Genomic DNA, 72,089 nt, shown 5'->3' on the forward strand with positions numbered 1-72,089 from the left:
AAAAAATAACGAGAACCTAACCTAAGTTATTAGGTGCATGATAAAATTGGTCTTTAAGTTGTTGGAGGTAAATATATATAAAATAAACATAATTATTAATAAACATAGAGTTTTACTCAACCTATATAAAAATGTAATTTTTTTTCAACATTTCGGAAAATCGAATCGGCTGCGCGGTTTCACAAAGGTTAAACGACACTGTTAAACCACTCCCCAAGTTTTTTGATCACAGCCTGATCCAATAATTTTTTTTTTCTTAATAAATTTGAGATTAACTCGTTCAAACAAACATCCGCTGACTTTATATAAAAGTATCCATACTAATATTATAAATGCGAAAGTAACTCTGTCTGTCTGTCCATCTGTCTGTTGCTCTTTCACGGTCATACTACTATATCGAATACAATGAGATTTGGTATGATGCAAGCTTGAACTCCAAGGAAGGACATTGGCTTGCTTTTTATTTCTAAAACATGAACGCGAGCAAAGCCGCGGTCGGCAACTAGTAGATAATTAATTAAAACATATCCCTCCTATAAGTATAAGATTTACAATACATTTCCAATATGAAAATTATGAAACAAGGATACGCAATACATTTAAGTATTGCAAGTTATACAAAAATTATACGATAAAATAAATTCTTGATTAACGCAATAATATTAATTGCTCTGTTAAAAATATTAACTCAAATGTTTGCTTCAAATATAATTATATGATTATCATTCGGAGTTTCAGTTATATTTCAGTGAATAGAATACTCGCATCGCTTATATTATTAATGACAATAATTAAAATATCAAAGACTCCAATGAAATAAATTAAACCATTTTTTTTTAAAGTTATTAAACAATATCGCAAATATTTTGTGCACCAGATTTTTTTATATTGCATACATAGTATCCCTTGTACTGTATAATTCATCTTTATAAAAGGATATTTCACAAGTTCTGAATTGACTCTTGAAACTAGAGTATATTCTATAATATGTCAAAAAAATTTAAAATAGAAAATAATTTAAAGTCTACTATAGATTCATTTATTTTTAGTTTAAATACTCATTATACATAAATTTGGCAAAATTAATAAATAACCTTATCGCACTTGTATGACAATTTTTTAGTCAAATATATTTTTGGATATAATTTGAATTACGATTAGACGTTTTAAATTCTAAATATTAATTAAGACAAATAGTTAACACTGTCAACCTTATTCGTGTCTACGTGTAATCTTCAGCGAGGGTAACACGCGTACTTCCAGCAAATCGGAGGTCGCGCGCTGTCCTATATAACTCGATCTCAAGTCTGAAGCGCGTACTACCCGACTCAAGCGCAAACAGCAAACACCCCGCCGCTAAGACAGTACGTAAACGTGAAAAAAAATAAATCAAATTACAATCCAATCGGCCCCGTCAAGGTCAATTGCGAAACGATTTCCACATCCACGCGATACAATTTTCATAATTTATTAGACGCGTGATCTAAAACCGTCGATTTGTGTGGTGTGCGGCATCGTGCGGTAATTGTACCACCACCGTTTGGTTTTGCAGACCGACGATTTTCCAGCAGTTAGAGTCAGTCGGAACTCGGACGCAGCCGACCGTCAGTGCGCGTGCGTTGCCCCGCTCCAGTGATTCTGTGACAGTGACAAGAATAACCCCCAACATGACTAAATACGTCACAGTCGTAAGTTTAACATTTTATTTATACCCAAAATGGAATCTATAATAGACAACATGACATTATATATTTTATTTTTATAATTTTTTTTTGTTAAATTTTTAAAAAAAACCATGAATTCATAATGTTTCGCGTCACAATGTTAGCAGTTAAATATTCCATGACCTTACACAATATAATGGTCTGCTATAAATATTGCCTAATAAAAAAAAAACAATCTTATTGAACATCCCTTTACATTCACTGAATAAATTTTCGGAAAAATTAGAAAAGACAATAACAAAAATTTAATCATAATATATTATAAATTTATTGCATTCAATTACAAATAAAAAAGTACCAATAATATGTATTGAAAATAAGGGCGTTTTTCCGTCCTTAACAAACTTAATAAATTGATATCCGTTATAGCAAAAGTGATGTCTATTTCTATCGAAATAAGTTATTGAAAGAACATATACGTATATAAATATATATGTTGTTAGTCTATAAGCAATACATACAGATATACAATACAGAATAATCTTAAATTAATATCACGGAAACCAGAATATCAAAAAACCAGGACACTTGTAAATATTTCGAATAAAATTTTGCAATTATTTTAATATAGGTACCAATATGAAAATAACTTAATATATTTAAAAAATCCGTCGAATTTCCATTCCATCGGATTAAAGTGTCACACAAACACACATGTAGAATTATCAAATTTGCGCTATTGTTATTATCAAACAATTTCAAGTTCATTATTGAAAATTAAAGAATCCAACAACCGAGAAACAATGACTTCAAAGATAATATATATCCATGGTAAAAATATTTCTATGTGTTATACTTGCATTACAATAAAAAATGTATTTAAAATAAAATTGCCTTGTTATAAATAAATTGCAAGTACGATTGAACAAGGGTCTCTAGCTCGGGGTATTATTATGACTAGTACAGACAGGATTGATTGTTAGCGAAATAGGTGAATGTTCCTTTCGTTAATGTTAGATACAATCGAGGGCCAGTTGATATAATCAGTGGTCTTGTTAAACGCTTTACGGTGATGTCTATCTCATGTCAAACAGCAACTTAACATACCGTTCGGAGAAAACAATTCGATTTCGTTCAAATATCGAATTATTAATCGAAAGAATTGATTTGATTTCGTCACACACTAATGAAATATTTTCTATATTTGAATTTAGAATGCTAAATTACCATTGAAAATTAGCTATACTTAAACGGTTTGCGTGGAATATATGTTAATACGAGTAAATACTTATTCTATTTCCTGCCTTCTTAATAATTCCTTCCTTAAAACCGATGTAATCAGAAATTTAGGAAGTAATTTAATCTTTCAATGTTTATTTTATAAAAATGTTTTGGTAACCGTACGTATCACAATTATGGACCATTAAAAAAAAAAAAACGATAAAGAAACCCAAATTCAGTGATTATTTATTCATCCGTGAAGAATAATGTCGCCATAATATTTAACAAGCTAATAATATTTAACAGATAATATATTCAAATTCCAATTTTAAATTCTTTATTAAATATTGAAGCATTAGAATTATTGATATTTAAAGTTAAAATAAACTAGTAACTAGCAGATATATTCTGTAAGAAGAAACTCGAAATCACCACAAAACACGAGCGTGATATTTTAGAATATGATGCGACTTTGACTATGATAATTACAAAATGTATATGATACTAGGATCAAAATGGAGAATCACCGAATAGAAGTAATAATAAGTGGGTTGACAACATTTCACGAGAGAGATACGAAAGTAAATCTTTTAGATTCGCACTGCAACTCAGAATAGAAGCTCAGATCAGCTCAGAAGTTCTTTTTTCAAAATTCGTAATTGCTTAGAATTCTTTATTTAAGTATAAAACCAACCTAAACGGTTACATTCCTAATCGTAATTTAGTAGTAATCATTATATACGAGCCATTTGTAAAATAATCTTTTTTATAACTAACATTTATAAAAAAATATATAAATTAATCGTAATCTCAGATAATGTTTTTTAATTTTTTTTATGTAGTAACAAAGGTAAATAGTTCGTTATATATATCGTATACTTAGTATTATACAATAGAATTCCTGAATCTGTGCTTTCAAGTAATATGCGTTTATTACGCATTTGTGTTTGTTCCTCGTTTTAAAGGTTTCGAATATAATGTCAGTTAAACAATTGTACTAAATTTTTGTGAGAAACTTCACTTATTTACATTGTCAATTCAGTTTCAAGGGAATGTGCTTATCATCTTATCAACTCGAATTTTTTATAATTTTTTTTTGTCAAGACGATATCTTGTTAATAATCTAAAAATGAATTATACAGTGAACCGAATAGTAACTACAGTCATGTCGAAATAACAAAAAATAAGAACTTATTATAAATCTTTTGAACGAAAATCTGTGCAAGTATTCGGGCTTAAATACTTTTCTAAGAAAGTAATTCATTTAAAGTAGAATAATATAATTAATATAATTTTATTTAATGATAGTTTATTACGTATTCAAATATCTTAGGAATTGCATTAGAAATGTAATAAATAAAATCAATAACGACAAATTAATTATTATTAATGTTTTATTACTTGTATATTGAATATATTTTTTATTAATAAATAATTTCAAGGTGTTACGGCCTATGGCTATGATTATTTGAATTTAGAATAGATCATGCAAATCTTTTTAACGTAACTCAATATTTATATAATATTTAAATATCGTCTTAGCCTTAAGCAGACGATGTTATTGTCGCACATAGGTAACGTTAAATAGTAAAAAAAACAAACGATCGCTTCAAATTGGATTGTAACAGTTCGTTGGTATGTACTTACACAATATGTTTAAATAAATATATTTTTTTAAGCTTTTGATAATTTGTTAATAGTTTCGTTCAAGTGCTCTTTTGTAATTATTATACATCAAAATTATTGCGTCATAACATTACATAAATGTTAAGGATATGGTCTCGTGATGAGCTAATAAGGTACGTTAACCTGTTTCCAATCATTTTTTATTCCAAATTTTTGCGTGTTTATTTAATATTAATTACGAGTTTTGACGATATAATAAGTCAATTGAAATTGTGTCTAAAATAATTATTCGATAACTGAGGCACATAAAAACGTGACTATCTCGCCTAAATTTGAACAGGTTTCCTGGTTAAGTAACATCGAAGCTTCTTTTATTAATATAATTAATTGATATTAAGCCCAGCATGGCGTTTACATGTTATAAAATGTAAAAAGTAGGTCAATACTATATGTGCATCTATCAAACAAAAGGAGTTGATTAATTACGGCCAAGGTACCGCTTGGTGTCCGCTTGGAACAAAGACGATTGGTTCTCATCGTAATCGCATAGCATCAAATCGTATGACCACATTTTACTTAACATTATACATCATCGCGGTAATACATATATATATTTTTAATAACATCAGCTTAGATACTATTTTGTCAGCCTACAATTTTAAACTCTATTCTTATTACGCTTCGAAATTAGGTTTGTAATTCGGACTTTTTTATTATATAAAAAATATATTTAAATTAATTAATATTAAAACTAAGAATTTGATCATAATAATGCTTTTATAAAATTACGTGTTGGATGATATTGACTTTGATATTATATCATTAATTTATTCACGAGATTTGCAGAGCAATTTGAACACGGTCAGTTTCATATACCTGTTATACGTTCAGTAGCAGATAAGTATATAGAGCTCATTTTATTATTAGTATTAAAAAGTGAATATATTTCACATTTTTTAATTCATAAATCGAATATGTTCCAATTTATAAATACGAAATTTAAAATATAAACGATTATTATACTTATATCATATCAATAGGATTTATATCGAACGTACTTATATAAGGCGTGAAGTTGTGGTTTCAAATTCTTACTAAATTGCTTTAGTAAGAAACTATAAATTAATGAATACTACTGAGAGATGCTTGAAGAAACTCGTGACTATAAGTAAAAAAGACCTTCAGTTAGTCACTAGGTTAATGACCTATTTTAAACACATGGAATATTATGATTATTTTTAATTTATAATGTTTCCAATTGATTTTCCAAACAAACATCAAAACATTGCAACCCTTTTAATTGTAAAAATAGGTTTAATGGTATTGAAGTTCGAATTAAAAAAAAATTAAAGTCAGAAAATATTAAAATCAGTGAGTACAGTTAGCCCGAGATATAACTAGTTAAATGGAGACAGATGACAGAATTTGGTAACTATGTACGAACGTCTATTCCGTGCACGTGACAGTATGACTTACCTTGGACTAGCCATTACATTCTGTGACCAAAATAATAGGCCTTTAATGATACAGTCGAGATGTTTGTGTTGCAAGTGTTGCGTAATATTGAAGGCGCATTCACAAAATACTCCACATTACTGGTGTACACGTAGAAAGTGCTCGGTATATCATTTAATACGAATCTTATACCAACGAACATACGCTCATAATATCTCATTTCCACGTTTTTAGTACGACTTTACATACATTTTCTGGTTATTAAGCAGTTGTTTTTTTTTTTAAATTATATGAAGACAACAACCTTATGTTCAAATTTCGTATAATAATAATAGCATTTATTGTATAAAATTGACAATTGTATTTTTTTCATATGACAATAAAAAAATAGATGTCAATTGTGCAATCAATTAAAGCTTAAAGTTTCAACTTATACTAACAATCTTCGTACATCCTTTGCTAAGCGTAGTCAGATATTAAAAAACCATTATAAATTGTAAATAAAGAATAAAGGTACCATTGCATTGTTAAGGTATAAACTTCCTTTTCTTAATTCTTATGGTCGACCTCAGGCTATAAGAGTCAAGGCGACTATAAATGCACTGGTTATATCGTTATAACACATATAAAGGCCTTGTCATTGTTTCCATGTTTACATAAGCGTCGACCTCTACTAATTCTTTTATTTTGCGGAAGATTGTCACATATGATTAATTATAAGATTGTTTTTTTTATAAATCATTTTCAAGGTCAAAATAATTTAGTTATCTCAAACATTGATATGAGAGTATTCAAATTCCGTGCTTTGTCCTAGTTTATTATGTAATAAATGTTAATTTATTCAGTGAGGATATGTGCAGAATATGTGCGCGTATTACAAGCAACTGTTATTATAATCAGAATCATTAAACGGGTGAAACTAAGAGGAACGAAATCAACAAACGAACATCATTTGTTTTTTTGGATATATATAAATTAAGCTAAGTAACTAGATAATCACTACGAGATAAATTGTTACAATTTAATGCATGATAACTCAATGTTAGCAATTGACATTTCATTTTGTCAGCACTCAATAAACTCGTAATAAAACGATTTTAGACCTCGACTAAATGATCTGCTGTTATTGGCGATTGTGTGAATAAACCGTTAATGTATTATACCGTATATTTTCTTAAGTAATGTAAATGGTAGATCATTAAGATCTTAATTCAGAGCATACTATTAATATAAGTCAAACATAACAGATATTATCTTTTGATAACGAGTTCAGTATGCCATTTATACGTTTTTTAATCGTATTATTATAATTTTGGTAATCTATCAATAGCACATTATAACACGAAGCACATTATACATACATTTTTTATGAATAATAAATCATGGCAAATTATTATTAAATAACTCGTATATCGCGGAAGACGGAAGTTATTGCGACCGGTTTATGGACACGCCGCGTATGCGTACGAGTATGTTAATATGCGCTTGCGCTGGTTTGGCGTTCGTAGACGAGCGACTTATTAATAGTAATTAGAATATGATTTTATACCCTGTTCAAGTTAGCTTGATTTTTTTGACAGACGGGCTAGTGATGAGAAACAGAAAATATAACATATATAACAGTCGATGGAACGATGGAATGCGTAATTCAAATTAGAATTCTTTTTTTTTTTAACTTATTTTTCTAAAAAGAGTTATACCAGCTTAAGAGACTCCAAACACTAGCTAAAGACACCCCACCCGTAACAATAACAACAATGATCTTTAATAAGGATTTTTGTAATCGATATTTGTAGCAGTTACTGCCTGTTATTCGCATCCCTACCATCCGACCGATGTAACATTGTACAAGCGTCTATTATTTTCAGTGTTTCTATTTAAATATTACTTTGATGCAATAATATATAATAGAAAAAGCCTTAAAATTTTCGGATAACGCTTGAATCTTTAGGAAATTTTGTATTATATGTAAATATTAAATATTTTTAAATCATTAAGTTAAGAAAATAATCGTCATTAATCCTTATATAGTTTGTCATTGCAAAGTTATGTCGATCAGAAAAAATTACATCTGTCAAAAAGATCGAGCTAACTTGTACAGGGTATAATATGTTTATAAATATATAAACTTAAAAGACTTTTTTTTCTGTCAGTTAAGATTATAAAACGAGATATATATATTATGTGTTAAAACAATCCACATAATTATATTTAGATCTATAAAGCGTGTGTTCATTGTTTTTTATTCGTTATCAATAGTTTGTTCAGACGAAGTTGTGATCACAGATGCGTTTAATTTATACGTATACCTGAAGCATTAAGATCTTATATAAAATAAAAGTATAAGGATTATGGTGGGTTTTGATATACTTAAATTATAATGTATAGCTAAAATGGTTCAGTCAATTTATTATGAAAACGTAAAATGAAGATGTTTACGACAAATTTGTCGTCTGTTTGTTAACATGTATTATCGCCTCGGGCGTTCCGATAACTGTGACGTATGGGCGAGGCGATGGCCATTCATGGCGAGTGCCATGATATATGTAGCCGTGTATTGTGTAATAGCAATATTAATACTTCACGTTTAGCTTATTATAACATTGATAATTTGATGGATATTGTGTATGGAAAAATTAGAAAATGTTGCCAGTACGGGACCAAAAAAATTTGTGTTGCTATTTTTTTAATAATTATTATTAATCTTCTAATCTTATTTATATGCAATGAGACAGAATATTTAACAATCGTTGACACGGTCAAGCATTTTGTTATTTTCGTTGACAGAAAACGGCATTTTTTTATGTACTTGCAGACATGGGGTCAGCGGTTGACCTTCAAGTACATTTACTTACGGGCAATCTTATAACCGATTGTTACAAGACCAAAATTGCTTTATAGTTGAATTGCTACTAAATATGTTAGGTGTGGCATAACGGTCGTCAATTGCGTGGAAACAGAGTATATTACAACTTTGGGTAACCTTCGTTATGTAGGCGACAACATTGAATACAGCGTTGTCGTGTTATTAGCATTGTTTGTACTTGAAGATAGAGTGATAATGTTCCTTTTTTAAATTACAAAGTTTATTTGAGGTCAAACAATTGTAGGTCGTATATATAATACTTCGAGATCTTGTGTATTTTTTTTAACATAGTAATTAAATAGAGATCTGTTTTCTAGATATAAAATAGTTTTATATTATAATAGATTTACAAAGATTACATATTGATAAATAAATAGAAGTTCATTATATCTTATAAAACATTTTATATTTCTGGTCTCTATTTCTGTTCTAAATCGAGCAATAACTTTTATAAATAAAAAAAAAAACTTAAAAACATTTGCGCCAGTATTAAGACAATTTAAAGGAAATATCTTAGCACAAATCTCAAGATATTTTTGTGTGAAGTGTAAAGGTTAATTGTACATGAAGTGGATTTGAACTCATTCCAACCTGATAATATAAACAGATGCACTCTCGATTTCCTTCCAATATCTTTCATATTCAGACCAGTGGACCAAATATACACTACCAAAGAGTGATCAGGCTCAGGAAGGCCGGATTAACCAAGTCGGGCCTTAGCAATAACTTTAACTGTACCGTTTTCTCTCTTTCTAAAATATATTTTTCAACGACAATATCATTCAAAATCACAATTATTTTTACTCTGCTATATAGATCGCCCAATACAAATAAGAATATTATATGGCAAAAACGAAGCTTATTTTCTAATTATTTAGATGATTAGGGCTTGTGTAAATTACTAAGTTAATGATAGTGCACAGTTTGGTAGATATGTCCATTAGTGACAATGTCCTAAATACTTGCCCATGAGCTAGGTCATCATGATGAAATCAAGAGAGAATCAAGATAAGAGATGAGTATGATCTTAGTAAAAGTATTATAGGTTTAAAGATGTTTTTTTTTAATATGACGAAACCTGTCGTATTTTATTTATCACATCTACGAATATGTTTTTCGTCAGTCTTAAATAAAATATATTTTTACTGTAAATAAATAAATTTTCTTTTTTTTTAAATTGTATGTCCCAGCATTTTATAGAAAGATAAAAATTATGTGAAATATTAGTTATAAAAATTTGAAAAAGTGCTAATTTTCGGTGTGTGCTTTATCATTAAAATTGTTTTCTTAATTTTGCTTAAACAATTTAACCATTTACATAACAGGCTAGATAAGACGCTACTCGCAAATTCTCATATGAATTTTTTCTTAATAATATAATTAGTAATTACTTTATTCGAACTGCTAAGTGAAATATAGTTCAGCATATATTGATTGTAGATTATGGATTGCTTTACATATAAAACATATTTAAAAGTATTCAATATTAAAACGCCTTTGTTTTATTTGGTTTATTCTTTAATAGTTACGATATAATATCATTTTATTACGACAAAAAATAAACTAGTGTTTTTATGTATTTTTTTACGCGGAAAAGAATATTTTATAATGATCATGATATAATAGGATAATTATTATTCATGAATTATTTAATTAAACATAAAAATTGTTAATGTCAACAAAAAAAAAAAAAAGATAGATAATTAAATTCACATGCTAGTGATATTTTTTTGCACTAATCTTACTAGGATTGATCAAGGCCCAATTTCGATTACGCGATCGTTACATTGGTTCTCAAACTTAAGCCGGAAGACAATAATAGAAATGGTTATTAGGGACAAATAGTATTCTACTATTGAAATAGTTGCACCACAAGTATAGTGTTAATGATTACCTTTGCATGACTTAGGTATTTAGCTTGCCTTTTGGTCACCATACAATCATACACTAATTGTGCAAATTATTTGCAAATTATATTGACTATTGAAATAATTGCACGAACTTGACATAGTTACCTTATTATGACCGATTTACTAATCAGTTAGCAAATGAATTAATCCGTTGCGTGTATAACTGTATCGATCATTTGAATTTTAAATACAAGTAATTAGTGTCAAAATTTTATTTAAGTTGATGATATTTTCTTAAAAAAAAACTATTTATTTTGCATTCATTTTATTATTGAACATAATTTTTCTTGCATTTGATTTAAACGGAAGCATAATGTAATCAATTAACATAAATTGTTGTTATTTCTCATTTTTAAATGTTAAATGATTCCTCGAACGTCATCTCATTATTACCGCTAATAAAAATACTTAAATTAAAAGGAACAATATTCGAACTATTTCTTACCTGTATCGAAAACAATGCTTTCACGTGACAAAGTTTAATGGGCACTTAACTTCAACCTACTTAGAAGAAAAACGAGTTCATATTAACTTGGGCCCTTATCCAGTCCATTTTCTTTGCGCATTTTATAATGCATCTATTGTAAACTATCTTTTGCAACATTCGTTGCTGTCCATGCATATTGCAATGCATACTTTACGCGTTGATTTAATTTGTTGTGTTGCACTATAAATATTTGCAATAAATTATCATGAGAATGTTCTGGAAAGTTGTATTTTAGGTCCGTAAAGACTTCGAAGATATTGCGACATCTATCTTTACGCGGCAATTCATATTGCTACTTTGGGGAATTGAAATGCTATAGATTTTATAGGGTAAAGTTGTTTTATGCATAGTAGTTAAGTAGAGAACGATTGGAATCCGGTTTTGTTATAAAGCTATGCTGTAAGTGTCCCTACATAAGTAAATATTCGGTACTCTTAAAATTACATTAATCTTGAAGAGCTGTTCACTAATTTCCTACCTATTATTATCACTGTAAATATTAAAATAAATTAATAAAAGGCGCTGTTATCATCAATTTTGCGTTTAAAAAAACCGTTATACTTTAGATCGAAATTGTTATCAAATTACAGGATATTGTTACAACTTAATACGTTTACGGGCAAATTACAATCGATGTTAGTTGCGGCAAGGCGTTCACACTTCATTTATTTCGGCTGCACGGCCGTGTGAAGGCCCAACTAACCGCTGGAATGCATGTGTTACTCACGACGTAGCGGTATTATGTTAAGAATACACATTGTATATTTTTAGGGTCGGCCAAACTATGACATATCATGTGATGAATTTGTCATTTCTGTGTTCAATTTAATGTAGATCTTACACTAAGATTGAAATTGTTTTATTTTAAAAACAGCATGTTAAGTTATTCTATAACGGCTTTACGTATAAATTTAATTTATAGCTAATCAATATTGTATCTTCCTCTTACGAATATGAAAGCAATGATGGCAGAAAGAGATAAAATAGTAATTGTTAATAAATAATGTTGATCATTTGTTTGAAATTTAATTGTCATTTTCTATGAAATAACCAAATGGTTGTGAGCGTAGTACGTACCGTAATTAAAAATAAGTGACCTATAAACGATTCTTAATATTCTCGGTGTAAATATATTTTATATGAAATCTATTAAATGAAGGAATATTTTAATACGGTTAAGGTTTAGTATTATGAAATATTCAACAGTTTGACTAGTTTGTACGTGATCTCGATAATAGGCAGGCGTCGCTCGTAGCTAACGTAATCGTCCTTGTAAGGATGCAGGCTAGATTGTGCCCAGATTGAAGAATTTATGAGAATAATTAGGTAATAAAACCTTGCTCCAGTATTGTAAGGAACTTAATAATTGATACCATTGTTCGCTGGATGAAAATCGTATATTTTTAATTGTTAAAATTGTGCTTGCTACTTTGGTGTTGCCTGTGACCAATAATATTCTTTGTTTTTTTCTTCTCTTTTTTTGTCTTTCTCTCGCTACCATCATATATTAGATATACTCTGACTTTATCATATAAGGTTTTTATTTCTATTAAAAAGTGACTAGTTTTAAATTCTAAATTCTAATTCTACTCACTCTTATTATATGAACCGTTGAAATGTAAGTTAAAGTTCATAATTCTTTGATTTTTGTAATGACATACATTGCTTATTGCTTAATATAATTAATTCGAAAAAAATCCGAAATTACAAAAAAAAATCGTCATTTACATCGTTATAAAACAAAGATCAATAATTTAAAATCTAAGAGCATATTACGTAAGTTAGACTCTACTTATCCGTGAAGTAAGCCACAATTAGGTAACAACAGTTGATTGTTAGGAAACTATCTCGTAAGATTATGGACATATTTATGTATTATATATGTATTTGAAAAAAATATCTTAAGTAGCATTGTGCAACATTACAATGTTCAATAATTTATCGTTTTTTCAACATTATTACGAAGCATTTTTGCATTGAAAATTTAAAAGCTATAACACGAATAATTCAAGTAATAGACTAAGTATTAGATGATATATCCGTCCCGTTTAAATAGGCAGTCTTGCAGATAAATACGGTAGCATATTGTTTTGTCGTGTTTTACTTTTATACGGCCAGTACCGCACAAAAGAATAACATTTTTCTGACTAAAAAAAAGAAATTATACAACGGCTTTAAAAACTTAAAACAAATTATGCGTTTGTAATAATATTATATTATGTTTTCAAGTGACATGTTTCTTAGGATGTATTTATACCTAAAATAATTTTTATTAATTTTTCCTCTAAACTGTATCTTATATTTTATAAAAATTAAACATCCATTTTATGTACATATATGGTATATGCTTTATGATTAGTAGAATTTGACAACTTTTTTTCATGGAATATATGTTTTTCTCAAAATGTAACTACAGCACATCCATTTCTAAACTGTACCATCGCCATGACAGTTGGTATATATTTATATATAGGCCGAAGGTCCGTCGGTCTTTGCGATTAATATTTAAAAAAAAAACTTATCATTTAAACGGCAACGATATAAATTAATAGCGTTAATATTCTAAAACGTAGAAAGTAGATCGAAGTTTATGAAATAATTTATTCCTTAAATTATAAACATTGCGCTATGGTTATCTTAATATTCAAATTGACTTCGAAACAAACCGTCGGCAAGTTTGAACTTAAATGCAGTCTAGGAAGTTTCAGCTAAGTGTAGTATTGATAAGAGCATTAGCGATAAAACAACCTCCAGCGTTAAGATATAATCTGTGAACTTACTTCGACATGGTTTCATGTTTAGTCAGATCAAATGTATACAATACTGTGGCAAAGTTATCTTTAGTTAAACTTTTTGTTGTTGAATTAATATTGCGGAACATCTGCTTGCTATATTATTAGAGATTATTCCCTCTTGACTGATTCCTGCCACAGCGGCTATTCGCAAGGGAGAATACCCAACGGCGCGGGACATTTAAAGATCAAAGTGCATGAGCTTAGAGACAGACTAAAATAACCTTCTGAGGCATGGGAGTCTTAACACTTGCAATTCTTCTTCTGGCATTCTCCGCGCTGCTATTGAGGGTTTCTATACAGAAAAACCAATTTAAAAAACTTTTTATTGGCTTCATCGGGAGTTTGATCCCAGGGTCTCGGAATCTGCGGCCTTATAAGTCACTGAACCAAGAAGGTAGACGAATTATAAATATTAGACACGTAACAAAAAAAATATATAAAAAAAAGTGTACAGACATATCAGTTTTCCGTTATAACTTATTCATATTTTTGATATAATTTATTTTATATCTTCCGCTATATTTATCATAAAGAGTAAATGATAACGTTAATTAAAATTTAAAATATAATATCAACAATAGAATAAGATTTTAGCTATCGTTCCTCGTATCTTAAAATAAGTAAGTATTTTCAATTGAAAAACTAATTTATTTCGTTTATAGTTTTTCTGTTTCGTATAATAAATATTGTTTCTATAAAACATATTTTGATCGCGCCAGATGTTCAACTGTTGATACTTAGAAATCATCACTATTTCGTCAGTTGCTACTAGCCAAAGACCACTTCACTTAAACCAAATAAGTTAATCTCGATTCGATCAACGTTTCAGAACTCGGAGGTTACCGTGAACCTAGGAACGATCGATACCATTTAGTTTAGACTCGTATAGTTAAAAGCCTTTAAAAAGTTAGGAAATATTGTTAAAGTTATACTTTAAAATCAATTATAGTGTAAATCAGTATTGGCATACTTGAGTGGGCGTTTAGCGTGTAGATTTATGTTATTTACTTCATGCAACAAATTAACACTCTTACAAAATCTGAATTAGCATAAATTATGAAATAATTTTCACGGATAAACTAACTATAACTAAATTGATTATATTATAAATGTTTAGCTTATGTTTATTAGTTATAACGATAAAATGACTTGGTTCTAATTATAAAATAAACACAAAATTATATTTACTTATAATGAATGGATTTAACGTTACGTTAAAAAATACGTTTTCGACATGATTAATTAATAAAAAAAACTTATATGTGATAATTTACTTTAATCAATCATGTTCAAATTTATATTTATTTTTACTACAAAACACACGAATTTTAAAATATTTGTTTGCCTAAACAGGACTTGTATTCACTGTTTTATTTTTGATTATTTCATAATTAGAATAATTTATATTATGAAAATATAAAACAGATAAAAGCATTCCGCTCCTTGGCAAAGGCTTCGCTTCCTTTTAATTAGAAGTTTTGGAGTCTGGATTTAGGTATACATATCTCAAACGACACTTCACAATTTTGCTCAACCGAGCATAAGATTAATTAATTTATTTATTTATTTATACTTTATTGCACCCAAACTTAAAACTAAAAATTACAATATTGAAACAAAAAGTTGCATGAGGTGCAACAGTAATTAATAACTATACTTAAATAAATAAATTATACTTAGCCGGATATGAACCTGAGACCTTCCATTAAGTTCCGTGTTCGATCCACTGAGTCACTAGTTCTCAACACTAGATAATTATATTAAAATTTATTTCATATTATAATTCGACTATGATTTATAATACCTGAATTATATTTGAAATGTAGAAGACTAATAGGCCTATGACCCACTGCTCATAAGTGGCCCGCCTTCAGCAGGCCTTAGTTAAGGTCACATATCAAGTTCATACGTTCGGAGGCAAATTGCATATGTACATTTATTACATAACAGTTTCCGCGGTTCCCGTTCACTCGCTATTGCGGAATTGCAAAACTTACAATCTTAGCACTGTGAATAGAGAACTGGTTTAAATGTTGTGTTTATATATTTAATTAAATGAATAAATTTGTTAATTATTACATTTTAATCGTTTTTGTAACATTTAAAAACAGACTTATGTTTAAGTTTATTAAATAATGTTTATGTTAATACATGCTTGTCACGTCAATAGTAAATTAGAAGCGGATGAAACTTCGAAGTAAAAATAATTAATTATATATAAACTAGATATTCATATTAATCATATACATACTTCCGCAAAACACGCCGCATGTTCTAGTTTAACTTAACGTTCAGTAGTCGTTTCAGTTTCGGATTTCAGTGTTGTTAATTGACAAGTATGAACGATAAGCTATAATATAATAACCTAAACTAGATTTATTTTTAATTTCATACTCAACCTTTATTTTAATTATTTATAGCTAAGAGAACGGTGTTTTAATATCAACATAACAATAGCGTTACAGTGTTACAAAGTGAATGTATTTTTATATGAGTAATTAAATTGAAAGCAACAAATTGTACTAAGGTCACGGAAGAAATCAAATAATAGTACGATCGACATATTGATTAATATGATTTAGTATTAATTATGTTTCACGTTTGAAATTCGAATTAATTACGTCACGCGTTTTATTTGTAGAAACTCCGTCTTTGGTCATTTCGTTTTTTTTTATGTGTTATAATTTGAAGGGCAAATGGTCTAGCTGGTGGGGCCACCCTGCCATAGACATTGGCACTGTAAGAAATATTAACGATTTCTTACATTAACATGCGTCAGCAACATTGGAAATTAAGATATTATGTCCCCTGTGCTTGTACTTACAATGGCTCACTCACCCTTCAAAGCAGAACACAACTGCTGTTTAGCGTTAGAATATCGTACCAACCTAAACGGGCTTGCACAAAACTCTATCAAGTAACTGTTTATGTTTTGAATTTTAGACGTTTTTTATGTAAATTAAGGAAATGACCTCAACATATTGGATTCGTATTAAGTATATCTGATATCGCAAGGAAAATCATGTTTTGAATAATGTAAACATTTGTTAATTCTATCGTTTTTATTTGTCACAATCGAGGATAAAACCATATATTTGATGGTTATTTATCGGCATTTATGGGTTATCAATAAATTTTTGTTTATTTGTGTAAATATTTACATCACTGAATATATTTAATTATAAATTATAATTTGTTAATCATCTGTATATCGAATCGAGGCTCTTTTATTTTAATACAAGATTTTATAATCAATGCTTATTTGTCAAAATATCTAAAATTATTACGTAAAATTACATTACTATTTTTGGATTCGTTTTTCGACACAAACGTAGATTTTATTTTGGATAAATTAAATCGAGTCTGCGATCTTAACCAACATTTATTATATCTTATATGTTTTTAATTCAACTCTTAAGTGTATGATACGTTGTAAAGATATTTATAGGCTGTTTTATTTTTACTTTGGACAAATAAAGTAATGTTTAATTTTTTTTTTCTGTTTTGTTCACAGGCGTTAATTCTTTGTGCGTGCGCGTTACTCACAACGGCACAGTTCAACCACCTTGGTCTTGGTTTCTCAGACGGTTACCTCGCGACCAACTTTGGACCTCCGAGTTTAAATGCTTTATCAGCGGCAGCTGCTAGAGATCCAAGGGCTAACACAGGTACTATCATAATATAATTATATCGTTCATTTTATATTTAAATAATATACTATGTATAGAATTATCTGTACATATATTTATATACATTAATAAAAAATAACCTTAACTCCTGTAGTTCGCGGATTATTAAGTGTTAAGCACCATAGATTTTAAATTCACGTTTGTCATTAGTGACTTACAGTTTATTCAATATGATAATAACTTAACCACAGCGATGCTTAGCCCAAAAATTTTAAATTCAGATATATTATGAGTTTAGAATGTCTCAATACACTGACTAGCAGCGCCATCTATCGGATTAAAATTATTGGCGAATTAGCCACCTGATGACATTGGTGAAACATTGCTTCAAATTATTACAACAAATATAAAATAAATAAATAATATCTGTGTATCACTCAACTTGCTCAGGTCGTGTTTCTTATGGACTTATTAAACAAAATGTATATATAATCCTTGTTTTTATAATCCGACACTTACAATACATTAAAGTCATCTTTGTTTATTAACACCTTCTAAAAGCAATTACAATACTTGTTAAATTATATAAAAAAAACCATATGAAATTAATATAAAAATTGATTAATCATCAATACGGTCAAATAATCTAATTATGGCTTTAATATTTTTATGATGTTTAAATGAACGCGTTGTAAATAGATATTTTATTAGAAAACAATAAACTGTTCTCATTATTCTAATAGTTTGTAATTGAATGATTGCTCAATTACTGTAATTAAATCAACATACAGATCTATTATAAATTTGTGCAACAATGGTTTATTTTATGCTATGTGTAAATCATTTTAATGGCTTTATTTTATATTTTAAAATGGAAATAGGGCAAATTAAGACGAACACATTAATTTCAAACAATAAAATATGTAGTTGCAAAATATAAATAATACTTTTAAATCGTCCCGACTACTCAGATAAAAGAAAATTTGTTTTTTATCGACATTGTTAATTATATTTATACGTAAATAACTTAACCAACCAAATATAATTGAACTCAAATGAATATATAAAAGAAAAGTTTTTCAGATATTAATATAGACAAAGTTATATTAGATTTTAAATTAACATGGTTATTTTTATTACTAACAGTATTTAAAACGGGATATTTACCATGTTTTTTAATTTTATTTGGTGGAGCTCGATATTTCTCGTGAACAAGACATTCGTAGATAATGTCGAAATATCGAGCTCCACCAAATAAAAATAAAAAACATGGTAAATATCCCGTTTTAAATACTGTTAGTAATAAAGTTATATTAGTTTCTCAATATAAAATACTATAAACTTATATCAAAATATATCTACAATCAATAGGACTTGTTGAAATGATTGTATTATAATTAACAATTAATTATTTCTTCCGAATTTATTTTAAAATTATAGCTTAGATACATATACTATATATAAATTCTCAGGCCTAGATTTCTATACGGAAAGTATTTATGTAACATTTCAATATTATAGGTAATTAAATTGCATTTACTCATGAAAATTCTTAACCGACTTTTGTCAGATTTCGAATAGAATAGAAGTTAGATAGCCATATATAGAACATTTTAACAAAAGGATATTAAGAAACGTTTAAAGGCGTGGTATCTGATGTTTTGTGGCAAATATAGAAACGACTGCACTCAACTAATTGTTCGTAACGACATGTGTTCAGTTTATTACGAAAGCAAACATTACATTCGCAAATACTTTCAACATCGTTCGTGGTTGTCTTTGTTTTCCTATGTTATATTTTTTAATTTATTTTACTGCGAATACCTTGGAATCTATACTTATATCTGAGGGTACCTATCTTTGTAATGCCTCACTGAAAAATGTGGTAAAACAATATACGTAAAACTTAAACTAGAATAAGTTTAAACTTAAAATAGAATAGTGTTTGTGAATTTGAAGTTCTTCTTTCTTATAAAATGCAGTAAAACAATTTTAGTACTTCTCAATCGTCATGGAGTTCGTCAAATCATTTTTATTTTTCCTATTAATCCCTTATTACCCTGAAAAACATGTAATTTTTGAGCCTAAGTTCTTATCTAAATTTTATACTACAATTGTTTTCAATTTCATTACAATCGGTTCAGTAGCTTAATGATGACGATGTAAGAAACAAATATAGTTACTTTCACATTTATTAATTTAGTCTTATACAATACAATTAATGATATGATTTATACAATTAATATTGTGTTACAAAATTTGCTAGTTATACACAGAAGGACACTGCATCGGTTCCTACAATTGCCAATGCATTTTAATTATTTAGCATTTTTATGCCCCAGTTTTTTTCACGGTTGCGGCTTCCGTAATTTAACCACTTGAAGCCAAATGAACGTTTACGCAAACCAATGTAAATTAGACTGGTCTGTTTGAAGGCAGGAAAGGGGCCGACCAGTTAAATTTATTTAGTCCAATTTCTAAAGAATCGAGCCCTGCTAATTAATCTTTGTTGAAACACTTCCTTCATGAGTTACTAAATCATACACATGCGATCTATTTAATAAATAAATTAATTAGTTAATTATAGATAACAAAACGATTTAGAATACTTATCTTAATCTATTAACGCCGTTGCTCGATTCATAAATTATTATTTGTATGAACAATATCGTTACGTTAATATTTTAATTAACTTTATACGGCCTCATAGAGTAATATAATATTTTTTTATTGCATATAATTATAATAATGTCAAATAACTTGTTACGATGTTGATAATTTTTGATTATTAATTTATATACATACATATATAAATGTCGTTATATTCTCTTAACTTCTTTTTAAATTCTATAGCGTATAGTTCTATAGTTTATATGCTTCTTCAATTTATCTATTATCGGGCTATAGAACACAAAAAAAAAACATCAAATCGGACTAATAGCCCCTGAAATTAACGCGTTCGATTGTATATGTCCTCCTACTATGAATATACTTAGTAATAGATAATGCAGGGCCTGCTTCCTTTCATCCAGTCCTATCGTATTACTTGTTTTTAAAGAGATATAGTTATCTGATCCTCGCGACCTTTACAGGCGAATCAGTTACGCATTAGATTGGAATAATTTACAGACCGAAACAAATCTGTATGATATAAATTATGCCAATGCGCGATTTATAACGTTATTCCGATCTATCGATCTGGCGACCGTCGCGATTGAATCTGCTACTGACTTAAAAAAGTAGTCAGGCTTATGACCTTTTAATATGTTTTGTTTAACGACTGGTTGGTGCAGCCTGTGCTCCTGACTGCTAACGATGGCCAGTTTGATACCTAGTCTTGACAATAGGATTTTAAAGACAGTACAGATGTCGATCTTGGTTTGTACACCATAAGCAAATATATAGATATGAAACACATAAGTATATAGATGTTTAATACACGTAAAAGTTTAAAGCATATCATCCGAATTTGTCCGAAGAGAAACGTCAAATTAAATCAGACTCCAGAATAACGAAGGCAAATATTCGCGCGACATAGTATATCATATACGTGGTTATTGTTAGAAGGGTCCCGGTCCGTTTAATGACAGAATCATGCTCGGCCGAGCAAAAACCGTCGAGGACGTTGCACAAGTGTTTTGCACACGGCATCCCTCAATCAGAATTAATTGTTGCGCGTATAACGAGTTTGATAAAACGTTATAGCTATTGATGTTTTTTGACTGAATTTCATTATATTTTTGGATGGATGGCAGACGAGCTCTCGTGAAAACCTTTTTGGAGGATTCTCGTTACGTTTTTTAATGTAGCCGAGATTTATAAATTGAAACATCAATTTTTTCTTGTTATATCAGTAGATATATTATTATAACTACCAGCAAAAAAATACGTCTGATATTTTAAATTATTTATGCATTTGTATATATTTAAATAACTGTCAATTTGCATTTTAAGCAAAATTAGATCTAATTTAGTTGCCGTTAGTAATAAAACAAAACAAGTGTTGTATTATGTTGTAAGATCCCGCATAAAACAATCATTTCTCAATATGTGCAAGAGATAGCAATTACCTACTATTTGCGTGTATTTAATTATTAAAAAATCACTATAATTAAATGTTTTAGACATAAAAAAGAATTATCTTTTAAGTAACTGTTAGATAATGTGCGTATTTGTAATATTTAAGTGTACGAAGAAACGAAAAGCTGCATTTTTCATAATGACTAATATATATTTATTTGATGTGTAACTTAAGCTATTGTTGTTGCGAGTACGGCATAACCTATCCATACCCTAATCAGGATCAATAGGACATTCTCTTAGCTATAACGCTGAGAAGTCTTAATAGTCGTAGCTGTATTGAGGCTTACACTCTAGTGATTTAATTTAATGACTTTTGGACTTCACTTTTGTGATATTTGCACATAACTTTTTCATTGAATTCAATTTTTTTTCTAATTCCATTTGTATTCAATTATTTTCGTTAGTTTCGTTTTCTTTAAATTCGAATAAATCACCTTTGTTTTTTAATTACAAGATCTCCAATCTAAAGTCATGTTGATTTTTGAGAAAATTCACCATTTTAAAGACCATTCATAGTGGTAGTTCGAGACGTCTTGGTATTCAGTTGCAATCGCTCGACACGCTTTGATACTTGATTTATTCAATGTCACGCGTGTGCTGACATAATTATGTTATTGTACGAGGAAGGCTGTTCGCATAGCAATATGAAATTAATATACTACTTATGCCAACGTAAAACGCGTTAATGACCTACAAGTGGGAAAAGGAGCTAACAAAATTGTATCCAACACCAAGCAGGTTTCTTTACAATGGATGTCTGATAAAAGCTTTTATCAGACGTCATACATGACGTCATGTATTATACCGCCAAGCAGCAATATATAGTATACCCATAGACCCAGTGTAAGTACAGGATATAAAATCTCTTATCAAAATTGGTGGTACATTGGCAAAGTAAGTAATGATTAATTTTTTTACGGTGTTAAAGTGTATTCGCAGTTTATCTAAATTTGGCGAATAAAAATATAATTTCTGTCTCAAATATTCGATATTTGATATTTCATATAATAAACCCTGTACAGAGTGTATATTTATTAAATTGTTATAAATATTATAAATTCTGTTTTAAACAACTTTAATCGATTTAGTCGCGTTTAAGTATCCTGTTCGAAAGTTTGTATCATTTTATGACTAAATCTATTGTTCTCTAGCGACACCGTTTACAAAGGTTATTAGGTAAAAAAAAATATTCCCTTGTGCCTATTACAATAAACAGTTTATTTTCAAGGTAGATTTTCACCTCATAACTTTATATACGCACATTTAATAGAGTACAGTCATATTACATTCTCATAAATCTTGAATGGAATTTTAGAACAAGATGATGCAAGTCGTAAATATAACACTGGGTAGTTAAATAACTATACAGAAGACTTAACTTAGTAATAGTATTATTAATTATTTATATATGTAAATTATTTGATTTATTTGTAATGTTTAATGCGAGTAAGCGCTGATTAATTTCTATTCGAAAGCTATTATAGTGGACATTTGTGAATTGCACAATTTTAATTATCTACCGTCTATATGTAAACTGTACGCCCACTGTACGAAATTATTTTTTTGTTCCAATTAAACCTTTATTTGCACAATAATAAGAGCTATAATTGCATTCGTATTGTAGCAATAATATTGCTATAATTATTATTTTAATATCCTTGAATGACAACGTTGTTTATTTAGTATAATTAGGCTTGTTTCTAGTTAAATATTTTGTAACGTAACATCATATTTAGTTGAACTAAATCGATCTGACATATAATTAACAATGAAGTTAGTATTTCCAAATATATAAAACCACTTACGCCTTTATGTAAATAAGGCGTAGGAAGTAAGTGATAGAATTGTGTATTATAATTAGTTTATTGTAATGAGTGATGATTAAAAGTTGAAATTATTTGTTAAATTGATTTCAGTAATTATATACTTTATAGCTTATATATAAGTTTTACACTTATACATATTAGAGAAATACATGTCCCCAAAAAATTCAAATGTATCGAGGTGAATGAACTCTCTTTCGTCTAAAGAAACCACATATTATTTAAATTTGTAACGTTACTAAGATGTACACGTTCGCGTATTCGAGTTTCGAAGTTTATGCAATATGAAAGTTTTTAACACATATTATAGCAAATGTAAGTTACGAGTTAATTTATTGGTAATCGTGTTAATGTGTTGAAAGTTTATTTTTATAATTATTCTACAAAGTAATATTCGTAATACTTTCTCATCGTATCAAGAAACTTTGCAAAATATATAATCGAATAAATTATAATTTATTATTTATCTGTAATCTTGTTTTATTACTTGTTAATGTTTAACGATCTGGTAATCGTTTTATATAAAAATGGCAAAATATTATTGAAGAAAAATATATGGTTATCAATAATTTTGTTGGTTAAGATCATCGCGTATCGTGTGGAAATCAACGGGTGTTTTATTTAACTGAACTAAATGTAATTTATAATAAACATTGGTTCAGAGGTATGCAGATACGGATGCAGAACCTAGGGATCGAATCTCGCGTCGAGACCACAATAATTGGATTATATCGTAACGTTTTATAACCTTTATAACTAGTAAATTGACTAAATAAAGTAGTCAGAGTTACAATCGTGCCTCAGAGATCTATTATTTCTTTGATCGTACCATATCATAGAATTAAGTAAGTGTTTGATTGTGTTGCTCACTTGCAGTTAGCTCTTTGACATTAGCTGTTGTGGGCAGAATTCGGTCAATAAAATCTACGGAAATATTAGGTTTCAAATGACAATTTGAAACGTTGAATTCTATTGCTATATCCAACAATGATGAGCATGAAGTCATACGAGTATATTTATTTATACTGACTGTTAAATATATATTTTTTTTAAATATTTGTTAAGCTGATAAATTTATGTTTGTGTATTTTTTCCGATCTTGAGCTTGTTAAATTTTGCCTCGTTGTAAATTAAATTTATTTTGTAATAAATTAATTTGGAGGGCATTGTCAAGAATGTTGAACGGTTTGTTCGATCTAATATTGACTTTTGATTTTAATATGTCTTTTTGATTTCATATATAAAATACACTTAGTATATAAATAATAATAATTAAGACGTATGTATAGTATATTAGAATAGTATGTATGTTCATGTCACAAATCGACTAAAGAAAAAATGAAATATTGGACTAAGAAAAGTTTTTGAAAACTATTTAATAGACAATATACAAATGATTACGTACAGACACACATTCACAATCTATATTAATATATTTAATACGATTATAGACTTTAGTTTAAGTTAGTTATCTACAATTGAGAGATTTTGAACGTAATATTTCAAGTTCAGTAATTTAATAAAACGAATCAAATTTGATTAACATTCGTCCCGACATATTAATACATTTATATACTAATAATACATAGCGTATAAATTTATATTATATGTTTTAAGCAATATCTCTCTTGTTCCAGGCCCAGTAGTGTTCCCACCTTCGCCCCCCGGCGACCCCTCTCAGACCAGCGGAGTAGTCCCTGGTGCATCGGGTTATGGCTTCCAGCCCCCGAGCCAACAAGGTAAAATTTACCGACGTTAAAAACAAAAACTCTAGCAAAATATACTAGTTAGTAGCTCATGCACAACTTAAAGAGACATTAAGAAATCATTATTTTGTAGATAATCTTTATCTAAATGTCTGTAGTTACTTTTAAATCTTTCAACTCTTTTTCTTCTTGTTTAATCTTAAACTGAACGCTAATCTATTAGCTGACATCTGTCTTCTCTTTGTATATTCTTCTGTAAAACTTCTTTCATTTTCATATTATTACAACTTTTAGTATAAAATATCTTACATATTTATTTATTTTTCTTTCATCGTGATTTCTCGTTGTCTTTTTTTGATTATTTAAAGCCGTTCAAACCTTGTTGCAAACACTTAAACATCTCCTTACGAGATATCAACCAGCATGTTTATAATTTATTTTCTTAATAATTGTACATAAGTAGTGAATGCTTATAATAGATAGATATGCATGTTAGTTACTGCCCCTGTATACACATACCTTCCTTAATCAACTGCATGTAGTTATGTCACTTAAAAATCTTAATTTTCTGTAACACAATAGTTTTAATTACTTGAAAACGACATAACATGGGATGTTTGTTTTTATTGCATTTTCTTTAATGTTAAATATTTTTTAAGTTTTATTGTTTGTTGTTCAGCTGTAAATGTCATCGATGTAAATAAATATTTATTACTTTAAAATAAAAAACAAATAAGAATTATACCCTGTTTTATTAGAACCTTTAAGTATTTGCATGATACTTTTTAAATTATTGCACTAAATTAATTAATTAATTATATAACATGAAATTAGTTATCTTAATTTTTAAATAATAATATTTCTTTGTATGTTTGTGCTCTATGCGTTGTATCATCCGATTGTAACGAAACATTAGTGAGTTAAGCAGTACTGCGTACTTCCACGAATGTTTCTGGTCCAAAAAACACCGATAATCTTCAGTTGTACATCGTTAATAAAATTTTATGTGGCTGTACCTGTGTTAAGCCGGGATGGGCCGCTAGCTATGAAACTAAACTGCAGTACACGGTATGAAATGACGTTCTATGTTTTTAGTGTACGGTAGAGATAGTTTTCTTATGAATCATTTTGGTCTGCGGTCAAGCAGCGCCCAATCTTGTCAATTCCGTTCCGGCAGCGTGTAAGCGACGGTGTGACCTTCGCAATGCCGGATCAACGTATTACTAAACTAGTTTCCTTCTGAATTTATTAATAAGTATACAATATCTTTTTTCGTCAGCTGTTCGCTCACGATTCGACACGTGTCTGTATCTAATAATTCATTAGTTATTTTCCTGATTTGACAAATTAGGTGAGATTATTATTGTCGGCTATAAGTTTTTTGGAGTGGTCTCGTTTATGTCGTTTGATTTATATAATTGATTGTGTTTTTATTGCAATCTAAGTTTTATCGCTATAATTGTTGACTACATAAAGAAAGGATTCATGTCTTTTAATATAGACGTATTTACAATACGGTAAATCGTTTAAGAATAAATTGATATTCAATGTGATATAAGTATGTTTTTTAAATAAAAAAAATATATTAATTCGAATTTATCCATTGTTAGTACGTTAGATAATTTTACAAGTGACATAGTCAACGTGTAATAGGCATAAAAAACTAACCCATGTCCTGGTGTTCAAGTTGGTTTTAGAATTTCATCAAATTCAGCTGGGGTTTGACTTTGAAAGAGCAACAAACAGACATACAGACTTACTTTCGCATATAGATTATTAGTATAAATTAGTCCACTTTAACGTTGTAAGGGAAATGCATGCACAAACGAGATTACTGAGCCTGATTACAGGATCTAGTCTTATTTAGTTACATTCCTATCGACTGCACGTCTTATTTCGTCCTTTTGTTGTCAAGATATAAATCTATGTCGTTTATTAGTACTGTTTAATCTTGATCGATGTTGCAATATTACTTGCTTTAGCTGTGTAGCTTTGATATTCTTCTCTTGTAGGTATAGTACTATAAATATCATACCGCGATATTACAAGCACATTCTGATGCAGAATCAAGTCCGATCAACATACGAATAAGCAATATTGTTATAATTGAAACATTCCACTTTAATTCAATATTCCACTGCAGTAAATGCTTCTTCTCTTCTTGAAATGGCTTAGTGCTTATTCCACCACGGCTGTAACAAGTTGATTCGTCTATTTACGTTTACTCAAAATATTTTCCAGCACCGCCGAGCACGAGATGATTTATAAAAGTCAAGATAGATTGTTTGATTTAATATATATTTAATCTATACTTCTATACTAATATTATAAAGGTGAAAGTAACTCTGTCTGTCTCTCTGTCTGTCTATCTATCTCTCTTTCACTACCAAACCAATGAACCGAATTTGATGGAATTTGGTATGAAGCAAACTTAAACTCCAAGGAAGCACATAGGCTACATTTTTTTGCCTAGCACGTGACAACCAACCCCTAAAACTCGAGTAAAGCCGCGGGCGACAACTAGTTATATAATAAAATTTAAAAATTCTAAAGCAATAATTTAATTTTCATAAACGAAACGAGAATTGAATTTGTATTATTCATCTCGAATCTTTTTAATTGTATTTGGCCAAACTCGATGACTTATATACGCAGTTTTAACTCGTCCCAAACATTTAATTTGGTCTCCCTTAATCTCACAAACCCTTCCAACACGGTCAAACGCATTTTAATTATGAAATTGACATATCAAAAGCGCGGGGAACAGTATAACGTTCGACTAAGTTTGATATCCGACTTTGTTTTTTATTAATTTATTTATAACATAGCTGTACAAAGTAGAAGAAATCAAGATATACGACGGAAATTCAAGAAAAAACGTTTATAATTAAATGCAAATTATGTTAATATATGTAAATATATACGTTTAGGCATATAAATAACAATAGGCATGTTATGTTTTGTTTATTTTTTAATGAATCTCCATAAATTCCACCGATAAAAGATAAATATAATAAATTTATACAAATAATTTATTTAATTTTTTTTTGTTGTTTTATTGTATTGTTGTATTTTAAAGTTTTATAATTATTACGTTGTAATAGTATATGTTTCTATTTTTAAGTTTTTTCCTTTAATTTATTCTCATTTATATAACTTTATTGAATAAAGATGGATAATGTTGAATAAATAATTAAATAAATGTATATAATGAATTAACGCGATTCATATAGAAATAAATAGGAACTGTTCCAATCAACGACGACGACGACGTGGCAAGTGCGAGTGGAATTTTTCGTAAGTTCGTCACAAATTGTTCGTAAGTTCGGTTCTCTGGGAATTAATCACTAATCCTCCAGTTCTATTGTTATTATAATTCACTGTATAATAAGTAAGAGAAATAGATTTGATACAAAGAAAAAAAAAAAAATAATATTAATACAACTAATAACTGTTACGCGTAAGAAGTATGTGCCGGCGTGGGATAATGGTATCCCAAAATGTATATTTTCGTGCCTTATTGTATGAGATTTGTTACCATTCGGTTTGGACTTTTATTTTCTTCTTCTTTGCACGTATTTTCATAATTTCCTGCCAATCAATCAATTGAATTTTTTACTTATTGAGAATCGATTACGGTTCTAAACTGTCGGGACAGAAAAGTAGGTGGCTTAGGGTTAGTAACAAGGCTTACACTCCTTGGGTACGGAACCGTAAAAAGTATCCAATGTTATTTTATAAACTATCCTGACGTTCAAATGTGATTGTGTAACAAACATCCAATCAAACATACCTGTGTTGTAATCTTATAGAAGAGTATGAATAAATACATCGTTTGAGAACGTATAGATGTTTTAATAAAAGAGTTTGTGTAAAATTAATTAGAACCCCGACCCGCCATTTCGTACCGGGCCTATGCGATGTTTATCTGATGCATATTTATATGTTTGCTTTCAAAAATACGCAGACTGTGTGTGCTCTTTAAATAAATTCGTTGGGGTTAATGTGTTTTCGACCATGATAACGGAATACCACTCCCTTTAAATCAAGTCGAACCTTATTATAGTACGTATACTAAATTAAAACGTATACCGTATACAAGTTTGTTTGCATCTATTTATTTACTTGGTAATTTTTTTTATGTTTTATATACGCATTATTGAAATGCTGTGTTACTGTTTTGTATGTTTAAAAATTTACTTCAAAATGTTGATTTCTTATTTTACTCCCGCGAAAACGCTGCCAGACATTTTGGTGACGTCACATTGATAAAAACAGTTGTGTATATACGACTGGCACTCATTCAACGTTAACAGCTATAAATATTTGGTGTTTTTTTGGATAATAATGAATTACAATCACTATCGTTGAGTGTAATGTGCCTAGACTAGCATTGAAACTCCGGTAAAGTTGTTTGAAAGTGACAGATGATTTTGAAATGACAGTTTTTGCCTATCTGACGCCACACCATGGCGGCTCGTGTTTAGGTCACGTGATATGCAGACAAAAAATTACGACTTTTAATTTCAATATAATAAATTAATAATGCGCTTTTATGACTCGAAATCAAAATATTCAAGTATAGTTCTACATATGTATATAATGATTTTTATCAAATTTCATAATTTATTTTTCACTACCGAAAATACCTTTTTGGTATATATTATATATAAATTCAATTAAATTTTAAAAATAGATAATGTACAAATCATGACCGCTTTGAATACTTGCAATAATGCTAGCAAGATTTCGTTGAATCGCAATTCCGATCCTCTGACAAAAAATTAACCTGCCCACCACCAGTAGATGCAAAACTTTTAATGAAGGTTTTCGTTTATAGTATAGGTCTTAATGTTAACAATTTCTATCAAAATAAACACATATTATCTTCTGTTATACTTCTTGCACAATCAGGTAGACTTTGTTGAGATAAATTCAGGAATAATTATCGTGGTAGCTAAACAAATCTATTCACTTAGTAAAAATACATTTTAAACTTTCCGATGTATTTTACTTAAGATAAAGTAATCATGAACAGACTTATTTACAATTAGTATAATTACAAAATTTAATAAAATATTATCAGAGACCAATCAATAGTACACTACGTAGAAGGTCATTACGAATAGTTGAAATCAACCAATCAACCAATCAACTACTCGAGCAACCAAATCTTAACCGTTCGTATACTTTCCAATTCTTATCACTTTAATTGGTTCATGCATCAGAAACATATTATGACATAAAACATATATGAACAGCGGTTTTGTCAGCTTTTAATTTGATTTATAATACAGTTGTCCAAATTTGTTTAAGTCCATGGTCATCGTGACCTGCTTCTTAGGAGTACAAAGCTATATGCTCAGATAAGCTCATTTCGCATTATTTTGCTTTGTAGTATTGTAGTGTAGTGTATTGTTATATATTTAAAGATAAATTTCTTTATTAAAAAATACATAAAATATAAAATTTTAACGCAAAAATTTTTTTTTTTTTAATTTAAATGCGGAATATTCTCTCCCAAAGTAAAATGGAATTTTCTACAGCGGTTTATAAATGACGGATTTCTGACGTAACAAACATGATAAAAGTATGACTACATCCAAGTAAAGTTTAAATTACTAACAGAATAGCCCGAAATTTAATTGTATTAAAAATAATAAGGAATAAGAAATAGAACAGAACAAAACATCGCATAACACGAATTTTATTGTGAAAAATTCTTTTCAAACTTCCTAACATTGTCTCAGTTTTTAAACATAACAAAAAATAGAGGAAAGTTATAATTGGACAAAGTTTTGCTTTTTACAATCGGTGGCATGGAGAAAATTTATTATTACTACGCGAAGCGCCCATTCATAGCTCAATCTTTATGTAGCTGGTAATATATAACCAGTAATATATAATCGCAGATTGAAACTAATACTTAAAATCAGAGCTCAAATTATAATGGTTGCCTTGGTTGTAAAAACATGTGTCTTAAATATCTAAGGTTTTCGTCATGGTAGCAAAATTAAATAAACTTCTGATTTCAAATTAAAACAATGAAACATATAATTTGCGTATTACGGCTGTATCATATTTGTCTTGTTACGTGTAATGTGATGTTTAAACAAAAGACGGATTGCTGTTCCATAATAGTTATTTAAATTTAGTTGCGTCTGTTTATTTTCTGATTTCATGTAAAACTTGAAGAAAAATGCAAAGTGCTTAAATATTTTGCATTAATTTGCTATTATTTATTGATTAATAAATCAATACAGTCGGAATAATGGGCAATAAGTAGGACGTTTAAATAGTCGTGGAGGAACTACTTGTGGTTCTATTCTATTCTGTGTCTTTATTATTTTTGAATAGCATTTGAAAGGGGATATTTTTTGTTTTAAATGTGATTCAATTGAGTGACTTAATTCTCTTGGGGATAAATTCTCGTTTAGCCCATTCGTCAGATTGGTTTGAATTTTGTTATATACATGTATATCAACTAATAAAAACTATGGTCATACCAAGATACACTGGCTCCCGCTCGTGCATGTGCTTTGTTATAGCGAGTCATGGCTACCGTCCACCTTCGACTTAATAAAAAAGATTATGAGTTGGGATTGCAAAAATCGTTTCTATTACTGTTTTTGTTTTCTGTCACATTATTAAAGCAGTATCGCTTTTTTCATAAAAAACGACTGAATTAAAAAATATATATATTCAACAAAAAATATCTATCTTCTCAAGCCCCACAACTTTTGTTGAAAACATTTTCCTCCAAAATCAGTATTTATTATAAAAATTGTGAAGAAAATAATTCCTCGTTTTCTAGATTTGACCTTGAAAATTAAATATGTGCTATCTTAACTATTATTGTTATAAGTACATGTAAAAATATAAGTATATCAAAATTCAGATCAAACGGTATAGTCTAAGCGAAAGTATACTCTCTTGACATTACTAACCTACAAACTTATCATTTGTTTTACGATGTTATGTCCTGTCATGAGTGTAAGTAGTAGTTTATATTTGATTATTATTATATTTTATTAAAATGAAAACACACAGCCAAATACAATAACTAGTATCGATTTATTTTTGCTAATGATCATAAATATATTATAACCTAAGTGTGAAACGATCCAAGTATTCAAAAATTTTCAAAACAGATGCAAAATATATTTTTTATTTTGGCTTGAGGTCGACTACTCGTTGTATCTAAGTCAGTCTTACTTCATTTCATTCCTTTTAATCGATGAATAATACATTTATTACACCTTGACTAAGCACTACAAGAAATTTTGTGCTTGTGTTGAATTTTGTTGCGATACAAGTGATATTTAATAACAAAACGATTTGTTGTTTCGAAAGATAATTACCGTAGATATTAGCTTCATAATAATTGCACTGCCGTTGTTATGAGTTACAAGTGATATTTACATAAACATAGTATACCTTTACGTACGTTTAAGTAGAAAACGGTTATTTTTTTACGTTAGATATGCTAATTAAATGAGTACAATTAATTTTCTTTTAAGTCACCTAATTTTGTAATATATATTTGTAAGAAAATCTCACGGACTATAAAACTTACCAACTATTTAATTTTTTTATTTTAATAATAAAAAAATAGGAAAATGTAATTCTTTCTATTAGTTAAATTAATATAATAAATAATTAATAAATTAAGGCAAGAAATGCATGTTCCAAGCCTCGTCGTTAAAAGGAAAGGTGGTCTTAGCCCAGCAGTGGGATACTTACATTTTATTACTTTACTTTAATCTAAAAACGTTACGTAACCACTGCTCTATGTATCCAATAACTAGCCTAGTGGAATATATAATAAGGTACACGTTCTCCTTGATATTAAAAAGTTAACTACATAAATATTTTAATGGTATTCAAAATAATGTTGTCTTCGAAGTGTCTTGTGGCTGATCTTTATTTATTGATGCTTTATAAAATGACGTTTATAATTGTCACAACGACGACGTAACGATTGCGAATATCGAAGATATTTTTTTCTTTCGTTATTTATAAGCTATTATCTCGATTTATTTCTGTAATATGTCACACATGCGTGCTCAATCTTCGAAGTTTATGTACAAAAAGTTTTTATATTTATTTTCTGACATATTTTATCGGGCCTACTTGTCAAATAACGATTTTTGAATCATTACAAATTGATTGTACAAAGTTGTCTTTTAAAGATGATAAGTTTATCCTTATTAATATTGTATATACACAGCTATATATACTAAACTTATTTACGATATGATTGAGTTGCGTATGAATTGTATACAATGCAAATTTCATATCATACATAATGTAAAATTTTGTATTTTTTTTGTTTATTTGACGTTTGACGCCGCCGGTTAATAGTTGTCGAATAAAATCGTTAAATACACGCTGAAGATGTTAAAATATGGCGGAAAAATTTATATGTTTGTCCAAGAAATTTCGTAACACTATTCTATAAAAAAAAAAAAGGTTTTTTTGATATTTTGTTTGCAGTCTACACCAGGACAATCTATGGTGTTTAGATAAATTCGAAAACAAAATTAACCTTATTCAAAAATATTATATATTATTTCTTTGGAGATTACAAAAAGAAAAAAAAAAGTTAAATATTAATATTATAATTTTTTTTGTTAGAATTTAATATTTGTACTTAAATTTATTTGTTAATTACCAAAAAAAAAAAATCTAATTAATCGTATGTTAAATATGTTATCTAAATTATCCGCAAGAATCTCTCTGCAGGTAAAGGGTTCTCCAAAAATGGCCAGTCCTCTCTATTTTGGGCTACTTGGATCCAATTGTCTTAGATGCGCCTTCACTTCTATTGATAGTTGAGGAAGTACCTACTTATCCATCTCTTACTTTGGTGATGTGTCTTATTTTCTGGATATTTTTTTAATATTCATCATGTGTTCTATACCTCGTTGGTATTTTTTTTTCCTATATTTGTTCTTGAACTTCCACTTTTAATATTTGAACTTCCATGTTTGGCATGCATACGTAAGGCATTGTATAAGACAAGACTGTAGTATCTTATTTTCAATTTAATTTTAATTCAAGCATATTAATTATATTAAAAAAATATTAAATATTAAATTGGTATTCACATTAAAAATATAAAATTAACTAAAACTACACTACTTAAATGAAAAATAATATAAAAATCCTCATAGAAATTATATTAATAAGATAACGAATTTAATACGAAAAAGAATAATAATACATTGTGTTGATTAAACTGTAATCGGATCCCCATTTACACGTGTCAATTTAGTCGATCAGTTTCCAATTCAATAGAGACTTATAACCAATCCAGACCGGCTAGCACAAAGCCCACACATCAGATATTTTATCGCCAAACAGCAGTACCCAGTGCTGTTATGTTCCGGCTTGAAGGCTGAGTGAGCCAGTGTAACTACAGGCACAAGGGACATAACATCTTAGTTCCCAAGGTTCGTGGCATATTGGCAATATAAGAAATGGTTAATATTTTTTACAGCGCCATTGTCTATGGGCGGTGTTGACCACTTACCATCAGTTGGCCTACTTGCTCGTCCGCCTACCTATATCATAAAAAATTAATATGTATTGATTTATTTCGATCAATTAAAATAGATCCGTATAAATGAAAAGAACTGTTCAAATTAGTTTTAGTGCGGTGTTTGATATTAAACGATTTAACAAGATCATCTATCATCAGAACACTGAACACGCATATATAATGCAATGCGGTCTAATAACGAAAATGGAGACCTTGAAATACCAGTGATAGGATACAAGTATTCCGGCAAAGGATGAAGCCAATCAATTTGCTGTCGAAAATGAAGTACATTTAAGTACATTACGATTGCATTACGTTACGTTTTGCTAATGATATGAGTTCAATTATTACAATTATAAGCCTTTTTTTATATATATTAATACATACTGGAGTGTGCAATCTTCACAGATAGCACATTCGCGTATACCACGAACGTCTCGTGGAAGAAACTATAATTGAAATTAGAAAACTATTTAGTTGATTTCGCGGTCCGCAAATAGAAAGATTGCACTTGACGAGTCAAACATTTCATTAAGATTACAGACACCAATAATATGGAGGAAAATACGAATAATCAAGTATTCATCTTTTATAAAAGTTTGCAGTTATGTACAATATGTAAAAGTTATATAATATAAACTAATCGAAATGTAAATATTTGCAGTCTTACAGTGATTAATTTCATGAGTAACTATTATACAAATACGATTTGTAAAGATTTAAATTTGTAATGAACATTTCCTGATTCTTTCCCCAAGACTGAAAAATGTAATTCTGAATGTGACTTTAAATTTAACTCGATTGTATGACTATTTTTAATGTAGTGAGAAAAATTTTACTGCAAACATTTAAACTTGACATCTGTATAACGAATTGAAAAGCATAAATGAAACGTTTTCGTGACATAAACTGTCCAAATATCGCGTATCAAATACGCCATATGTATCAAACGTCTTGCATTGCGGAAATGGCCCGTCTCGCCGCCGCGGCGCCTCACAGGAACCGCCCTGAAGGGTTGCACCGTCACAAATCAAGTTATGAGAAACGCCACAAAAGGAAACTTTGTGCATTTCCGTCCCGACGAGCGTGAAATTTGACGCGAGACAAGCAATTCTATCCCCTAAATGCGCTTAAACAAACATTGTTATCGTTTAAGCGAGACCTAATATAAGTAGACGTAAATTAATTTTCTCGCTGAGATTGAAAACATCAAGAAAACTGTAGATAATCTTACTACTATACATTTCAGTACTTCGTATTATTACATTTAGAACGATGTGACATTACGTAACTGCAACTATAGCTTATAATTTTAGTCCCCTTACATTAGAATTATAAACACCTGCTTCTTAACACTTTGAGTAACAGCTCATCAACGATCAATATTTGGGGAAAAGGTTTGGAGCTCATGCCACAACATAGCTTGTATAGGTAAAATGATCGAAATCCACTAACTGAATCCCATAATTGTCTTGATAGAATAGACATATTTTGTGTAGTTAAATAAGGTATACATTTCTAATATGAATTAAGAGACACACCATCAATTATACTTATAAAAATATAATCCTAATGATATTCGTTGAGACTTGATATGATAATTGAATAATTAAATAAGTATTCGGTGACTTTTTAAAAATATAAATACTAATGATTATGCTTTTTGACAGTTTGGTATCGTTTATCGATGTATTTAATTTAATAATATTAAACGAAGAATATTAATTAATAGGAATAACTTATGCATTTTTTAATTTGAACTAACAAAAACACAAATATGATACGGTACTTTTTGGTGTATCATTCTGTTATTTTGATTGACATTTTTAACGTGCTTACGTTCGCTCTAACCTAATAATTTCAAACATAACATTTGGTATGAAGTTGGTGAAAGGTGAAAAGTTAGTATGAGTAGAAAAAAATACCAACAAAATGCATAGTCAGTTTCATTCGGTCAATTAAACTAAAATGTTAACCTTTTTCGTGTTGACGGTTAATAAAATGGCCGAAATAAAAGCTAATTAAAAAAAAAGACTAAAAAATATTGGACGTATTTTTTTTTCAAAAATTACTCACACGCAAATTGTCGTTTATGTTATAGTTTAAATAACTTAAGGATAAACCAACAAAAAAGAAAAAAATATAATAAAATTAAATATATCAGTCACTATACACTGCCATAATTCGAGTTATACATAAACATACACACATTAAAACCTTTTTTTTCGTTACAGGCTCAGGTGTCCCAAGATATTTCTACCGAGGTTTCTACAGAAGAAGATAAATCATATAAAATATACATAAATTATATAAACATATTAATTAAATCCACATGTACCTACTCTATGTATTATATTAGCTTTCATGTTTGTACAGTTACATTCCGTAGTACAAATATTAATTAACATTGTAAATAAAAATGTAAATCTGTGATATTTGTGTGAAAGATAATGATGTCTTATTTAAATTTGCAATAGATGAATAAATAATCGATTCGCTATCGATACATTGCAATGTATTGATTCGAATTTTAAATTATTCGTACGTTTGTGTTTTACAATATCTTGATTTGTAAATAATATAATTAAAATAATAAGATAATATATAAGTTGTATATTTTATCCCTCATTTTTAGTTTAATATTATTTGTAAGAAATGCATGTTATTGTGATGGAGAAAGTTAAGTGGTAGCCTCTAATCCTACCATGAGGCGTCGCTTCCTAGCGGGTTCGATGCGGGGTGGTAGATCTCGATTCACGTTACGTGGCAGAATTGTGTCTTATACGTGCAGGTTTAGTCACGATGTTTTCGTTCAACAAGATGAATTATAAATGCAAAATTAATTCGATAAAAACTGAGTGGTCCGGTATTCATTCTGCTTCGGTTAGGATTTGGATGGTCATATTACTGGGCTATCTCGGTGGTGTATATATAGTAAATCGTCCGTCTAAACGCAAGCAATACTAAAGCACCGATAGTGGGAAATTAGACTTAAGGTAAAAACATTTCTCATTTTTAAAAATTAAACTAGCTGTACCCGCGATTTCGTGCGCGTTTGAATTTAACAAAAAAAAATTTTTGTGACCTAAATTACTCCTTATTACAGCAGCTATCTGCCAGTGTCAAAGTCCCGTGAATCGATCCAGCCGTTATAGAGATTAGCCGGTACAAATAGACAGACAGACAAAAATTGAAAAAAAAAAAGTTATTTTGGTATATGTACCGTGTACACATACATATGCAATATGCATTTAGTTTCTTTTTCAAATGTCTATTGTTTATCTTTACATTGTTTCATTGGAGAAAACAAGATTACTAGCATATTCCAATTTTTGATTAGATCCCTCATAGATTTATAGGAAATACGTTGAACAAATGAAATTTGAGATCGCAGATGTACTGCGCAGCCACTTTACGCCCCATATCATCGCCTAAACGAATTTAGCTAAGGAAAAAACTTTCATCGAAAATATTCCCATATAAATAACTATTCTATTTAAAGACGCTCAAAATAGTGACATAGACGTGTTCTATCTTATAAAATATATAATAAAAAAACAATGTCTTGGAATATTTTGCCGTTCCAGCCACTCACGTTTATAAGAAAAGATTTTGTTTCCATATATTATTACACTTCGTGCACTATCTTATACATGTCTCATTCGGAGGGCTATTTATTTTTAAATTAGATTCTTTTTCGGGTGAAGCCTCCTGCTTTGTATTCGATATGGCTATTATGCAGGAATCCGTCACCGCCACTGACTCGATAAAAAACCTTAACCTCGGGTTACCTTCAAAGAGAAATTCACCTTTGGAAAATGTACGACGTATTTTGAAGATAAATTTCGTTTGATATTCAAATCATTGATATCCATTGGGTATACCTGAAGAAAATTAGAAATAAACATAAAATTACATTACAGTAATATTCCTTAGCGAAATACTTAATTCTTATTTGAAATTAACAAATGACACTCGCCATCGATCTACGTACAAAAATAGTATTATAAAAATATTCCTAGTAGGTTAGTTTAGGTTAGTTAATAGATTTTTTGTATCCATTTAGCAAATCGTTCAACAAAGGCTTTAAGAAGGCAAAAAAATAATGTAATTTATTGTTGAATGGGTTCATTTTTATGTTCTTAATTTATTTTATGTTCATGGCTTTTTTTGACTAGTCATTTATAAATTTGACATTTGACGTGAAATATTAAACACGATTATTACGCACATTAGTAAAGTTGTATAAGGTTTGGCGAGTGTCAAGAGTAGCTGTCACGCACACCAAGATAGAGTCGGCTCGTTTGTTTTAGTTATTTTGTAGAGCGACATCAATTTAATTATATAAATAATATATGCATGATTTATTGTTTTTATTTGTCAATTTAATTTTTATAATGAAATGATTCTTTTCATAATACTTTATCAACTAATCAATTTGTTAATTATGTGTGCCGATAACTACTCTTAAATGATTATATGTATGCGTTTTATGAAGTAGGCTTTTTAAAATATACAATATTCAGTACACATAGGGACTATCTTAAAATTTTATCATTAAATACAGATACGAAGAAACAAATCTTCCCTCCTTTTTGTTAAAAGTTCGAACTGTATTTAGGACATATACATACCTGGGAAGAAGTTGATATTAAATACATTTCTGATTGAAAATCTGCAATTGTTCGCAACCTTTCAAGGCAAATTACTACCACACTTGGCAAGCGTATTAATTATTATTATGTGATATCTTTTCAAGGTCAACGGAAGGATGTCTAGTCACATGTATAAACAACATGCATGCAATTTAATTATCGTGAATGTTATTATATTAATTTTAGATATATATTTTGTATATACTTGATGTATATTTTTATATACATAAACACATTTGGGTTACTGGTGTTATTTCTCATGTCTGTTTAATGTTTTGTAACTTGATGCTATATATATAATGCTATAAAGGTTGAAGATATTATCTGATTACAAATTTGTTTTTAGTATACATATTTAACTAAGCGAGCAGGTATATATTGATTGATTTACGTCATGTATTTTATTTTAATATCGTTCGAAGGGAACCTGATGTTATGTGATTACTAACGGCCATAGACATTGGCGCTGTAAGAAATATTAAACATTACATCGGCAATGCGCCACCAACTTTGGAAACTAAGGTGTTATTTGCCTGTAGTTACACTGACTCACTTCCCCTTCAAACCGAAACACAACAATACAAAGTAATAGTGTTTGGTGGAAGAATATCTGATGTTTGTGGTACCTAACCAGACGTTACGTTACGTAACGTAAGGTAAGTCCTACCACGAAGTAATTGTTAAAATAATATTGTGATTTTGATTTGAAATATTTATATTATAGGTCCATTCATTCACACATGTAAACGTCAAAGGTCATTAAGAACGTCGAGCTCCAATAGCCAGTGCGAAGGTACACCCGAACAGCGACAACAGTTTCTACCTTTCCCGGGTTCAATCATCTGCGACCACCTCGGGTGCTTAGTTAGCGTCTGGAGCGAACTACACTGGTTGGGATAAGCTTGAATGAATCAAAATGAATATCTGATTTATATATCAGAAAGAGAAAGCGATATTGTATGTTTGGTTGTGTTTTTATGTTACACGGTTGTTACAAATTTCCTTAAGTCAAAGCGATATAATATGTAATATTTTAGCATAAGTAATTACTTAATGAGTGAACTTGTTATCCTATTATTTTTTCTAATAGTTATTTTTAGTTAATGTGAGGTATAGCTGTGAATTTTGGCATACACCAATTGCGAATTCATTGAGTGTGCTTTACAAATATCTAATAACTCTTGGCTATCTCAGTCTACAATTTTATATGGAATCTATTAAGAATCATGTTCTTAACAATTGAGACATTTTAAAAATAAAATAATTAAGTACTCCAATATATTATATAGATTCATCTGTTTAAAATTTACCTAATGCTTTTATTTTATTGTACTGAAAATAATTATCTTAACCCGTTCCGTTTTGCTCATTTATAATAATATTAAAATTATTATAATATTTTTCTTTATCTCTCTTGTTTTTTTCTGCCTATAAATTAGTTCTAAACTAATAAATATTTAATAATTATTGTGAAATTCTAATCAAGATTCACTATTGTGATTAATATAAATTTAGCCATTGGCGTGTGCAATATTAAAATATCTCATTTTTTACTTATAAAGAGTTAACATTCCTATTTAGAAATCAAATTATTGTGTAAGTGTTTTAAAAAAGAATTCAATAATATTTTTAAAAAATCTTATTTATTATACATTTTAGGTAAGTTTATAAAAAGACAGGCAGATGACTGAAAAGACAATTATAAATGGCATATACTATATCATACACACTAAGCATCGCAGTTAATCTTTAACTTTTTTTTTAAACATATTTAAAATAAAACTCTTTTGATACATTTTATACAATGAAACCTAGACGAAGGCAGCAACTGTAGAGCCACTTCTAACTAACGGGAGGAGTAAAGGCAATGAAACAACTTTGCCATTGAATCGACGCGATATCCTTGGTCTAGTTGAATAACTTTTGATATTCATTGAGGATTTGCGAATAACTATCGTTTGGAATATCAGTGAAGTTCTTATCAGAACTTTGGAAGTCCAATTAAAGTAAAATGAAATATTGTTGTTTATTAGTCAATAACTGTTTGTAATGCACAACATCGTTGTGCTATATTTTTCGAACTGCAGGGGAAATGTAAATCTAAGGTTTATTTATCCTACTCCTTCTTCGATTGGAATATGCATTGTATAGTTTCAATTCAATCAAAATTATATAAAATAAAAAATAGTATAGAAACACTTGCAGGACAATATGAGATTCATTCAATCGTTTATAAATAAAAATGTTCGAAGATACGAAGTCCATTGCATCGTTGATTTTTAACATGACATTTTAGCGTTTTGTAGACAATCGTATTTTATAATCGTATAACTTGTAACGGTTTTAAAAACATTCAACTTTTCTTACACATCGATGTTCTGAAATAGGAAAGTAATCGATAAGACCGCATTGCTTTTTGTTCTTATATAGCTGTACGTTGATAAACTGAATTGTAACTATAATAAATATATAAAATGTTATTTTAGTAACTTAAATTTACAAAACAATTACATACATTTTTTACTAATTAGATTTTTTATGTAAGTGCCATATTATTTGCCTTTTAAATAAATCTGTCAAACTTAATATACCTAAAATTTTATTAATATTAAGTAGGTAGCTGTTAAATAATATTTTAAATATTTTTATTGTAACATTAGAATTAACACGGACGAAACACTTTTTGACAGTCGAGTGTAATTTATTAATACTAGTAATTATGAATTAAAGGCTTATATAAAAAGTTTCTTAAATTTATTTGTATACAAGTAAAGTGATCTTACCAAAAAAAAAATTCCTTAAGGCCTCGCCACGACTTATCTTAATGATTTACTTTAACAAAACTGAAAAGAAAATTTTAAAAATAATACGAATATAATTAATTAATGTAAATTTATTTTTGTTACCTTTATAATAATTTTGTACAACATGTATGGAATAAGGGAGAGAGTTAGATTCTGTGTTTTTAAGAAAAAAAAAACTCTGTTTGTTTGTGGATTTGTCAGCATTCATACACATTTAATCACGAATGTGAGTCTTAACTTTAAGCTCCACTTTTTAAATATAATAATTTTAGGTATACTGTATAAAGAATCGACTAAGAATATTTTATTTTACAAATATTTAGGAAAAATTACTAAAATACATGAATATTGGGGATGCTTATAGTGTAGGCCGAACAAATTACGCCAGACTGTGTGTTTAGTCATCAGGGAATTATAAATAAACACGCATCTTAATATACATACATATACTTATAGCAAAATAAGAGCCGAGATGGCCCAATGGTTAGAACGCGTGCATCTTATCAGGCAAGCACCACTGAATTTTCATGTGCTTAATTTGTGTTTATAATTCATCTCGTGCTCGGCGGTGAAGGAAAACCTCGTGATGAAACCTTCATGTGTCTAATTTCAAAGAAATTGTGCCACATGTGTAGTCCACCCACCCGCAATGGAGCAGCGTGGGGAAATATGCTCCAAACCTTCTCCTCAAAGGGAGAGGAGGCCTTAGCCCATCAGTGGGACAATTTACAGGCTGTTAATGTAAAAATAGCAAAATATATCAATTATCTCCTTGGAACATATAACTAGCAATGGAAGAGCCTGTAAATATCTCCACTTCTGGGCAAAGACTTATTATTTTCTATGACAACTTAGTGGTCCGGCTTCGATTTCGCAATCTCCATGCAAGATCCACGAATTCTAACCATTATAAACGTAAGCTGTATATATTTGTTTAAAGTCACAAGAAGTGAGTAAAATTTAATACTTACATAGAAAAACAAGAAGAAAATGCAATCAGTAGAAACAGTAGTTTCTGTTTCAATGTAGCCGGGAGATGATTCAATCGATTTTTGTAGATAAACATTGGATAGTGATGTACTCGAACTCTGCGCATTATTTAACGAACTCACTAAAATAAAAAAAAATATATAATATAATATAAGTAGGCGGACGGGCAAATGAGCCATATGATGGTAAGTAAGTGGTAGACATTAGCGCTTCTATCTATATATTCTATCTTCTTCTATCATTCCTTACATCACCGATGCGCCACCAACATTGGGAGCTATGATTTTATAACCCTGATGCCTGTAGTTACACTAGCCCAACACTCATCCTTCAAACCAGAACACAACAATTCTAAGTACTACTGTTTGGCGGTAGAATATTTGTTTCAAGTGAAATAATAATAATAAATAAAGTAAACGAATGAAATAATCTTCCAATTAATGTCTTTCGTCACATTAAAATTAGTTTTCGTAAGCATAAGCATTACTCATTTATTACACTGCTGTCCATGACATCGGAGTATGTAGGCCCTTTTTATTACTAAACTAGTTGAGTGAATGAGCTCCATTGTGACGGAACACAGACATGAACTGTAAGCCCATTGGTCGAAATTCGACCATGATTTATTATAGCTAATAAAAATGGGAGTTCATATTGTGGGTGCATAGGATTAATTGTATTATATTCTAACGGATTATATTTCATTTTTGGAATAGGTTCTAAATTAGAATTGTTTGAATTTGAGTTATTTAAAAAATAAGAAATGAAGACTTAGCGGGACATTATTAAACTGAATGAAAATAGGTTTTTCTTAGAAATGCCTAGAGACGGTTTATTGGTATTTAATTTTTACATTTTGGCAGTAATCAGTATAAACTCAACTATGATTGTTAACTTCTCTAATTTTATATATTTTTTAAACTTTTCTAATAAGTTCTAGAAGTTGAGTCATTGCAGTTGATAAAGTTTTTATATTCCGAATTAGAGAAAACGTGTGTTATTTGAATTACCAGTAATTTGAATTTTTTTTAAGAAACAATTCTGTGTAACGATTTTTACACAATTCGTGAGGTCGTCTATTAACCTTGGGAATATAACGATCACTTCCAAGTTAAATACTAAGAGTCGTAAGAAAATAAAAAAGGTTTAAAGAAGGATAAGAATACTGAACATCTATTTGAAGTTTCTTTCGCCGGTTTTTCTTGTCTGTTTTTTATTATACCGTTTGTTTGACTATCGAATCGAATATGACAGTCATTCTTCAACATTGAATGAAGTTCGAACTTGCCATTAACATAATGTAAAAAAAAAGAAAAATATAAATATTATACTTTAAAAATTAATGTTTTTTTTTTTATTAAATTCGTATATATTTTATAGATAATATATGTAGTAACAAATAACTTACCGTTTATTGATGATGGATATTGTTCATCATTAGAAGTAATTGCTACAAAATAACTTTGGTTATTTCTATTGAATGTTATTTATTTAATTAGCAATTTATTATATGCACAGAAATGAAACAGATACAAAAAACTTTCAAAAGAGAATAATAATTAGTTTTATATTTAAAATGCTAAAATATTCCAGAGATTATTTCCAGCAATCCCAAAAAGCAAAAACTAAATTACACAGATAAAAAATAAAAAGGCTCGTAGAATAATATACAATCTAAATTTAAGAGCCCAGTTAAAATCGAATATTGTTATGACTTACATTGGCTTAAACCTTTTGCTAATAAAATTATTGTCAGAAAAAGTATTATTTTTTCAAACATTTTTTGTAATGTACATATACCTCCACCCAACTAGCATAGAATGCATAAAATCGAATCGAGTATATTGTGAAATAATAACGTTAAATATTAATAACGCTACAACAATATGCTATTAGTGTAAAGTATTAAATCTTATATCAATCGTTTGAACACGTGTAAACGTGACAGTCTTATCATAACTAAATAAATAAAATAGTCGTGGATCATGATCCATTTATTTCGTTAATTATATTTAACATTATTACATCGTGGGGTTATTTAGTTTATAGGTATTTTGAATTTCGTCAATATTAAACTTATCTATCTTGATGCCATAAAACTGTGATGGTACATAGTACTTATATGTACATGGCTAGAAGAAATCTTAGAAAAAAGGTTATTTTTTGTAACCCATTTTTTTTTCATGAAAAATATTGTATAGAATATAATTTGATTTAATTAGATCAATTATCACTTTTAGTCTAAAACTTTATCATCCACAAATCCCTAGACCAAAAATTATACATATATATATTATTATTATTATTTCTGTTTCTGGAGTGCTTTAAGCTTAAGCTAAAGCTTTAAGAGTGTCGGATTGTCGTGAGCGTACCGGTTATCGCAACAAACTTGTGCCTTATAAAATCTACCTTACAGTTGGTAGTGTATGATTTAAAAAAAAAAAAAAATCATACATGCAATGTAAAGTTCACTTGCTCTAACTACTGTTCCGCATCAGGTCGCAATCGATCATTTATTTGAATCACACAAAAAATATATTGGCACTTGTATCATTTTATAATTTATTTTTTTAATTAATTAGATAATTTAGTTTTTTTTACGTAACTATGTTAGTCATATCTGCTTGCCTACCTACTTTAATTTTGTATACGAAGTTGCTTTTTACCATTTGGTATATTTTTATAGCAATCGTTTAAACTTGCCAATAATAAGTATAAAATTACGTCAGGCATTTGAGTCTAACGGTCTGTTATACAATTCATAAATTTACTAACTTTTGTTAAAATCATCAGCTTAAATTTACTTTTAGTTTTTTTTTCTATTGTTTAGTTTGTACTTTTTAGTTAAAGAAAAAAATATTTAAAAAATAAAAGAATACCTACACTACTGTACGAGCTCTACAGCTATTCTGTAATAAAATATCATATTGGCAGTGCATACGCTTGTTGTTGTTCGAAAACAAATAAGCCATTGGTCATCTGGTCGTGTGGTATTGGCCGTCCCATCGGATTATAAGACCGAGGGAATAGATTGTGCACCAGTGTTGGCGCACAAAGCCGTGCACTATAGTATGTCGCAAGTCTGTCTCTCAAGACAATTTTTCACAATCATTATCATCACGATATAGATTTAGAAAAAAAGGGAGAAAGAACATAATATTACTTATGTAAATTTAGGATAGTAAGAGCTTACATAAAAGTCATAACATTTGACATTTAATTAATAGTTTTGGCAAAATTGACTTAAATTATAAAAATGCTGTACTATTAAAAAAAAAAATTACTCGTTATTTGATCGTGCACTTGCAATTAATAATGTAATACACGACCGTTAAATAACATCAGTTAAGAACATCATTTTCGTTAAAGTATTCCATTGTGAATTTTAAACTCAACATTATTTATTTTAAAAAGCTCTGAGAACCACTATCCATAATGAGTTTTCCAATTAAAACGGATAATGATGCTTTGTGAAATTCACTGTCTGACAATTGTACGCTCAGATTTGTTTTTAGACTTTACCATAAATAGTATTAACTTTAACTTTAGTCCTATAATATTATGTAAACTTTTAAACCGAATGGTTTAAACGTTTTAGCAATTTCCTTAATTGCTAATCACGAACGCATAATAAATTACATTTCCAAATACATGAAAACTAGAAGTTATTTCAAATTAGTTTTTAGGGACTACTACGTTCCTCAACGCGAAAATACGTTATTACAAAGAGTTCCCGCATTACCAGTAGCAAAAGAGTTACTTTGTACAATAAGAGTTTCACAACTTTTCCTATAAGGATAAACTTACTATTGTCTTATTTCGGTTTAAAGGGCGCAACAAGTTGCCAAGGTTGTGTGTAAGGAATGGTTGAAAATGTTGACGGTGTCAATGTCTATGGGTCCAGGTAGACCATCAGACGCCTCATTTGCACTTCTGCTTACCTAATCCAAAAAACACCTTCATTGCATTATATAGAGTCATAAGTTTTTGAGTAAAACATTAAAAATAAAGTGGTAAACCTAATACGTGTCATAACAATGAACTTAATATTGCGGAGGCGAGCTGATGAGAGAAGAAAGTGGGAGGGTTTTGATTTTAAGAGGTTTTTCCTTAGCATTCTTGTGATTTTGAGGGGAGACTTGTAAGGATGTCACAGATAGAATGGTCAGGGTGAGGGGTACCAAGTTTTCCCATGAGATTTGTTTAATATTTCTCTTATTAAGGAGTTTTCAAACTTTGTAGTTCATTGGTTACAATGAAATGCTTATGCATAAAGGCTTATTAAAACACAATTATCAATTAAATAACATTTATTTTGTTATGGCTTTCAATTGTTTTTCTTCTTTCAAAGTAATACTGCAAATTAAAATACATCTCATTAATAAATAGAACACAATATTTAAAATTTTTAAGATTCAATAAGAAAGTTTGCAACAATTCTATTTATTCGGATGAAACTGTAAAGGTGAACTTTTTTAATTTAGTACAAAGTTGATTACTTAGAATATAATTACAATTATCTGTCCCAGTGCCGGACCGTAAGTTTAGGGGCCCACCTAAGACATATCTGAATCTGATTCTGATCTGTTTTGATTGATTGCAGGACTCGCAGAGCTGCAAACCATATGATCTCTTTAATTTAATAAAGTTATGGATTATTTTGCATTATTGTCTATTTTTGACTTTTGACTTGACTTGTCTTAGCTGGGGCCCCCTTGAATCCACGGGACCCTGGGCTGAAGCCCATATGGTAGATCGGGCCCTGATCTGTCCCAATCTAGAATGATTTTCTGAATATACTATAATATACTCAATAAAATAAAGTAATGTGTTAAATTTAAATCATATTAATTTATCTATTTTCGACAATACAAAGGAATGCTAACCTAAAGTTTATATAACGTTCTTTTACTGCTAACTAATAATATAAACCAATATATTTTAACATACTTACATTTTTAACAACGCTGAAACAAAACAAAATTGTATATTAGTGTAGCAAATGATTGATGAAAAAGAGTAACTACTGAGTTTTTTGCTGCTATTTTGTTACTGGCAATAAACATCGATATAAATTTAATATATTAGATGGTAATGTCTTATGTGGCTCAAAATTATATTTTGATATACTAGCAAAAGTCTATAGTTTCCTTCAATTTAGGATATGTATAGAAATTGGCGATGGCATTATGAAAATTATTGGTGAAAAAGTTGAATGAGTTTTTTGGTAGAATTTACACTCAGAATCGGTGATAGCATTTTATAATTCACCCATGTATCCTATCTTCTTAAATAAGGCTTCAAAAAACCTGCAATTACCTTCTTAGATATTATTAGTTAAGGGCATGCCCTTCAACCATAAATTAATATCGGGGTGCATCTACACTATATTGAATTTATCAAATCGTACTAAAACTAAAATTTTCGATTAACCTTAATGCATGCTAATTTATATTTCGAAAGTAAAAATATATTAAAAATAAACTCACAGGGCCAACGACTAATTTTACTGCTGCACCCTGTAAAAATAGAACATTAAGTTTTGTAATTAATTATGTCATCGTTAAGACAAACCCAAAAACACTCGATATAGTCGACAAGTGTGTGTGTGTGTGTGACACGCATACACAGATGTACTCTCATAAGCCGATGGTATAAATCCGCCATTTGTGGTAAAACTTACCAGTATTCCTCGTGGTCGGCATCTCCTATTGGCTCTGTTTCCAGTATTTACTATCACTATATTTTTATTATCGTTACTAGCTTCTGCTTTGTTGGCCGAATTTACTGAAATATTATATTTATAATTAAGATTAAAACTATAAAATCGTATATATTAATCATTTGTTTTTTCATTGAGATCGTTAATAAATAATTTTATTAATAGAGAGGAAATTCATATATTTTTTTTATATATAATAAAATGTTGTGGGGTAAATATATCAAATTAAATGTAGACAAAATTAAATACCAGTTGTAGAAGTTCCATCAGGATGCGCAGTGGCTAAAACATAATATAATAATGTACAAACATTTTTGCACCTAGTGCAACATAAAATAATAAAAATAAAACAAATAATAATAGCCGTTTTCACTGTGATTTCAAAATAAATAATCTTCAGATATAGAACAAAGAAAACGATCATGTAATAAAAAAGCTTAATATGTATAATTAATATTAAATAATTCTTAATAATATGGAATAATTACCGCAGCGATCGTTAGTTGACAGTAAAAATAATAAGAAAAAGCTAACAAATAAAACGTTAGTATTCATTGTTAAGGAATGAGTTGACGATTCACGATTGTCAATTGGAATGACTATTTTGTAACGTTAAAATATATTTATATCGGTTAAAACAAGCTGGCTTAATAAAAACATACTGGCAATAAACATCGGTATAAAATTAATTTATTAGATGGTAATGACTTATGTGGCTCAAAATTGTATTTTGAATACTAGCAAAAGTCTACAGTCTCCTTCTATTTAGGATATGTATACGGAGTGGCGATGACGTCGTCTCATTAAATGAAACGACGATTAACACAGCAACAATGAAGCTGAAAAGTTGATGAAATAAAAAAATACAAGAAAAATTAAAAAAAAAAATCGAACAAAATTATTCAAACAGAAATTAAAACTAAACCTGTAGAAAAGGGGAACATCGCGCGGCGGCGTCCTTCAGACATCTACATGGTTCAATCCAGTAACTTTGGAGTTAATTAATGTGTTTAATTGATTTTTTGTATATGTGATGACGTCATCGCCACTATGTACATATATATGAACGTAGCATTCAATAAAAACACGCTTAATACATACAAACAAACACACATACATATGTAGTTACTGTTAAAGTTTAAATATATTTGTGTTAAGAATAATTATAATTTATTTTTCTTAATAATTGTTGCGAAGACAGGTCTGGTCTGGATGCCCATAGGAAGCAAGATTCGAAAGAAGCGCTTTGTGCCATACGCGACCTAAGGCTTTCACTATGTCCAAACTGGTTGCTAATACCTGTCTCTTGAATTGCTTCTATATGTCAACCCCAAAAATTGTCTCCCCCCTCTGGATTTGGAGTTCAGCTTGCCTTAGCTTTGGACAGCTACTCAGAGAGGGATTGTCCACCTCAATCTCTGATGGTACCCTCCTGTGAAAAAAATCAAATTCCACCCAATCATCGTGGTTTAAAAGTGCAAGGTGATTGGGGCCGCCGGGACTCTCACATACCGGCAAGGAAACGACCAAGAAACGCTAAGCTACCACTTTACGTCGATTTGAAGAGAGCGTGGTACTTCCCCAGGCGTGCAATTTGGCTGCAACCCGAAAGTGTGCAGCATAGCACGACCACTGGTATGATATAATACAAAAATTGTACACAGTAACTATCTTGATGCAACTGATACTGCGGTGTTTAGAGGAATAACATTGGATTCTAAACTTCAGTTGAATCTTCATCTATCGTCCCTAACAGGAAGACTCAGCTCCGCAGCATACGTGGTTAGAAATTTTAGACTACAAACTGATATTGATACCGGTCGTCTAGTATATGTTGATTATTTTCATGCGTGGGTAGTAGCAGTAGTAGGTGTCATGTGGCATATTCTTTTGGAGTAACGCTATAGATACTGAATTTGGTTTTATTTTACAAAAAAAAAATGTCCGGTCTTTTTATAATCTTGGAATAGGAACACTTGTACACGAGAAGTAAGGATAAGTTGATAACGCTAAGTTTCTGACTCTGCAAAGTAAACGAAAGGTTCTTGGGGAAAAGTACTCGTTTCTAAAATGAAATTCCACAGATATTTTTAACTACCCCGATTCATAAATTCAAATCATTTGTTAAAAGTTTATTGATTAAATTTGACGTTAATATGTTTGTCATAAATTTCAGTAATATTAAGTACATCAAAATGATTATATAAATCTTACTGATCGTATAACTCTAATGATGAACCATTCTTGGAAAATGAGCCAAAAATGTATCCCAGTAGTATATACTCTCCCAATTTTGGTGTAGACCCAAAAGAGGGACTTTATGGTATTTAAAACAAATTATGCTAAGCCCTTTGACTTAAGAATGAAGCAATGATATAAAAAAAGATAAAATTACGCTAATTTGTATACTAGAAAGGACCATTCGTTTTTTTTGAACAAAAACAATAAATGTGATATGTATTGGTTTTGGTTGGTTTATTGAAACAATGGTTTTTATCATAAAAAAGCACATGTTTATTTTTCTTTTAATAAAGGGTATATCCTCTACGTCCCCTTATTAGCGATTCTACTCAGTTCCGCATATATCTGATTAGGGTTATTAAACGGTCTTGCGGAATGTCGCACTATTCTTGTGAAATCGTTGTTCTTAGTGCTGCCACTGTTGTGGACAAGGGATTTCTCACATATACAATTTTTAAGCTGTTAGAAACATGCCAAATGAGATTAAGATCTGGGCTGGTCAATAATTAATGTTATGTCGATGAGTCAATAATCTATTCGCGCCGTGGAGAGGCATTATCTTGCATTTAAGTTCATTCTTCGCCTATTAATTCCTTGTAAGCTTCTCAAACCTAATTTATTATAAAACGTTGTGCCGTCAAACCATCTCTTCTACAGTTTTGATGAACTATCTCGATTTACGCAAGTTCCGTTCGCCCGATAATCGAAATGCCACCACATATAGTAACCGCATCTAAAAGGAACACGCTCCTCGATGCAATTTCGAGCAATTATATTACTGAATGTCGGTTGTAAGAAATAGGAGTATAACCTATATTATCCAGTTTTAAATAGGGGTGTAACTATTGAATATCTAACTAATAAAAGAGCAATTGTTTAATATTAGGTATTTCAAAATAATATATATATTATATTATAATAATATATTAATATTTTGATAATGTTTTTTTTTTTATTTTATTTGATTCACCAACAACATAACATTTGTAAATATCTATTACAGTTTTGCTTATAAACTATTAAAAATAAAATGATAAGTTAATTATAGGTAAACACCGCATGCAAAAAGGATTTAGATAAAAATCAATAATTAGGTACAATAAAAAGTATACCTACGCTAAGCCTTATTATATGAAAAGTACAAATGAATAATTATTTAAAAATATACATCTAAATAAAGAAAAAAAAAAGACATAAAACCAAATATATATACTTTTACTCTAAACTCTATTTTAAGCTACAAGGATAGTTTCACCAAGGGTTATTAAAACACAGCTATCAATCAAATAACATTTATTTCGTCATAGCTTTGTAATGTCGTCTTCTTGTTCCAAAGTAATACTGCAACATACAACACAAGATAAAGATATCATAATATATAAGCACCCAGACCAACTTCTTCACATACTGTTTGTGATTTTATAAGCTATTATTTAACTTCAACTTTTAAGTCGTGGACATATGTAATAACGTAGCTGTAATGCATTTCCTCTTCTTCTCCAAGAGATCAGTTAGATGAAAATATGGAATTAGTAATAAATATGCAGATTAACCCCTGAACAGACCTGTGACATTTTTCTCAAAAGTTACAGTTCACAGGGGGTGTGAAGTTTTCACGCGGCATTTTTATTGGTAACGTATAATTGAGCAGCGACTTCTTAACATGTGTGGGTTACATTTGCAACCAAATTTTAAGCAGGTTCTATCCAATCTATTGAGATAAAATTTTGCACACTATTATATACCTATAAGCGTATAATATATTATACCGTCACATTTATGCAGAAAACCCTTTGTATATTTAAAATATATTTTTTGTAATTTGTGCGATTTATATTGAAACTGATTGCATTTATATATTTATCATTTGCGTATATTCACTTGATGGTAGGGCTCCGTGCAAGCCCGTCTGGTTAGGTACCACCCACTCATCAAATATTGTACCGCCAAGCAGCAGTACTCAGTATTGTTGTGTTCTGGTTTGAAGGGTGAGTGAGCCAGGGTAACTACAGGCATAAGGGACATAAAATCTTAGTTCCCAAGGTTGGTGGCGCATTGGTGATGTAAGGAATGGCTAATAAATTATATTCATGTGTGTATTAATACTGACTGAAATATAAAAATAAAATATTGTTTTTTAAATATTCTTAAACGAACTTACTTTTGTTAACAACGCTGTAAAAAATATAAAAAAAAAAAAATTAATTATTAGAATTAAGAAATAACTTTAATAATATTTTATATAATATAAATTGAAAATTACTTATAAGTTAGTAGCTCAACACCATTTTAAAGTTAATACTACATTATTGTAGTTTATCCATTAAAAATTACCAAATCAGGTAGGTATTTATTTGGTTATATTTTAGTGGATCTCCACCGACATCGCCATATATATCATATCGCCAAGCAGTAATACTCAGTATTGCTGTGTTTTGTTTAAAGGAGGAGTAAGTCAGTGTAACAGGATATCAGATGTCTGTTATGTAAAAAATGTTTGAAATTTCATACGGTGTCAATATCTTTGGGCAGTGGTGACCATTTACTATATGGTGGTCCATTTGCAAGCACCCTAGCTATGTCATAAAAAATACGCCCAGCATTAAATTGGCAAGGACGATAGTGGTTTATTTATTGATACTTATAATTATGACGAATAATGATGATTTTTTTACACGTTTTAAATCTGCTAAAGTATGTTACCCGTCTCAGTTGCAGATTATTTGACGCATGTAATACAAATAGTCTTAATGCAAACGAATTTAGATTTTGTGGCTGAAAATATATTACATTTAGTTTATATCAAACAAACTTACTCTTGTAAATCTTCTAAACACTGGACCCTGTAAAGAAATCAATGATACAATTTTTTTTCTGCAGCAAAGGGTCGTATGTCTCTAAGTAAGTAAAGCTGTCAACGGTTGTTTCAAGATATTCGTATTACACTCATTTAAGTGAAAGTTAGTGTCTATACAATAATTATATTTAATTAAAATAAGTTATTTTTTTCATTTTCTTATATCCCAAAAATTTCACCGAACATTATTATTGAAGACAAAATATTAAGGGTTATTCCATGTAACGGAGTTACAGTTCGTATACTTTTACTTGGCAAGAAACACAAATTATTAAGCAAGCATGACAATGTTATTATTTCAATAAACCCAGCCTTGTATTAAATTTTGATTTATTCTTAATAATATATGTTTAATTCTGGGAGACGAGAATAAGTCAAAAATTAAAAATCTATTTTGAATATAGAAGCATTATATTTACTTATTATCACGAAAAAATCTAATACCTCAGAGAGCAACTACACAGACCTGAGAAAAATCGGCAAAAAAATTGGCAGGACTTTTATTTTTAATATATTTTTTGTCAATAGTTATAGTATACTTCATATTTCTATTTGAAACGGCTTGGATTGTTTCATTCCCAAGTTGCCATAATCATCTAAGAACTCTTCGGTTTTATAATACCCTTTACACACACATATTTAATAAGCAAGCGTAATATTAAGTACTTTGACAATACGCATCGTAGTATGAAACCAGCAGCAAATTTTCCAAAGAAAATGAAATCTATTATGTTTAAACTTACGAATACTCCAATTGGCCGGCATCTGTCTGATTGATCACTATTTACTACCACAACATTTTCATTAGTATTCTTGGCCTTTGCTTCGTTGTCTGTGTTCACTGAGACAAACATTTATAAAATGGTAAATATTTATTCATTAGCTTCTATAATTTGCACATAATTAATAAGACTTGTATTTAAAAATAAGCCCTTTAAGATAGGAGAGACCGTAGCCCAGCCGTAAGACATTTCATGACTATTACATAACTTTTATTGAAAGAGAAGAAATATTATATAGTTCAAGTTATGCTAGAAAAAATAAAATTGAAAAAACTTAATTAAAAAAAGAAAATAATTACCCAAAGTATCGGTTCGCCCAGGATTTCCGCTAACTAAAACAAAATGTAATATTTGTAATCGGTAAGCTTCCAATTCCAAATTCAGTCTGGATTATTTTTAAAATATTGTGAGATATCTCTCATTTTATGATATATTTTCAAATACAGAAATTTAAAAAAGATCCGAAAGTATTCACATAGTAGTAAAGCTAAATCTATTGTTTAATATTGAAGCTTAAAACTATTAAACTAATTACCGTAACCGACGTTCGTTGATAGCAAAAATACTAGAAAAAAGCTAATAAATAATATTATTTTTGTATTCATTCTTGAGGAATGAGTCAACGATTTACGCTGGCTTATATTATGATTGCAATGATTTGTTCACGATGTCAAATACTTTTATATGTATTTGAACTTGATTAAAATATACGATTGGCAATAAATACATATCAGTAGTTAAATGTGTTAATGGTATTGACGTGTTAGCTTTATAATAAATAAATTTAAGTACTCCTATAAAATAATTCACATCAAATTATTTAATTTACTTGTTTAGCTACACAAATAAATTTCGCAACAATTTTTTTTTTATATCATATAAATTGTGATAAATGTGTCAAATCTGAAATGGCGTTACAAATTAACAGCAATAGCTAAGTGTAAAAGTTTTTTTTTTCTGTTTTGCACATTTAAATAAAAGCTTGTTTTTAAAAAAGATTTTTTTTTCAATTTATTTTTTATTCTTTAGTTAATTAAACTCGCATTAATTGTATTCTCAGTGAGTCCTTCTATTTGATACCCATATAATAGGCAAGCACTAAATACTTACTCCTTCGTATTGGTTTACAGAGACGTCACCTTATTATTTATTATTTGACTCATTCTCAGCAAGCCCATTTATTTAATACCATTATTGTAGGAATGAATTTAAAAAAGTATCCACACATCCGCCATATTGAATTAAGAGTGACGTCACATTACTTTTCGAGTTATTCTTAGCAAGCCCTTTTATTTAATACCCATATTGCAGGAGTGCGTTAAAAATAATTCATCCGCCATCATGGTTATGCCGCCATGTTGGATTTAAAATGACGTGCTACAGTTAACCATGCATTGTCATCCAAACTGAACGTGTATATGAAATTTCAGCTGAATCCGTTAAGGATATCTGCTTCTAAATTGAGTTGCAAGATTTCACTACGGGTGAATACGGTAGATACCTACATTGCAAGTTAAATAAAAGCTTGTAATGATAAAACTACCGTATGCTCACAGTTTTGTCTTAATTAATATACATAACAATTATCTATTTAAAAACAGATACAAAATGATTTTTTACATTTCTGTGTTTACTTATATTTTTTAATTATATTATGTTTTAAATAGTTCGTGTTATGTTTTAATGCTTATGAGCAATGAAATTTTTGTATTATTCAATAAAAATCTGATAATTTACCTAACAAGTCACTTTGTACTAGATTTGCAAATCAGTTTTTTTTTTAATTTTCTCTGTTTTGGTATTTATTTATAAAAGTTAGCTAATGAACTTTGATATAAAAAACCACGCATCAATTATTTTCTTAAATTTTCCTATTAAAAAATGCATGCATGCAAGTTTTTTTCATTAATTTTAAAGCTTTTGGCTGGACTATTTCTTTGTCGTCTATGCTTACCATTTATTTTGCCAAAATCTTCATTTATAACTGATGTTTATTTTTAAATAAAGTCAAAGTATTTTGATTTTGTCAAGATAATAAACTTTATTTTAATGTTTTTTGTGTGTTATAAAAAAAATAACTTCTATTATTTTACTTTTGTTTTTGACTGATGACCTGAATAAGTTGGCAGAACTGGACTAGATGCGGAAGGCGGCGAAGGCGGCGGAAGGTGAGCTTTGGCGGACCTCGGAAGAGGCTTATCTCAAGTAGTGGATAGTGAAGAAAAATGGTGTGGATTTTATTTCAGGGTTTTTAGAATGTTGGCAAGAAGCAACACATAGGAAAATAAAAATTACAAAATAATTCATCAAAATTATATTTTCGATTTTATATCGATGTATTATAAACCTGTACCTAATATTGAGTAGTATTATGTAATGTAATTTTTAAATACACTAGCGACTCTAATATTTGAGTTTACGTGACGATCAATTATAACCAACTCGGTATTGCTATGATTTATATTTCTTTTGGATATATTTTTGATAATAATCCGCGTGGCCTCGAATCTATTGAATTTAAGATTTTATTTTGAATTTGGAATGCTCTAGGATACATACAATATATACATACATAAATTTCTTAAGAATTTTTGATCGTGATTGAATTCTTTAGTGGCATCTTATCCATATAATTTATCTATCTATATACTTCAAATAAGAGTGATACGGATTAATATTTGCACACTATAATTTAATTATAAAGTCAAAAATCTGTATTCAATATAGGTGTTATACTTGTTATACCTCGGACCTGAGAAGAACCGGCGAAAGAAGCTCAGCGGGATTTCTTTTATCTTTTACGTTCAAGTAAATTTTCAGCTTCTTGATAATGTATGCATAGGTGAATGTCTATTCATATTATATATATATATCTATAAATATATCTTTAAGAAAAGTAGTATTATGATATTAGCATCGCAATTTATTTGCGCATTTTTATAAAATGTCGCAGTTCATAATTGACAAGTGTTAAATATTACAAACCAAGATATTATAAAAATAATCTAATATTTAATTAGTTTATTCTCGCTCGCCTTAGCTATCGTATAACTTATTTACTCTAAATTAAAATATGTATTTCACAAAATCGATATAATTATATATCACGATATATTATTTTTATAATGAAATTAATAGTATTGAAAAAAAAAAAAAATAGAATATCGTAGAACCCACAGTATAAGCCATGAGTAGCTCTTGACGATTTAAAATTACGTGTAAAACTGTATTTAATAAATATATTTTAATTCTAAGACATATTTATGGTATTTCTAGTTGAGCTTTAATATTAGTAAAACTACCGCTACTGAAGTTTTTTATGTATTTTTATGATAGATGATTTACTTATAATGTTTAAATTCTTGGAGATTTACGATGTCTGGTTGAAACTTTTTCGATTAGAAGCAAAAAAAAAAAACACATTTTTGAATTTACGTTTATTTTGAATAACAATGACGTTATGCGGCGTGAACTATAATTTAGCAGAACTGAAAAATAAACACAATATATATTATTACACTAAGTATTCAGAAAGGTGAAAATTAAAAAAATATATATATATTATTGTCAGTTTTAGTTATTTAATTCGCAATATATAACATATATATGTATAGAATATACAGGGTTATTTGTAGTTCGACGTATTCCCGTTAGGAGGTAATAGGGGTGACTATTTGCGATAATTATTGTTTAAATATTAGGTTTAATCCAGTGCTTAATCGTTTTTATAAATCAGAAGAAAAAAGTAGATTTTAATTGATACTTTTGAAAAAATCTAAAAAAACGCGATAACTCAAAAATGGTTCACTTTTGAATTATGCATATGGAGGTTAAAATTATCGCAAATAGTCACCCCTATCACCTCCTAACGGGAATACGTCGAATTACCAATAACCCTGTATGAAAGCCACCATAGTTTGTATTATATATACTTATATATAATACGAATGATATTAAAAAAAAGTATGTTATTTTCAAAATTAAATTATCACTGAAGATTAATTTTTTTTTATATTATAGGAAAATATTAAATAGATTACCAAACCAAAACCATATAAACGGCGACGATTAACGACTTTCATCGACCGTTTGTCGGGTAGTTGGGTTCGAGCTGCTTGAAGATACAGCACTATTAAACGGATTCACTAAAAATAATATTTAAAATTAATATCGACATGAAACACCTACTTATTAAAATATATTTTTTTATAATAAATATAAAACCATTTAAAAGTATTTCTTAGAATTTATGATTGCAATAGATACTATATACCATGCAATAGATATTAGGTAACCTTATACAGTGAAATAGTTTAATAATACTGTTTAATGATTACTGGTTAAGAAAACATATTTTCAACACTCCCCGAGATTTCTTCGAGCATTTTTAATATTCCTTATACATTTAGGTTTGGTTCTATCACGCTCAGTTGAAAGATTCTTTATGTATGGTTGTTGCAGAACTTAGCATGTTATTAACTTTATTGCCATGATATTTAATGATCGTAGGTCTTTGTGCAAGCCCGTCTGTGTCAATATATTTTTCCAATATTTAGAATGATATTCTACTGACCGATTCTGGTTACAGAAGCAATTCCCAACGGAGACCGCGGAAGAGAGTGTGTAAACACAGCTGTATTTTCTACTAATAAAACTTAAATGACTTTTGAAATTTGAAGAAAATTTGTTTTGATAATTCGCCTCAGAAAATATTTTGTGAAATATTTATTTTCGGGGGAACGCCTATGAATCTTTTATCATCAAACCGTTAGAAGTATTATTAAGCAGACCAATAATTCAAAAAAATAAACTTGGTCATATTTGAATTGGGATACCTGTCTCGTTGAAAATGCTTTTGTATAATCGCAACATTGAATATATATCGGGTGATGCCACGTTGATGGTGAGATTAAAATATCAATAAATACTTAAAATTAACCGAAATAAAAAATAATAATAATTCTAATTAAAGAAATTATAAAAATCGCTCTAAATAGCTTAATTATACCGTCTACTGTGGTTGAACCACCACGATTTCTACCGTTTTGAGCATCATAATTGATAGGTTGTGAACGAAGGGGAGAAACTGCAATGGAAACATTTTAGTAATAAGATAAATATTATTTATAGTAAATATAAATCAAAAATATTTGAAAAAAAAAACAAAATTAAAAAAATATAATCTTACCATTGCATAATCCGTTGTAGACAAAATATGCCAAGAAAATAGTTAATATCATAAAGAATTTCATTTTTAGTTTAACAATTTTGTTTTTGCTAAAAACCTTGTTTGTAATATTTTGGATTTAAGGTCTGTATGACTGTATCTACACTTTTTATACCATCGATGGAATTTAATGTCTCGTAAATATGTCGTGTAACATGATTCAAATTAAATTTTTATTTATATAGTTTATGAAATATTTTTAATATATATTCTTGTGAATTTAGACCTGAAGTGAGATTTTAAACAAAAAATAACTACCTTAGTATTTGAACACAATTTTAACTTACAAAATTAACAACAAAAGAACATAAATAAATATAACCAAAAAGAAAACATAAGTTATTAACAATAAAAATATTAACCAACAGAGTAACGGCCTAACTATGCTACCCCAATGATTGCCAAGACGCAGCCAGAGCGATGATTTGGAGTTCAGCCCATAAAAGTTGGCAAAGAAGGTCTTCGATTTTCATCGTTAGCTGCGTCCTGCAGTCTGCAGTCTGCTGCAGTGCAGCAGAGTCCTCTAGACACCTCTGCGTTTCCTAAGCACAATGGATATGAAAAAAAAAACTATATTTGTACTACCTAGCCGCCCTAGTATCACGACTCGTCAGAGACCCAACCCAACCTAACTCCAAAAGTACGTTTATTGTTTGCTAGATAAACATATTATATAACGGTCAACGACAAACTCGTAGTATGATCACCGTTCCGAGACGACACTTCTGAGCAACTCTAAGACATCGTCCGCGCATGCAAAATTAATCTTAAGCCACACAAGATATGTCCCATATATTAGGATCGCATGTCTGAGCGCATGACAGCACAATATGAAAACATTCCCCACTTGTAGTGTATCTTTTGGCCAGGACGGCGTATTTTTATTTAACAGTTAACATTTCTAGTCCATTCGCCTTGCCATGAATATGTTCCTTGCATGCCGGTGTCCAGCTTCCCTGTCGATTACGCCTGTTTTCTAACAAAAAATAATGAATTAAGTTCAAACGTTCGGGGTGACTTGCATCCTTAGTTAATATGGATCTTGACGTTCTTGGTTTGAAAGAAGGCTTTCAGATGCCCTCTGGCGACAAGACTCAGTCAAGACTGAGTCAAGGGTTCCAACCTTTAATGGTCACATCGTGAACCAAGCTTCGGATACGTGGTGTTGCGCCATAAATACCAATCTGCTGATTTAAAGCCGAATACTAAGTTGTTTTGTGTTTTGTTATTTTGATGACCAGCTGCAGTTTCCACACAGACAGTACAGTATACTATTATACATATATACTATTGAATGAGAGAACTTTTTTTGCAATGCCATACTGAAAAAAACAAAAATAACAACAAAAGCAATCGACTTCAAAACCAGAAGATGCAGCGCGTTTTGGAGAAGGTTTTAATTTAGTCTATTGACGTAACCAGCGCGAATATCATAATCCTGTAATTTTATATTTGTAGCATTTTAAACGATAATATTCAATAATAAACAAATACAGGACGGACAGAAAAAGACGATTATCTATTGTTATTCTTATCATGCTCGAAACGTGTATCACGAATATTTTATTTTATTGATTATTAAGTATAAAATGCTAATGAACTATTTGAAAATCAGTGAATTGGTTTATTTAACAAAGCAATTATGTCCAAATTATTTGTCGTTTGTTTTCTACTGGCATGTCTCGTCTACAGCGGGAGTTGCAACTGTAAGTTATTATATTTAGATGATACAACAATATACGAGTATGTATAAAGTCTTTGGATCTAGAGATAAATCGCTTTTTACAGATTTTCTGTATTTAGACTTTTTACACTTCATTTATTTTCGGTAGCTATTAAATCTGAATATACAGTTATGGCTGCCTCATTGGTAGCTTATAAGTTAGATCCGAAGGTAGGTACAATCCGGATCGGCCCCATAAAAAATATACGGTTGTTTGTCAAGAAAGTCTCGACAGCAGCCCGGTTTGAATTCGTATCATATGATAGCAAATGAGTTGAGTTGTGCACTACTAAATTCTGCGCAGTAGGTTAGTATCCAGTGGCCTCATAACACAACAGCACATCGTTTGTAATTTGTGGCACAAGCCCATGTTTCTAGTATAGACCTTTGTAGCTGATTAAATTCAGGTGGTTTGCTCACCTGTGTGAAAATGAAAAATCGAATGGAACCCAAAAAATATAATTATTGTATACCTAGTTTCCAACTTCATACAGGTGTTGTGCTCCACTAGTTATTATTTCACGTTAGAATCCAATGAGAATTTTATGATGCTTTTTGGATTATATAGATAGATAGTTAATATTTGTCCTGAATAAAGTTTTTCTTATTTTAAATAGATTAACGTAATTTTAGACCACTTTTATTTTTGCATTTTATTTTGAACCTGAACTGTATGGAATATTGTATGAATTATCTACCCATATGATTTTGTTTGCAGCTATTCCGGTCCAGAAACGTAATAATGGCGGCGGTCGCGACTCGACAACAGTTAATGGTAAGATTAAGTGGTATAAATTAAATGCAAATATTATGATGAATTAAATATATTACAATTTATTACTTAAATATCAATTAGTTACCATTATTCTTAAGTAATATTGTTTAGTAATGTGAATGTGCTCGGTACACCTATTCCACCACGCTGATGCAATTCCGATCGGTGGAATACAAATATTACAGATTTTCATCAAAAACTATAAAAAATTTAATATAAAGTAATATATTACCTTTCAGTGAATCCTAGAAATATTGCTAATTCAAGAAGCGATTCCTCTCCGAATACTGTTCAAGAAGTAAGAGGAATACCTAACCACTTTGCTCTAGGATTTCCGTTCTTTTCCTAGAATGGATTACAAGTATTTTAATAATTGTAAGTTAAGGCCACCTAGTAATGCTTATAATTTTCCTTAATCCCATCCGAGGCCATATTCCTTCAATACGGCATCGCCAATTTCTAAATCTATTTTTTTAATTTTTCAGGATACTTTGAAACTGTTGGTAGTTCGCTGAAAGTTTAACGTTATTATTAATTTAAACATTAAATATTGTCATCTATAACAAAATATTTGTTTTCCATTAATCTTCAAATTAAGTAAACTTTAAATAATTTAGATACGCGTGCCACCTGGTTATTAGGAAAACTTATTTTATTCTGTAGACTTTATGGAGACTACAAATCTTCCATTTAAAGTTTTTTTGTATAATATGCTCTGGGTAGTGTAACTGGGTAGTGGAATGTTATCTTACAATTAAAATTATCTTTGACATATTAATATTCTTTAACATTACACGCTATAATCTAACATTGTAATTTATGTTTATGGTTGTTCCAATTCATTTTTAAATAATAAATAAATAAAAAATATTATATATAATTTTTAAACTTATTATCGTAATGATAAAAAATATATTTTTGTTATATGTAAGCGGTGTTTTCCCATATCTTCTGTACATTGAATAAAATTGGAGTGTCTGTATGTAAGATTAAAATAACCGCTTTTTACTAAATGCATTTGTATGTATACACGGTACATATCAAAATATATTTTTTTTACAATTATGGTCTGTCTGTCTGTCTGTATGTACCGGCTAATCTCTGAACGGCTGGACCGATTTTGAGGGGGGTTTCACTGGCAGATAGCTGATGTAATAAGGAGTAACTTAGCACTTGTCACATTGTCCAAATACTGTCCAGTACCGCGCGCAGCCTTGGCGCCGCCGTCACGTCGGGTTGATGGGAGCACCAACGACTTAATATAAAAAAAGCTGCCTAATACAGAGTTTATAAGTTGTAGTAAAATCTGAGAACTGAACAATAACTCTTTTGTTAAATTCACACCCCAAACAGTCGCGGGCATAGCTAGTTATAAATATATTCATAGTTTTAACTGTAACTTTTAGTGTTATTAATATATGAAAGATTGATAGTTTTTAATTATAATGTTTAATAATATGTGTCAATTCTAGAGCTTTTCGGTTGATAACCGATTATGATGCTATGCGATGACCCAAATTATTAATTTACCCAATCATCGAAAAACTGCTAAATAAATAGCCTCTCTAAATGAAAAAAAAAACTCTAATGAAATAAAACAAACTTAAAATCTTAACGTATTGTAAAACCTCGGAGACTGCCTGATATTCTACGTTGCGTAATTAACAGAAATGAATAATGTTGAGAAAGACCAATTTAGATAAGAGCTCTTAAGAGCAACATATATATACAATATATATTAACATAAAAATCCCGATAGTAGCAATTGGTTAATTGTTTTAAGACATTTAAAATCTCTGGATGAATACGAAAATATGTTACCTTTGTATACTTTATAAATTCATCGAACATGTATAGTATGGAAATAATACAATTTTAGGTTTCAGTGGTCAAGACGCATCGCTGAATATGTTTTTTTTTTTTTGTGTCTGACCGTTATTTTACACCTGCTAATCATGTTACAGCTAAAACCTCATCTCTATACATATGTAAAGAAAATCACTACATTATAGTGTAACTTGTCTCAGTTATCTGTTCTGAGTTTGCCGCCTTATCCATGTGGGAGATGCCACTGTCACTGTCATTGGGAATTTGTGTAAAGGTTGTGTTTCATATTGAAATAAAGGCTTTAAATGTTGTTTTTTTTTACTTTACAGGTGAGTTAGTAATTTGATATAAGTGAAAATCAATGTATTTTACTAAAATTGTTGTCAATAAAAAACAAATTTTTGTCTGTACAGAAAAACACAATTACGTCTTTGTTTCACTTACAATAATATTATACATATATCAAATCAGCTTGAATGAAGTGAGCTGAAGAAATATTTTGAAAAAGGAATCGTCACTTTCTTTAAGGAGGGTTAAGCGTTCGGTAATCAGTTAATTTTCCGACTTGTAAGGAATAAATCGTGTAGTATTAACCTGCTTCTCTCATATAGAAGTAGTGAAAAGGATAATATAATAATAAAAAATCTACTTTCTTATTGTTACTTTTTTGTTTCAAATATTATTTTCATACACTATTGTGATGCCGGAAAAGTGTTTTTTGGTTATACATATAAACAATACATTTTTTACATTAACAGCCTGTAAATTTCCCACTGCTGGGCTAAGGCTCCCTTTGAGGAGGAGGTATGGAGCATATTCCAACACGCTGCTCCAATGCGGGTTGGTGGAATACACATGTGGGAGAATTTCGTTGAAATTAGACACATGCAGGTTTCCTCACGATGTTTTCCTTCACCGCCGAGCACGAGATGAATCATAAACACAAATTAAGCACATGAAAATTCAGTGGTGCTTGCCTGGGCTTGAACCCGAAATCATCGGTTAAGATGCACGCGTTCTAACCACTGGGCCATCTCGTCTCGCGTCAACAATACATGGGATATATGAAACAATGCCATCGCTGAATACGGTGTGATTTATATATTTTTTCGGTTTTCGTAACCGGTGTATCTATTGTTCTAAATGTACACGATCACATGTTTGGAGCTACTGTTCAAGGCATAGGATATATAATACTTATTTTCTTGGATTTCTCTAGGGGATCGATTCTTTGAATACAGATTTATTACTAGCAACATAAATGTGACTTGATAGTTGCCATTACATTGAACGCGAGCCGATGAGAGACGAAAGTTACCGACTTTTGTTTTTAAGGGTTGGTTTATTCAATCCTGTGTCTTGCAGAGACAGACAGAGAGAGGGGCTTACAAATATGACAGTCGGGGCTAATCCCGAGAAATAAAATAATATTAAGTTTTTAAATAAAACTGATTGTTAAAATTAATAATAATATTTTTTGTATGGAAGGTATTTAAATAAAAATCTTATTATATATATTTACATAATTTACATTAGGGCTCAATTATATACAAATTAAAAATAGTTATTGTCCAACATCATCAATCATGACCGCGGAATGTTTCCGCATATCAGCAGGTCTCCAACTAAGCACACCGCTGAACCTTGACCACAGACACCCGTGTTGAAAGAAACATTTTTGTGGATTACATGGCCTTTCTTGTTCAGAGTTCAGTTACTTTTCCGCCACGGTATTCTTAATGATACAATAAAAAGGGATTTTGTCACCATCGAAGTTCCTGTTCTTATTGAACCCCGTGGAATTCGTATCGTGATGATGGCAAGAGACCCGATACACTGGTTCCCCGGAGGCGAGGATGAGCCCACGTGTATGACGCTACATGCATTACACATTAGCCCCGTATATATTAGTAAGACAGCCTCGTATATTTGATAAACAGCGTTAGGAGCCGGAAAAAGTTGAAGCGAATAAACGATTAAAACATACGCAGCTAAAACACTTAGACCATTGAGTAATAATGCAAAAACCATAATTAAAAGTATAACGTATTACTGTCTCCAGTGGTAAAATGAGACCTGGTGCATTTGGCGTTCGGATCGGAATTGCGGTTGAAATGTTGCTAACATTCTTGCCATCGTACCATGCCATTTGTATTGATTTGAATATTCTTTTATGCTAAATATTAAAATATATTTTCTTTGTAAAATTTCATATCAATCAATATCAATAAGCTATTAGACAATGCGAAAAATAAAGTGTCAATAATTGTAATCAGTATATATTATGAGTTTAAAAATGGTTATTTATAACCGAAAGTTGAAAATAATAATTAATTTATTCAAAAATCCATAAATAAAACTGCATTTTTTTAAACATTTGTCACGTGACACAAAACGCTTCTGACGGGTCGGGTTTAAGATTACTTGCTTATAAACCTCGTTTGCCTACTGTATGTGGATTATATGTGCCACAGATTACAATACAGGCAAGTGACGTCACCGACCCCGTTGCAGCGCCATATTGTCAAAGTAGCGTTTTCGCGTGCTATTTTAATATGGAATTTTCAATATGATATTTTTCAGCAAATATGTACTAGAAATAATAAAAACAACTTTTACTGGATTCCTTAATCTCTACTAAATAATACACACAACAACACATTCATCATTTAAGTAACGTTTATTTTGTTATAGCTTTTTCTCAATCTTCTTTTAAATTAATTCTGCTAAATACAATACTATTTCATATTATTAAGGTTGTGTTATATTAATAATGAAATCTATCCTTATCAGATTTCCCGCATTTATTAAAATATGCTATCTTGTATTCAATAAAATCAAATATAAAATTTGAATCATAAACCTAATATTTGTAACATACTTTGTCAACAAGCCTGTAAAAAATATGAAAATTGTATATTAATGATAACTTATCAAAACTGATTATCGTGTAATAATTTAAGAGGGACCGGAAGAAGAACGTAAATCACCAGTCAAGAATCGAGTTCAATTTATTTCTGATAATGTCACAAAGTTTTATTGACGGACCATTTGATAAATGCAAATGGTTAATGGAAAAGAGTAACTACTGAGTTTCTTCCCTCGCGGTTCTTATTGGTAAAATTTACATTCGAAACCCGTGGTAGGTACACAATATACGTTATCTTGTAAAATAAAAATTCAAAAGTCCCTGTAATCTTTTTTTAAATATTGTTGGTATTATATTGACACTACATTTAACTTTAACAAAGCGTAATAAAGTATTATCTATTACAATTTTGATGCAATAAGTTTTTAAGTAAAAATATATTATAAATAAACTCACTTTTCCTACGAGTATGTTTAAGGCAGCACCCTGTAAAATGAAAGAAATATTTAACAACGATTGATGATGTCGTCTTGAACAATTATGGTATGACATAGTGCGCTAGCACAGGTGGACTCTCTATTAATTTCTCATAAATCAATGGGATGCCTGATTGGACACAACCGGCAATAATTCAGGCGCTGGATCAACGGATTAACGTGCTTATGTTCTTCTCGCTGTTACGTACAGAAAAAAAAACAAAAACCGGAAATCCGGATATCTCCAGCCTTATCTAGCCACTAGACCAATAATGAATCAGACAATCGTTATTAATTGCTGGACATAGGCTTCTCTTGGATCTCCACCTATCATATCCGGTCAGGTCCCATCATGTGGCTGGACTTGCCCTGCGCTGGCTGACCTGGCAGGAGTTGTGGAATAAAATAAGTAATGACTTGAAAAAGTTTGAAAAATGCTGTCAATTTCAAAAGTATTATTTGATCGAATTCCTTCTCGAAATTGTTCCTACCGAGCTAGTTGACCCAGATAGGTATATTCACCAACAACATTGCTTTCCCTTTGACGTATATAGGTCCCTGCATGACACGTCTGTTCAAGATGATGTTGATTTTGTATAAGTTTATCCAACAGCGGGAGACAACATCTCCCCGTCTTCTTCACTCTGCATAGTTGAATCGTCTAAATCTTACCAATGACGGAATTAAATGCTCTGTGCTACTCAAATTACTCAATATTTTAATAAGATCCTTATTGACCAGAAAACCAACTCCACCCTGGACACTTCCATAGAATAAAGCCCGTACTCACCACGCTGGGCCGGCTTGATGGCGAGTGCAGTGCATTGTCCCAATCCATTAAAGCTTTGTGTCAAGCATTGAAGACTAAGTGTAATTAGCTTGATGCCCATTAATCCCCAACGTTTTGGTAACTGATAATTAATGGACAAAAAAAAAACCTAGCCATACGTTCATTTTACTTTATATTTGATGAGTATTTAGTATAGACGTACCTGAAATACATATGAGTATAATTTAAGGGTAAGCTTACCAGTATTCCTCCTCGTGGTGTGCATTTTCTATGGGCTTTACGTGCAGTATTTATTATCACTATATTCTCATCCTCGTTATTGGCTGCTGCTTTGTTGGCCGAATTAACTGAAATATTATATTTATAACGAAGATTAAAACTATAATATCGTGAATGTTATTTATTTGGTTTTTAAGTAAGAAATTAGTGATTATGAACACGTTTATTTATAGAGAGACAAATGATTGCAATTAATAAAATATTTTGATTTAATAATACCAAAGTAAATATAACAAAGATATGATTCTAATTCAAGGCTTATTAATGTAGAAAATTAAATACCAGTAGTAGAAGTTCCACCAGGATGCGCAGCGGCTAAAACATAATATAATAATGAACGAACTTTTCTGCATATTGTGCGACATAAAAATATATATTTGTCATAGATATCATTTCGAAATAATTAATCTTCAGATATCGAACGAAGAAAACTATCAATAAAGCTTGATATTCATTGAAAATTGGATAGTTCGTAATGATGAGCACTAATTACCACAGTGATCGTTAGTTGACAGTAAAAATAATAAGAAAAAGCTAACAAATAAAACGTTAATATTCATTTTTAAGGAGTGACTTGACGATTCACGATTATCAATTAGAATGACTTTTTTTGTTACGTTAAAATATATTTATATCGGTTAAAATCAGCTGTTTTAAAATTATATACAATTGGCAATAAATATCGGTATAAATATAATGTATTTGAAGGTATGTGGCTTAAAATTGTATTTTTAATACTACCAGAAGTCAACAGTATCTTTCTTTCTTTATTAATTAAAATTGTACAGATTTTTGCCGAAAGGCGTGCTCTTTCCGGCCGTGTCGGATTGTGTGAGTAAGTGTTTACGCACACACTTGTAATATGTCCTGTGTAGAGATAAAAAATAAATAACAAAGTCATTTTAAGTGTATTCCCTAAATAGGTATAAAATAAAAATAAAATAGCACAAAAATATAATTGTTAGCTTTGTGCAGGCGCGTCTGCGTAGGTCACAAGAGCAACCTTGATTTTTTATTAAATAGTTAATTTTATTAAAGTAACAATATCCCTGGGTAGCCTATCAGTAAGCGGCCGATTTGCCAATCTACCTACCTATTTTATGAAAAAGAATACTGGTAGTTGGTCAATGTCTATCAATGAGCTACAACCTCCTAGCTTTGAAATATTAACATTTAGCGTTTAACTTGGTTAATAAATCATAAATATTACTAGGGTAGTTAATAAATTATATTTAAAGCAGCAGCAGAGTACTAGGCATCGTGCCAGGCAAGAGCTAAGACCACCAAACTGACGCCAGGAATCGTTCATAATGTACTTCTTGTGGATGTTGCGTGGCGAGAAGGTCAATTGTTTTCAAAGAATACGTCCAATTTAATATTTTTTTATGAAACGACGGCAACGTCAATTACTTTAATAATTAATCAATTTTCAATTACATTTATTTCAATTTTGAATTCTTATATTTATAAAAACATCACTTTTAGAGATTATTCAACTATAATTATTAATTAAACCTAAACGCTCGGTTCATAAAATATAGTTTATGCTCATGATTGTTACATAAATTTTAAGTTACGGACTTAAAATTTATGTTAAAATAAGTTTTCCGTGACTTTTTGGTAATTATTGCGCTAAATAGTAATTCAACGACGAATACAAAATTTTATATCCAATCATTTATTATATTAAGATTTTCAAAAATGATTCATTTCCGTCGTACGAAACGAAAGAAAAAAAAATTGAAATTGGAGTGAGTTTGATATAGTTGAAAGGAAGGTGATTATTATAGTCACCGGAACAATTTACCGAAATATTAAGTAGCTTAAAAATATATTTTATTCAAGGAGGATCATTCGAACTTTGAATAGCACTTTTGAATCGAAATTTTACAAAGTTAAATTTATTCTATAGCTGTGGTAGCGACCGAGCAAGTTACCGAGCAATTATTATATCAATAGTAATTATATTTCATAAATCAAAAAATATAAATATAATAACTACATAATAATTCATTAATTATATCTCCAAGCTTTACTATCCTACATATATATGTAATACTGTAAAATATATAATAAGTATTATTTTACGAGTTTTCAATTTATTTATGTAAAAAGTGGTCTTTGACTTATATTATAGAACCAAATCGCTGAAATAGGAAGGACGTATTAACTTTGGAAATTGATAATATTGAACAAATCTTTAGATCTCGTGGTTACATAATATTTATCATTAGTCATAACAGTCACCGATTTTGTACTTGTGATATATTTATAGATATATTGTCATAAGTCCTACTTTATAAAAAGATGCTGTTAAACCCTTAAGCTCTATTATTAAAAATTGCCTGACCATTTCGGTTTTGAAAATTAAAGACTTTTTTCATCTGAAGCGTTACCCCAAACTTATATGTATAAGACAATACATGATACTATGAAATTAACCAAAATATACTAAAAGAGCAGCATCAATGTCGTAAGTTGTCAAATTTGCTTTATCCGCATCTACATGTAAGGGACTATTAATGAGAATTCCATTGAACATTTGAATTTTAAGTGACTGTCTAAAATTAAATTATCTACGCATACCGAAAATAATTGAATCCCGTGGAACATTCGTTAAAAACGACACAGACTCAGAATTCCATTGAAAATGTTGTTGTGTTCTTTGACTTGGTATATAAAATATTTTCGTGTGCAATACGATCAAATGCTTTACAAAAATCTCATAATGTACTCTGACTCTCTCATGCATCGTGTATTGTCCCATATAGATTCTGATATTGTTTCAGAATTGATACCTTTGTTAAATATATAACCTAGGTGAGGATTTTATGTCTAACACGAAACAATTTTAAATTATTTTGAGTACTGTCTATCATAATACACTTTTGATCGTGATTGCATTCTTTATTGGCAGGTATTCTATCACCTATACTTTAAGGGATTTGGTCACCCGTTCATTAAATTATAAAACATTTACAGTCAATGAATATTTGATCGCTGCTATTAAACAATCTAAATCTATTACTAAGAACAAAAACGAGAAAGCTTTACAATACATAAATAATAATGGGTTGATACCATCTGATGGGCAACTCCGCGCTTGGTCATTGGTTAAATCAAATAGAGTGTGTTTTCTGTTACACACTTCCGTCCCTTTTCATGAAATCACTTCCATATGTAGCAGATAAGCTCTATATAGCTACTCTATATTAGAATATGCCTCTCATAAAAATGCACGGATTTATGGATCTAGTGAAGAA

General features: G+C 29.7%; 1 protein-coding gene and 3 long non-coding RNA genes across 7 annotated transcripts; 2 read left to right on the plus strand and 2 right to left on the minus strand.

Moving 5' to 3' along the window:
- The first annotated feature begins 1,228 nt into the window (after positions 1-1,228).
- On the plus strand, positions 1,229-40,366 carry LOC113404861 (uncharacterized). 3 transcript variants are annotated; one of them, XM_064216137.1, is made up of 5 exons: positions 1,229-1,364; positions 1,553-1,688; positions 17,539-17,692; positions 25,197-25,298; positions 40,189-40,366. In XM_064216137.1, the coding sequence occupies exons 2-5, from the start codon at positions 1,668-1,670 to the stop codon at positions 40,362-40,364; spliced, it is 453 nt and encodes a 150-aa protein (XP_064072207.1). In that variant the 5' UTR covers positions 1,229-1,364; positions 1,553-1,667; the 3' UTR covers positions 40,365-40,366. The 3 variants fall into 3 exon arrangements, with proteins under 3 accessions (XP_064072207.1, XP_026501719.2, XP_064072208.1); XM_026645934.2 differs by lacking the exon at positions 40,189-40,366 and adding an exon at positions 37,044-37,417; XM_064216138.1 differs by lacking the exon at positions 40,189-40,366 and having other exon boundaries at positions 25,197-26,032.
- A 1,399-nt stretch (positions 40,367-41,765) lies between these two features.
- On the minus strand, positions 41,766-45,146 carry LOC135193487 (uncharacterized). The gene is made up of 4 exons (XR_010309267.1): positions 44,978-45,146; positions 44,667-44,708; positions 43,240-43,379; positions 41,766-42,307 (listed from the first exon to the last, which is right to left on the minus strand). It is a non-coding gene; the product is annotated as an uncharacterized LOC135193487 (long non-coding RNA).
- A 13,134-nt stretch (positions 45,147-58,280) lies between these two features.
- On the minus strand, positions 58,281-60,175 carry LOC135193483 (uncharacterized). 2 transcript variants are annotated; one of them, XR_010309265.1, is made up of 4 exons: positions 60,049-60,175; positions 59,869-59,946; positions 58,901-59,005; positions 58,281-58,348 (listed from the first exon to the last, which is right to left on the minus strand). It is a non-coding gene; the product is annotated as an uncharacterized LOC135193483 (long non-coding RNA). The 2 variants fall into 2 exon arrangements; XR_010309264.1 differs by lacking the exon at positions 58,281-58,348 and having other exon boundaries at positions 58,818-59,005.
- A 1,491-nt stretch (positions 60,176-61,666) lies between these two features.
- On the plus strand, positions 61,667-63,153 carry LOC135193476 (uncharacterized). The gene is made up of 4 exons (XR_010309257.1): positions 61,667-61,793; positions 62,529-62,585; positions 62,825-62,960; positions 63,071-63,153. It is a non-coding gene; the product is annotated as an uncharacterized LOC135193476 (long non-coding RNA).
- Positions 63,154-72,089: the final 8,936 nt, after the last annotated feature.

Source organism: Vanessa tameamea, chromosome 10 (genome assembly GCF_037043105.1).
Source record: "Vanessa tameamea isolate UH-Manoa-2023 chromosome 10, ilVanTame1 primary haplotype, whole genome shotgun sequence".
Lineage (NCBI taxonomy): Eukaryota > Metazoa > Arthropoda > Insecta > Lepidoptera > Nymphalidae > Vanessa > Vanessa tameamea.

Excerpts from the sequence above, each read along its gene's own strand:
- LOC113404861 (XM_064216137.1), top strand. The coding sequence starts at position 1,668 with ATGACTAAATACGTCACAGTC. Across the intron at positions 1,689-17,538 it reads TGACTAAATACGTCACAGTC|GCGTTAATTCTTTGTGCGTG; the intron begins GTAAGTTTAACA and ends TTTTGTTCACAG. Across the intron at positions 25,299-40,188 it reads CCAGCCCCCGAGCCAACAAG|GTCCATTCATTCACACATGT; the intron begins GTAAAATTTACC and ends TTTATATTATAG.